The sequence below is a fragment of the Coccinella septempunctata genome, chromosome 9 (genome assembly GCF_907165205.1).
Source record: "Coccinella septempunctata chromosome 9, icCocSept1.1, whole genome shotgun sequence".
In the NCBI taxonomy this organism is placed as follows: Eukaryota; Metazoa; Arthropoda; class Insecta; order Coleoptera; family Coccinellidae; genus Coccinella; species Coccinella septempunctata.
The window spans coordinates 2,835,931-2,908,019 of record NC_058197.1 but is presented as its reverse complement, the minus strand read 5'-3'; positions in this window follow the sequence as shown (position 1 = coordinate 2,908,019).

Sequence of the window (72,089 nt, the reverse complement as noted above, 5' to 3'; positions counted from 1 at the left end):
ATTCGATAGTATCAAAGTTAAAAAATATAAACCACAACACAATATTTGCAGCACGAAGCACATTCACAACTGAATACTTTGTACATCTACTCCGCTGTTATATAGCCCCTCTACCATCCCTCCCTAGCACCCCACCACCCAATTGCCGTTCCGTCGTCTGATTCGATATTAGATTGCTGTGACTTAAAATTTCTATGGAATCAACGTATTACATTCGTTCAATTTAACTGTCACACGTCGGACTGTTTGTTGATTTATCCTTAACTTCCTATGACCAATTTTAAAGTGTTACTTTTATTAGTTGTATGATGAGCCTTGAGAAAGGAACAAAATAGTTCCGATACGTTGGCGAATTCATAAGAGATTGTTTTTCAACCTGTCCAAATTCCTGCGATATTTTACTTATTGTGTTCAATCCATTATTTATGATACCTAAAAAGAACATATAAAATATTTTGTTATTTTGTGATACTTGAGCCTAACACTAAAAATACCTGAAATTATAGAGTGTTTTATAAAATTATGAGTTTATGAAACATATGCGAATTTATATGATAATTGTCCAGAGTATTTTTCTTACAGAAAGAACATACTATATTACTGTTTATTTTTTCAAACGTTTCTGATATTATGAAATGATAAAATATCAACAATTGAAAAGTATAAGTTATCGATACAGACAATAACTATCTGGATAAGCAAGTATTGAAGCGCATTAGTATTTCAATTCTCAAGTTTGTTTGAAATCTCGCTGCTCCAAACAATATTTCAAAATTAATAATTTCTAGAGAATTCTTTTTCATCATCTACATTCACGTTGTAGATGGTATACACGTTTTTCCTGAGGAAATAAAAACTATAGAAAGAATGTCCCTGAATAGTTTTAACGACTCTGATGTATATGCAGAAATCCATGTAGGTTCCTATATATAAGTACAGAATCGTTATTTTTTATTTTCACCCTAATTATACGGAGCACTACTATCTACTTCATGAATTTCATTTTCAATGTCTTAACCGGAAAACCGAAAAATTTTGAGTATATAATAATGAATGAATAAATAAATAAATAAATAAATAAATAAATAATTGATTAAAATGAAGTATTTTCATATTATGAGAGCTAAAAACTTGGTTTCTTAAAATACGGCATGGATTCCCCATCGAGTAACATGTGACTCTGGTGAAATGACAATGAATTTTCCAAGATTTCCAGCTTTCAGTATGCTTTAACGATAGAATGGTGCAACATTCAGGAATTGTTATCGAAGTCATAATGTATTTTTAACAGCATATCCACCAAAAAATTCTTTCGTTTCGTAATCTCATCGAAAAAAATTTGTTTAAATGGAAACCTCTATTTTAGTCGAATTATGATCCAGCCTATCCTTACTATGCCCAAAATTGACAAGGTATTCCTGGATACGGAATATTCTGCTATCGTTTTTCAAAATGGGGAATTATAAGGAAATAACTTGATATTAGTCCGAAAGTCACACTAAAACATTTGTAAGGCCTCACTATCTCCAAAATTTAAGACGAAAATCGGAAATTATATTCACGCCCAGTACGAAAAGAAGATATTAAAAAAAAATAACCAATGCAAGTGACATTCAGTAAGGTGAAAATAAAATATCGCCAAAATAATGTCGAAATTAGACATAGTTAAACTTATGCAAGTTTTTGGCCGTCCAACTTCATTTGCTGTTTAGATTAGATATTTTATGATTTCTATGCTGATCCGGCTATCGAAAATATACAAAATAATTTTGAAAAGGCCGTTTTATAGAAAAAAGTTCTATTTTGAGATGCTGGGGTTCGAACTTAAATCGATAATTAATTGCAATATTTCCGAAAAATGCATCAACAATCAAATATCTTATTTCAAAATACTTCAAAGTTCATGCTATACAATTCCTTGTTTTCGCAGGTAGTAATTATGACCAAATCGGTCCGTTGCGGGCGGAAACGTTGAGGGATGGTTTATTGTATTGGTTATACTGTACCTGTGTTATTCTGTACCTGTCACCTAGTCAAAGTAACAAATATTTTACTGTATACTTCAATACGTCAATGGTTTTGAGTAGGGTTTTTTTTGCTTATCAAGAAAAAGTAGTCCCGTAGATCAGTTATGGCACTTTTTTGGTTTCCATGATATTGTTCTGGTTTTTTTTACAGATAAATCCCCTTTGTATTTGTCAAGAGAAATGAGATTTCGATAATTAAGTATGAACGTTGACTCCTATTCTATCTGTCTATTATATTCGTCAATGTAAACTCTTCTTTGTTTCAGGCTCAGGTAATTTCTTTGAAATTAATTCATTTTAATGAAACATCCTCTACACATCCATATAGCTCATGGAAAACTTCGAAAAACCGAATAAAAAAGTTACTTTCTTCCGTCATGAATTTTTTAAAATGGATTGCTGAGATTTATTAGAGAAAATAACGAAAAATTTTGGTTGCAGTAGCCTTTTTCTTGAGGTTGAAACTGGAATAATAATATTCGCGAGAGTACTGAAGCTGGCATATGGAAAAATGAGAAAACAATATAAAAAATTACGGTGCGTAGCGTAGCGTTAGATCTATGACGCCATTATAACTAGTGAAACTGGAAAGAGCAAATTTTTTCAATTATCTGTAGGATATAAATAGTAGATGAATCCCTAAAACAATGTTCTTGAATGACAAAAAAAGCAGGATTGGAAATTATCCTGGTTATAGTGAACCAATGTCTCAATAAATGAGAGGATGAAATAACTCAAAACAAACGAAATTAATTCAGGAACATAATACACATTCATATAAAAGTGGACAAATAAATCAACAGTTGTTGGTTTTCATATATCTGAGTTGATTTCGTTTATTTATCGCCCTTATTCGAAGGCTAACTTATTTGATATCCTCCTACTTAATTTTTACTGATAATTAGTATATCTGGTCATATTTTGAAGTTTTAATTTTTTTTATACCGTACTTGGAACGGGACCTAACGTTGTCTTTTGAGTACACCTAACAATTTTTAATTTTTTTTCAAACCTAATGTTTCATTTAGAATACACTCTATATCATAAATTATTCATTATATCAGACTTGCACTCTGAATTCATACATAACCTATTGCTTGATTGCAGGTCAAGAAGCGTTCAGTGGATTTTTTTTTTGCATAGTACTTGAAACAGTACTAACTGTTAACTTTTATGATCCCCTATCAATTTTTATTTGTTTTCAAAATTAATGTTTCATTAAGAATATGCTGTAAATTCAAATATCAGACTTGCACTCCAATATTATGAATTTTCTATTTCTTGATCGCAGTTCAAGGAGCGTTCAGTCTTTTACGCATAGTACTTAAAACAGTACTGTTGTCTTTTCTCTACATCTAACAATTTTCAATTTTTTTCGAAGTTAATATTTCATTTTGAATATAGTGCGCGGGCTGGAGTTACAAATCCTACAAAAGTTTCATTTTATAGGTTTCTCCTTCTTCCTAAATTTCTCAATGTAGTCATTCACATTGAAAAGTTTGATATTAGGATCTTCTTTTCTTCTAATAGATGTCATATTCAGAATCTCCTGCAGAATGAAAGACCTCGTCAAGCGTTTTCTCAGATTTCCGTTCGACACATACTGCTTTTTTTCTCCAACATCGGAATTTATTTTCTTCACGACTTTTTGGCTATGTTCATCTTGATTACCTTCTCTCCTTGCAGCGTGAGTGTCGGATTTTTTCTGCGGAACTTTTCCTCTTTTTCGTTCTCCTACATGTGACTTCAGAAAATTCCTGATTTGAACTGTTCTCCTCAAGTCAATTTGTTTAGACTTCAATTTTTCCAATCCCATTCTCAAGATCTTCTTTCTGTCCATCTCGTCTTCCACAATGAAAAAAATATTTAAGTATGAAACGATAAAATTCGATAGTATCAAAGTTAGAAAATGGAAACCACAACACAATGTTTGCAGCACGAAGCACATTCACAACTGAATACTTTGTACATCTACTCCGCTGTTATATAGCCCCTCTACCATCCCTCCCTAGTACCCCACCACCCAATTGCCCGTTCCGTCGTCTGATTCGATATTAGATTGCTGTGACTTGAAATTTCTATGGAATCAATGTATTACATTCGTTCAATTTAACTGTCACACGTCGGACTGTTTGTTGATTTATCCTTAACTTCCTATGACCAATTTTAAAGTGTTACTTTTATTAGTTGTATGATGAGCCTTGAGAAAGGAACAAGATAGTTCCGAAACGTTGGCGAATTCATAAGAGATTGTTTTTCAACCTGTCCAAATTCCTGCGATATTTTACTTATAGTGTTCAATCCATTACTTATGATACCTAAAAAGAACATATAAAATATTTTGTTATTTTGTGATACTTGAGCCTAACACTAAAAATACCTAAAATTATAGACTGTTTTATATAATTAAGTTTTAGTATTAGTTATCAGTTTAAAAAAATTGTTCAACAATATCTTTTTTTTTCTCGAATATAAAAAAATTTCCACAAATCATCCCTAGATACGTCATTCGTCGTTTCGTCATCTGATTATATAACGTATTAGTCATTCTATCGCGTGATTTAAGTTGCGCTCCATTATTCGTACCTACCGGACGCTTTTATGTTCAGGGTGTGTTTTCGTGGAAAGTTTGGATTTTTGAATTTGAACACTCTGTAAAAAATAAAATTAGGTATCAATTTAAAAAAATTGTTCAACAATATAGTAATTTTTCTAGAATATTCCGAAATTTCCACAAATCTTCCCGAGATACGTCATTCGTCGTTTCGTCATCTGATTACACAAGGTATTAGTCATTCTATTGCGTGATTTTAGTTGCGGTCGATTGTTCGTACCGATCGGACGCTTTTATATTCGGGTTGAGATTTCGTTGAAATTTTGAATTTTTGAAGTTGAACACTCTGTAGAAAATACTATTAGATATAAATTCAACAAAATTGTTCAACAATATCGTATTTTTTCTAGAATATAACGAAATTTCCACAAATCATCCCAAGATACGTCATTCGTCGTTTCGTCATCTGATTATACAACGTATTAGTCATTCTTTTGCGTGATTTTAGTTGCGGTTCAATGTTCGTACCGATCGGACGCTTTTATATTCGGAGTAAGTTTTCGTGGAAAGTTTGGATTTTCGAATTTGAACACTCTGTAGAAAATAGTATTAGGTTTCAATTTAAAAAAATTGTTCACCAATATCATATTTTTTCTAAAATATAACGAAATTTCCACAAATCATCCCGAGATACGTCATTCGTTGTTTCGTCATCTGATTATATAAGGTATTAGTCATTCTAACGCGTGATTTTAGTTGCGCTCCATTTTTCGTACCGATCGGACGCTTTTATATTCAGGAAAAGTTTTCGTGGAAAGTTTGGATTTTTGAATTTGAACACTCTGTAGAAAATAGTATAAGGTATCAATTTAAAAAAATTATTCAACAATATCGTATTTTTTCCAGAATATAACGAAATTTCCACAAATCAACTCGAGATACGTCATTCGTCGTTTCGTCATCTGATTATATAACGTATTAGTCATTCTATCGCGTGATTTTAGTTGCGCTCCATTGTTCGTACCGATCAGACGCTTTCATATTCAGGGTAAGTTTTCGTGGACAGTTTGGATTTTTGAATTTGAACACTGTGTAGAAAATAGTATTAGGTATCAATTTAAAAAAATTGTTCAACAATATCGTATTTTTTCTAGAATATAACGAAATTTCCACTAATCATCCCGAGATACGTCATTCGTCGTTTCGTCATCTGATTATACAACGAATTAGTCATTCTTTTGCGTGATTTTAGTTGCGGTTCATTGTTCGTATCGATCGGACGCTTTCATATTCGGAGTAAGTTTTCGGGAAAAGTTTGGATTTTTGAATTTGAACACTCTGTAGAAAATAGTATTAGGTATCAATTTGAAAAAATTGTTCAACAATATCGTATTTTTCCTAGAATATAACGAAATTTCCACAAATTATCCCGAGATACGTCATTCGTCGTTTCGTCATCTGATTATACAACGTATTAGTCATTCTTTCGCGTGATTTCAGTTGCGCTCCATTGTTCGTACTGATCGGACGCTTTTATATTCGGGTTAAAATTTCGTTGAAATTTTGGATTTTTGAATTTGAACACTCTGTAGAAGAATTTAAAAGAATTGTTCAACAATATCGTATTTTTTCTAGAATATACCGAAATTTCCACAAATCATCCCGATCGTACCGATCGGAAGCTTTTATATTCGGGTTAAGATTTCGTTGAAATTTTGGATTTTTGAATTTGAACACTCTGTAGAAGTATTAGGTATCAATTCGAAAAAATTGTTCAACAATATCGTATTTTTTCTAGAATATAACGAAATTTCCACAAATCATCCCGAGATACGTCATTCGTCGTTTCGTCATCTGATTATACAACGTATTAGTCATTCTTTTGCGTGATTTTAGTTGCGGTTCATTGTTCGTACCGATCGGACGCTTTTATATTCGGAGTAAGTTTTCGTGGAAACTTTGGATTTTTGAATTTGAACGCTCTGCAGAAAATAGTATTAGCTATCAATTCAAAAAAATTGTTCAACAATATAGTATTTTCTCTAGAAAATAACGAAATTTCCACGAATCATCCCGAGATACGTCATTCGTCGTTCCGTCATCTGATTATATAACGTATTAGTCATTCTATCGCGTGATTTTAGTTGCGCTCCATTGTTCGTACCGATCGGACGCTTTTATATTCAGGGTAAGTTTTCGTGGAAAGTTTGGATTTCTGAATTTGAAAACTCTGTAAAAAATAGTATCAGGTATCAATTTGAGAAAATTTTTCCACAATATCGTATTTTTTAGAATATAACGAAATTTCCACAAATCATCCCGAGATACGTCATTAGTCGTTTCGTCATCTGATTATATAACGTATTAGTCATTCTATCGCGTGATTTTAGTTGCGCTCCATTGTTCGTACCGATCGGACGCTTTTATATTCAGGGTAAGTTTTCGTGGAAAGTTTGGATTTTTGAATTTGAACACTCTGTAGAGAATAGTATTAGGTATCAATTAAAAAAAAATTTTCAACAATATCTTTTTTTTCCTAGAATATAACGAAATTTCCACAAATCATCCCGAGATACGTCATTCGTCGTTTCGTCATCTGATTATACAACGTATTAGTCATTCTTTCGCGTGATTTTAGTTGCGCTCCATTTTTGGTACTGATCGGACGCTTTTATATTCGGGTTAAGATTTCGTTGAAATTTTGGATTTTTGAATTTGAACACTCTGTAGAATCTGATTTTTGTTGCGCTCCATTGTTCGTACCGATCGGACGCTTTTATATTCAGGGTAAGTTTTCGGGGAAAGTTTGGATTTTCGAATTTGAACACTCTGTAGAAAATACTATTAGGTATCAATTTAAAAAATTTTTTCAACAATATCTTTTTTTTCCTGGAATATAACGAAATTTCCACAAATCATCCCGAGATACGTCATTCGTCGTTTCGTCATCTGATTATACAACGTATTGGTCATTCTTTCGCTTGATTTTAGTTGCGCTCCATTTTTCGTACTGATCGGACGCTTTTATATTCGGGTTAAGATTTCGTTGAAATTCTGGATTTTTGATTTTGAACACTCTGTAGAAAATAGTATTAGGTATCAATTAAAAAAAATTGTTCAACAATATCGTATTCTTTCTAGAATATACCGAAATTTCCACAAATCATCCCGAGATACGTCATTCGTCGTTTCGTCATCTTATTATACAACGTAATAGTCATTCTATTGCGTGATTTAAGTTGCGGTCCATTGTTCGTACCGATCGGACGCTTTTATATTCGGGTTGAGATTTCGTTGAAATTTTGGATTTTTGAATTTGAACACTCTGTAGAAGAATTCAAGAAAATTGTTCAATAATATCGTATTTTTTCTAGAATATACCGAAATTTCCACAAATCATCCCGATCGTACCGATCGGACGCTTTTATATTCGGGTTGAGATTTCGTTGAAATTTTGGATTTTTGAATTTGAACACTCTGTAGAAAATAGTATTAGGTATCAATTCGAAAAAATTGTTCAACAATATCGTTTTTTTTTCTAGAATATAACGAAATTTCCACAAATCATCCCGAGATACGTCATTCGTCGTTTCGTCATCTGATTATACAACGTATTAGTCATTCTTTCGCGTGATTTCAGTTGCGCTCCATTTTTCGTACTGATCGGACGCTTTTATATTCGGGTTAAAATTTCGTTGAAATTTTGGATTTTTGAATTTGAACACTCTGTAGAAGAATTTAAAAGAATTGTTCAACAATATCGTATTTTTTCTAGAATATACCGAAATTTCCACGAATCATCCCGATCGTACCGATCGGAAGCTTTTATATTCGGGTTAAGATTTCGTTGAAATTTTGGATTTTTGAATTTGAACACTCTGTAGAAGTATTAGGTATCAATTCGAAAAAATTGTTCAACAATATCGTATTTTTTCTAGAATATAACGAAATTTCCACAAATCATCCCGAGATACGTCATTTGTCGTTTCGTCATCTGATTATATAACGTATTAGTCATTCTATCGCGTGATTTTATTCTTGCGCTCCATTGTTCTCACCGATCGGACGCTTTTATATTCAGGGTAAGTTTTCGTGAAAAGTTTGGATTTTTGAATTTGAACACTCTGTAGAAAAATGTATTAGTTATCAATTTGAAAAAATTGTTCAACAATATCGTATTTTTTCTAGAATATAAAGAAATTTCCACAAATCATCCCTAGAGACGTCATTCGTCGTTTCGTCATCTGATTATATAACGTATTAGTCATTCTATCGCGTGATTTTAGTTGCGCTCCATCATTCGTACCTAGCGGACGCTTTTATGTTCAGGGTGAGTTTTCGTGGAAAGTTTGGATTTTTGAATTTGAACACTCTGCAAAAAATAGAATTAGGTATCAAATTAAAAAAATGTACAACAATATCGTATTTTTTCTAGAATATACTGAAATTTCCACAAATCTTTCCGAGATACGTCATTCGTCGTTTCGTCATCTGATTACACAACGTATTAGTCATTCTATTGCGTGATTTCAGTTGCGGTCTATTGTTCGTACCAATCGGACGCTTCTATATTCAGGGTTAGTTTTCGTGGAAACATTGGATTTTTGAATTTGGACGCTCTGTAGAAAATAGTATTAGCTATCAATTCGAAAAAATTGTTCAACAATATAGTATTTTTTCTAGAATATACCGAAATTTCCACAAATCATCCCGAAATACGTCATTCGTCGTTTCGTCATCTGATTATACTACGTATTAGTCATTCTATTGCGTGATTTTAGTTGCGGTCGATTGTTCGTACCGATCGGACGCTTTTATATTCGGGTTAAGATTTCGTTGAAATTTTGAATTTTTGAATTTGAACACTCTGTAGAAAATACTATTAGATATAAATTCAACAAAATTGTTCAACAATATCGTATTTTTTCTAGAATATAACGAAATTTCCACAAATCATCCCAAGATACGTCATTCGTCGTTTCGTCATCTGATTATACAACCTATTAGTCATTCTTTTGCGTGATTTTAGTTGCGGTTCATTGTCCGTACCGATCGGACGCTTTTATATTCGGAGTAAGTTTTCGTGGAAACTTTGGATTTTTGAATTTGAACGCTCTGTAGAAAATAGTATTAGCTATCAATTCAAAAAAATTGTTCAACAATATAGTATTTTCTCTAGAATATAACGAAATTTCCACGAATCATCCCGAGATACGTCATTCGTCGTTCCGTCATCTGATTATATAACGTATTAGTCATTCTATCGCGTGATTTTAGTTGCGCTCCATTGTTCGTACCGATCGGACGCTTTTATATTCAGGGTAAGTTTTCGTGGAAAGTTTGGATTTCTGAATTTGAAAACTCTGTAAAAAATAGTATCAGGTATCAATTTGAAAAAATTGTTCAACAATATCGTATTTTTTTAGAATATAACGAAATTTCCACAAATCATCCCGAGATACGTCATTAGTCGTTTCGTCATCTGATTATATAACGTATTAGTCATTCTATCGCGTGATTTTAGTTGCGCTCCATTGTTCGTACCGATCGTACGCTTTTATATTCAGGGTAAGTTTTCGTGGAAAGTTTGGTTTGTTGAATTTGAGCACTCTGTAGAAAATAGTATCAGGTATCAATTCAAAAAAATTGTTCAAGAATATCGTATTTTTTCTAGAATATATCGAAATTTCTACAAATCATCCCGAGTTACGTCATTCGTCGTTCCGTCATCTGATTATATAACGTATTGATCATTCTATCGCGTGATTTCATTTGCGCTTCATTGTTCGTACCGATCGGACGCTTTTATATTCAGGGTAATTTTTCGTGGAAAGTTTGGATTTTTGAATTTGAACACTCTGTAGAAAATATAATAGTATTAGGTATAAATTCGAAAAAATTTTTCAACAATATCGTATTTTTTCTAGAATATACCGAAATTTCCACAATCCAACCCGAGATACGTCATTCGTCGTTTCGTCATCTGATTATACAACGTATTAGTCATTCTATTGCGTGATTTAAGTTGCGCTCCATTGTTCGTACCGATCGGACGCTTTTATATTCAGGGTAAGTTTTCGTGGAAAGTTTGGATTTTTGAATTTGAACACTCTGAAGAAAATTGTATTAGGTATCAATTTAAAAAAATTGTTCAACAATATCGTATTTTTTCTGGAATATACCAAAATTTCCACAAATCAACCCGAGATACGTCATTCGTCGTTTCGTCATCTGATTATATAACGTATTAGTCATTCTATCTCGTGATTTCATTTGCGCTTCATTGTTCGTACCGATCGGACGCTTTTATATTCAGGGTAAGTTTTCGTGGAAAGTTTGGATTTTTGAATTTGAACACTCTGTAGAAAATAGTATTAGGTATCAATTTAAAAAAATTTTTCAACAATATTTTTTTTTTCCTAGAATATAACGAAATTTCCACAAATCATCCCGAGATACGTCATTCGTCGTTTCGTCATCTGATTATACAACGTATTAGTCATTCTTTCGCGTGATTTTAGTTGCGCTCCATTTTTCGTACTGATCGGACGCTTTTATATTCTGGTTAAGATTTCGTTGAAATTTTGGATTTTTGAATTTGAACACTCTGTAGAATCTGATTTTTGTTGCGCTCCATTGTTCGTACCGATCGGACGCTTTTATATTCAGGGTAAGTTTTCGGGGAAAGTTTGGATTTTTGAATTTGAACACTGTAGAAAATAGTATTAGGTATCAATTTAAAAAAATTTTTCAACAATATCTTTTTTTTCCTAGAATATAACGAAATTTCCACAAATCATCCCGAGATACGTCATTCGTCGTTTCGTCATCTGATTATACAACGTATTGGTCATTCTTTCGCTTGATTTTAGTTGCGCTCCATTTTTCGTACTGATCGGACGCTTTTATATTCGGGTTAAGATTTCGTTGAAATTCTGGATTTTTGATTTTGAACACTCTGTAGAAAATAGTATTAGGTATCAATTAAAAAAAATTGTTCAACAATATCGTATTCTTTCTAGAATATACCGAAATTTCCACAAATCATCCCGAGATACGTCATTCGTCGTTTCGTCATCTTATTATACAACATAATAGTCATTCTATTGCGTGATTTAAGTTGCGGTCCATTGTTCGTACCGATCGGACGCTTTTATATTCGGGTTGAGATTTCGTTGAAATTTTGGATTTTTGAATTTGAACACTCTGTAGAAGAATTCAAGAAAATTGTTCAATAATATCGTATTTTTTCTAGAATATACCGAAATTTCCACAAATCATCCCGATCGTACCGATCGGACGCTTTTATATTCGGGTTGAGATTTCGTTGAAATTTTGGATTTTTGAATTTGAACACTCTGTAGAAAATAGTATTAGGTATCAATTCGAAAAAATTGTTCAACAATATCGTTTTTTTTTCTAGAATATAACGAAATTTCCACAAATCATCCCGAGATACGTCATTCGTCGTTTCGTCATCTGATTATACAACGTATTAGTCATTCTTTCGCGTGATTTCAGTTGCGCTCCATTTTTCGTACTGATCGGACGCTTTTATATTCGGGTTAAAATTTCGTTGAAATTTTGGATTTTTGAATTTGAACACTCTGTAGAAGAATTCAAAAGAATTGTTCAACAATATCGTATTTTTTCTAGAATATACCGAAATTTCCACGAATCATCCCGATCGTACCGATCGGAAGCTTTTATATTCGGGTTAAGATTTCGTTGAAATTTTGGATTTTTGAATTTGAACACTCTGTAGAAGTATTAGGTATCAATTCGAAAAAATTGTTCAACAATATCGTATTTTTTCTAGAATATAACGAAATTTCCACAAATCATCCCGAGATACGTCATTTGTCGTTTCGTCATCTGATTATATAACGTATTAGTCATTCTATCGCGTGATTTTATTCTTGCGCTCCATTGTTCTCACCGATCGGACGCTTTTATATTCAGGGTAAGTTTTCGTGAAAAGTTTGGATTTTTGAATTTGAACACTCTGTAGAAAATAGTATTAGGTATCAATTCGAAAAAATTGTTCAACAATATCGTATTTTTTCTAGAATATAACGAAATTTCCACAAATCATCCCGAGATACGTCATTCGTCGTTTCGTCATCTGATTATATAACGTATTAGTCATTCTATCGCGTGATTTTAGTTGCGCTCCATTGTTCGTTCCGATCGGACGCTTTTATATTGTTATGGTGAATAGGCGTAAGCATTCCTTAGAGTAATGTAAACCACCTCGAGTAGAGTTCGAGGTGAATGAATGAAATCTCAATTCCTATCTGAACTATCGAACTGAAATTCAACGTGCATCTCAATTCGAAAACTATGTGCAGTTTAAAGATTTGCCGAATTGACCACTGAAATCTCTATTCCTATCTGAACTATCGAACTGAAATTCAACATGTGCATCTCAATTCGAAAACTGTGTACAGTTTCGAGATTTGGGTCGAATTGATCCAATAGTTCCTTAGAGTTTGAAATGATATTTTGTCGAATCGACTACTGAAATTTCCATTCCTATGAGAACTATCGATCTGAAATTCAACAAGTGCATCTCATTTCGAAAACTATTCGCAGTTTCAAGATTTGGTTCGAATTAATCCAACAGTTTTTGAGGAATTGATTACTCTTTGCCGAATAGACCATTGAAATCTTAATTCCTATCTGAACTATCGAACTGAAATTCAACATGTGCATTTCAATCCGAAAACTATGTGCAGTTTCAAGATTTGGTTCGAAATGATCCAACAGTTTTCGAGGAATTGATATCACACTTTGCCGAATTGACCACTGAAATCTCAATTCTGAACTATCGAACTGAAATTCAACATGTGCATTTCAATCCGAAAACTAAGTGCAGTTTCAAGATTTGGTTCGAATTGATCCAACAGTTTTCGAGGAATTGATATCACACTTTGCCGAATTGACCACTGAAATCTCAATTCCTATCTGAACTATCGAAGTGAAATTCAACATGTGCATCTCAATTCGAAAACTGTGTGAAATTTCAAGATTTGCGACATGCACATGTTGAATTTCACTTCGATAGTTCAGATAGGAATTGAGATTTCAGTGGTCAATTCGGCAAAGTGTGATATCAATTCCTCGAAAACTGTTGGATCAATTCGAACCAAATCTTGAAACTGCAAAAAGTTTTCGAAATGAGATGAACATGTTGAATTTCAGATCGATAGTTCTCATAGGAATGGAGATTTCAGTAGTCGATTCGACAAAATATCATTTCATTTCCTAAGGAACTATGGGATCAATTCGAACCAAATCTTGAAACTGCACATAGTTTTCGGATTGATATGCACATGTTGAATTACAGTTCGATAGTTCAGATTGAGATTGAGATTTCAGTGGTCAATTTCAGTGAAATCAATTCCTCGAAAACTGAAGGATCAATTCGAATCAAATCTTGAAAGTGCACATACTTTTCGGATTGAGATGCACTTGTTGAATTTCAGTTCGATAGTTCAGATAGGAATTGTGATTTCAGTGGTCTATTCGGCAAAGTGTGATATCCATTCCTCAAAAACTGTTGGATCAATTCGAACCAAATCTTGAAACTGCACATAGTTTTCGAAATGAGATGCACATGTTGAATTTCAGATCGATAGTTCTGATAGGAATAGAGATTTCAGTAGTCGATTCGACAAAATATCATTTCAATTCCTAAGGAACTATTATATCAATTCGAACCAAATCTTGAAACTGCACATAGTTTTCGAGTTGAAATGCACATGTTGAATTTCAGTTAGATAGTTCAGATAGGAATTGAGATTTCAGTGGTCAATTCGGCAAAGTGTGATATCAATTCCTCGGAAACTGTTGCATCAATTCGAACTAAATCTTGAAACTGCACATAATTTTCGAATTGAGATGAACATGTTGGATTTCAGTTCGATAGTTCTGATAGGAATTGAGATTTCAGTGGTCAATTCGGCAAAGTGTGATATCAATTCCTCGAAAACTGTTGGATCATCATCATCATCATCATCATAATTTATTTTGCCTATTAGAAATTACAATTCTAGGACACGTCAATTCATCATATATCAAGTACATATACATTCAAAGACATAGTTTAAAAAATATATATATATCGAGGACAAAAAAAAACAGCTGAAGGCAACATGCTCTTATCCTAGGTCGCCACCCACAATAAGTTCCCGGAACTCAGTAATATCATACACAGCCTTACCTCCTAAATAGTTTTTGAGAGTTCTCTTGAATTATTTCATGGGTAAGGTGGTGAGCGAAAGAGGCAGGATGTTATATATTGCGATCCCGGCACACATCGGAGACCTCTTCATGTACTCATGTGACGCAGTTAAAATTCTAACCTTGTGTCTATTTGGACACAAGAGGAGGAAAGTAGATGTTCACTTTTTAAAATGATTATAGGTATTTCATCCGAACCAAATCTTGAAACTGCACATAGTTTTCGGATTGAAATGCACATGTTGAATTTCAGTTCGATAGTTCAGATAGGAATCGAGATTTCAATGGTCTATTCGGCAAAGTGTGATATCAATTCCTCAAAAACTGTTGGATCAATTCGAACCAAATCTTGAAACTGCAAATAGTTTTCGAAATGAGATGCACATGTTGAATTTCAGATCGATAGTTCTCATAGGAATGGAGATTTCAGTAGTCGATTCGACTACTCATTTCAATTCCTAAGGAACTATGGGATCAATTCGAACCAAATCTTGAAACTGCACATAGTTTTCGGATTGAGATGCACATGTTTAGTTTCAGTTCGATAGTTCAGATAAGAATTGAGATATCAGTGGTCAATTCGGCAAATCTTTAAACTGCACATAGTTTTCGAATTGAGATGCACATGTTGAATTTCAGTTCGATAGTTCAGATAGGAATTGAGATTTCAGTGGTCAATTCGGCAAAGTGTGATATCAATTCCTCAAAAACTGTTGGACCAATTCGACCCAAATCTTGAAACTGCACATAGTTTTCGAATTGAGATGCACTTGTTGAATTTCAGTTCGATAGTTCAGATAGGAATTGAGATCTCAGTGGTCTATTCGGCAAAGTGTGATATCCAAGTTTATCTCAATTCGAAAATTATGTGCAGTTTCAAGATTTGGTTCGAATTGATCCAACAGTTTTTGAGGAATTGATATCACACTTTGCCGAATAGACCATTGAAATCTCAATTCCTATCTGAACTATCGAACTGAAATTCAACATGTGCATTTCAATCCGAAAACTATGTGCAGTTTCAAGATTTGGTTCGAATTGATCCAACAGTTTTCGAGGAATTGATATCACACTTTGCCGAATTGACTACTGAAATCTCAATTCTGAACTATCGAATTGAAATTCAACATGTGCATTTCAATCCGAAAACTATGTGCAGTTTCAAGATTTGGTTCGAATAGATCCAACAGTTTTCGAGGAATTGATATCACACTCTGCCGAATTGACCACTGAAATCTCAATTCCTATCTGAACTATCGAAGTGAAATTCAACATGTGCATCTCAATTCGAAAACTGTGTGAAATTTCAAGATTGGCGACATGCACATGTTGAATTTCACTTCGATAGTTCAGATAGGAATTGAGATTTCAGTGGTCAATTCGGCAAATTGTGATATCAATTCCTCGATATCTGTTGGATCATTTCGAACCAAATCTTGGAATTTTACACAGTTTTCGAATTGAGATGCACATGTTGAATTTCAGTTCGATGGATCAGATAGGAATTGAGATTTCAGTGGTCAATTCGGCAAAGTGTGATATCAATTCCTCGAAAACTGTTGGATCAATTCGAACCAAATCTTGAAACTGCACATAGTTTTCGAATTGAGATGCACTTGTTTAATTTCAGTTCGATAGTTCGGATAGGAATTGAGATCTCAGTGGTCTATTCGGCAAAATATCATTTCAATTCCTAAGGAACTATTGGATCAATTCGACCCAAATCTCGAAACTGTACACAGTTTTCGAATTGAGATGCACATGTTGAATTTCAGTTCGATAGTTCAGATAGGAATTGAGATTTCAGTGGTCAATTCGGCAAAGTGTGATATCAATTCCTCGAAAACTGTTGGATCAATTCGAACCAAATCTTGAAATTTCACACAGTTTTCGAATTGAGATGCACATGTTGAATTTCACTTCGATAGTTCAGATAGGAATTGAGATTTCAATGGTCTATTCGGCAAAGTGTGATATCAATTCCTCAAAAACTGTTGGATGAATTCGAACCAAATCTTGAAACTGCAAATAGTTTTCGAAATGAGATGCACATGTTGAATTTCAGATCGATAGTTCCCATAGGAATGGAGATTTCAGTAGTCGATTCGACAAAATATCATTTCATTTCCTAAGGAACTATGGGATCAATTCGAACCAAATCTTGAAACTGCACATAGCTTTCGGATTGAGATGCACATGTTGAGTTTCAGTTCGATGGTTCAGATAGGAATTGAGATATCAGTGGTCAATTCGGCAAAGTGTGATATCAATTCCTCGAAAACTGTTGGATCAATTCTAACCAAATCTTGAAATTTTACACAGTTTTCGAATTGAGATGCACATGTTGAATTTCAGTTCGATTGTTCAGATAGGAATTGAGATTTCAGTGGTCAATTCGGCAAAGTGTGATATCAATTCCTCGAAAACTGTAGGATCAATTCGAATCAAATCTTGAAAATGCACATAGTTTTCGGATTGAGATGCACTTGTTGAATTTCAGTTCGATAGTTCAGATAGGAATTGAGATTTCAGTGGTCTATTCGGCAAATTGTGATATCCATTCCTCAAAAAATGTTGGATCAATTCGAACCAAATCTTGAAACTGCACATAGTTTTCGAAATGAGATGCACATGTTGAATTTCAGATCGATAGTTCTGATAGGAATGGAGATTTCAGTAGTCGATTCGACAAAATATCATTTCAATTCCTAAGGAACTATTATATCAGATCGAACCAAATCTTGAAACTGCACATAGTTTTCGAATTGAGATGCACATGTTGAATTTCAGTTCGATAGTTCAGATAAGAATTGAGATTTCAGTGGTCAATTCGGCAAAGTGTGATAACGATTCCTCGAAAACTGTTGGATCAATTCGAACCAAATCTTGAAACTGTACTCAGTTTTCGAATTGAGATGCACATGTTGAATTTCACTTCGATAGTTCAGATAGGAATTGAGATTTCAGTGGTCAATTCGGCAAAGTGTGATATCAATTCCTCGAAAACTGTTTGATCAATTCGAACCAAATCTTGAAACTGTACTCAGTTTTCGAATTGAGATGCACATGTTGAATTTCACTTCGATAGTTCAGATAGGAATTGAGATTTCAGTGGTCAATTCGGCAAAGTGTGATATCAATTCCTCAAAACTGTTGGATCAATTCGAACCAAATCTTGAAACTGCATATAGTTTTCGGATTGAAATGCACATGTTGAATTTCAGTTCGATAGTTCAGATAGGAATTGAGATTTCAATGGTCTATTCGGCAAAGTGTGATATCAATTCCTCAAAAACTGTTGGATCAATTCGAACCAAATCTTAAAACTGCAAATAGTTTTCGAAATTCCGAAAACTATGTGCAGTTTCAAGATTTGGTTCGAATTGATGCAACAGTTTCCGAGGAATTGATATCACACTTTGCCGAATTGACCACTGAAATCTCAATTCCTATCTGAACTATCCAACTGAAATTCAACATGTGCATCTCAATTCGAAAACTATGTGCAGTTTAAAGATTTGGTTCGGATTGATCCAACAGTTTTAGGAATTGATATCACACTTTGCCGAATTGACCACTGAAATCTCAATTCCTATCTGAACTATCGAACTGAAATTCAACATGTGCATCTCATTTCGAAAACTATGTGCAGTTTCAAGATTTGGTTCTAATTGATCCAACAGATTTCGAGGAATTGATATCACACTTTGCCGAATTGACCACTGAAATCTCAATTCCTATCTGAACTATCGAACTGAAATTCAACATGTGCATCTCAATTCGAAAACTATGTGCAGTTTAAAGATTTGGTTCGAATTGATCCAACAGTTTTAGGAATTGATATCACACTTTGCCGAATTGACCACTGAAATCTCAATTCCTATCTGAACTATCGAACTGAAATTCAACATGTGCATCTCAATCCGAAAACTATGTGCAGTTTCAAGATTTGGTTCGAATTGATGCAACAGTTTCCGAGGAATTGATATCACACTTTGCCGAATTGACCACTGAAATCTCAATTCCTATCTGAACTATCCAGTTGGATAGTTGATGAATTTCAGTTGAAATTCAACATGTGCATTTCAACTCGAAAACTATGTGCAGTTTCAAGATTTGGGGAGTATTGGTCCAACAGTTTTTGAGGAATTGAAATCACACTTTGCCGAATAGACCACTGAAATCTCAATTCCTATCTGAACTATCGAACTGAAACTCAACATATGCATCTCAATCCGAAAACTATGTCCAGTTTCAAGATTTGGTTCGAATTGATCCCATAGTTCCTTAGGAATTGAAATGATATTTTGTCGAATTGACTACTGAAATCTCCATTCCTATGAGAACTATCGATCTGAAATTCAACATGTGCATCTCATTTCGAAAACTATTCGCAGTTTCAAGATTTGGTTCGAATTGATTCAACAGTTTTTGAGGAATTGATATCACACTTTGCCGAATAGACCATTGAAATCTCAATTCCTATCTGAACTATCGAACTGAAATTCAACATGTGCATTTCAATCCGAAAACTATGTGCAGTTTCAAGATTTGGTTCGAATTGATTAAACAGTTTTCGAGGAATTGATATCACACTTTGCCGAATTGACCACTGAAATCTCAATTCCTATCTGGACTATCGAACTGAAATTCAACATGTGCATCTCAATTCAAAAACTGAGTACAGTTTCAAGATTTGGTTCGAATTGATCCAACATTTTTCGAGGAATTGATATCACACTTTGCCGAATTGACCACTGAAATCTCCATTCCTATGAAAACTATCGATCTGAAATTCAACATGTGCATCTCAATTCGAAAACTGAGTACAGTTTCAAGATTTGGTTCGAATTGATCCAACATTTTTCGAGGAATTGATATCACACTTTGCCGAATTGACCACTGAAATCTCCATTCCTATGAGAACTATCGATCTGAAATTCAACATGTGCATCTCATTTCGAAAACTATTCGCAGTTTCAAGATTTGGTTCGAATTGATTCAACAGTTTTTGAGGAATTGATATCACACTTTGCCGAATAGACCATTGAAATCTCAATTCCTATCTGAACTATCGAACTGAAATTCAACATGTGCATTTCAATCCGAAAACTATGTGCAGTTTCAAGATTTGGTTCGAATTGATTAAACAGTTTTCGAGGAATTGATATCACACTTTGCCGAATTGACCACTGAAATCTCAATTCCTATCTGAACTATCGAACTGAAATTCAACATGTGCATCTCAATTCAAAAACTGAGTACAGTTTCAAGATTTGGTTCGAATTGATACAACAGTTTTCGAGGAATTGATATCACACTTTGCCGAATTGATCACTGAAATCTCAATATCTGTGTGATCTCCTGCCGAACTGGTTTATTTGGATTCTATATTGGCGTATCTCCTTAAGGAGGATTGATCGAGAGTTTTCTTCGCTGTGGCACGTGAAGTTTTTCTTCATAAAGGTATGTTCGTCGTACGTTGTTCGGCAAATTCCTTATTGTGTGTTATTTTCTCTCCTAGCTATTGCCGTGAAATTCGTTGATTGGAAGCATTAGTTGAGAGCATCCTACGTTGATTGTGATAGAACCGAGGTTCTGGTTGTCTAATTGCATATTCGAGCTTGGAAAGATTTGGTGGATTCACGTTAGATTTGAATAGTTCCCCCCGAAGAACTGGGTATGTATAAAACCATCTTTTGTGATACAATGTTTGTCACTCATTCTTCCTTATATGGTGAGGATTAAGTTCTTACGTTCTTTCGTATCGACAGGGTCCTAGTGTAGGGAGACATCTCCTAGTGTAGGGAGGCATTCATTCATTCATTGCTGAATCCCGTAACCGGGAATAAATCTACAAAAAGAAGAAGAAGAAGAAGAAGAAGAAAAAAAAAAAAAAAAATTCGAACAGACTTGTAACTTCTTAGTGCTAGTTGCGACTGTGTGCCCTCCTGTGACTAAAGAGACCCAACCGTGACCTGCAGATCCTTCCACACTCAGGGCATGGATAGTCTCCAACCAGATCTGGCCGCCGCTGTATCCTTCTCGATTCTCCATTATAACTGTGGACCAAAGACCTCCACTGTGACCTGTCTAACGCTAGTTGTTCCCAGTTATGATTAGCATTAACTGATTTTAGGGATTGATGTAGTGTATCCTTAAACCGCTTATACTGGCCCCCTGGTTTCCGGGCTCCCTCAGTGAGTTCGCCGTATAGAGCTATTTTGGGGAGTCTTGTGTCTTGCATCCTCAGAATGTGGCCGCTCCATCTGAGTCGGGCCCTCGTTACTTGAGTCTCAATTGTTGTACAACTCGCGCGCTGCAAGACTTCTGCATTCGAAACTTTGTGGAACCATCTGATGTGCATTATCTGTCTTAGATGACGTTGCTGCGTCTGTTCAAGCTGTTTAATATGTCGCCTGTAGGGAGTCCAGCTTTCGCTTCCGTAAAGAAGCGTTGGGAGGACCACTGCTCTGTAAACAGCTGTCTTGGTCTTCAGATTGAGGTCGTGATTTTGGAACACTCTGTCCTTCAGCTTCCAGAATGCCCGTGATGCCGAATTGATACGGTTGTGTATTTCCGTGTCAAGGTTAGCCCTAGTATTTATGAAGCTTCCCAAGTATTTGAACTGCTCGACCTGTTCTAGAGTTTCATTGTCCAGGCTGATATCTGTTTGAAGGCTTTCTGGCGGACTTACCAGGATTTTGGTCTTGTCAATATTGAGTTTAAGGCCTAAAGCTTCGTTTATATGTTTATAGGTGTCCATCATTATCTGTAGATCCTCTGAGCTGCTAGCGATGAGTGAACAGTCGTCTGCATATTGAAGTTCCGTGATGAACTTGGTACGGGTTTTTGCTCTGAGGCGCTTCAGGTTAAACAGGCCCCCATCAAATCTGAATCTTATCCCAACACCTCTTACGGGCATGCTCATGTCAGCAATTATCGATACAGCTATGGCGAAAATATTGAACAGTAAAAGCGCTAATACGCAGCCTTGTTTTATTCCAGAGTTGGTTGAGAAATGGTCGGTTGTAGAGCCATTATGCTGTATTCTAGCGGTGTTGTTGGTATGAAGGCTTTTACACACTGCTAGGAATTTTTCGGGTACTCCTAGACGTGCCATGATTTTCCATAGCGCTCTCCGATTCACCGAGTCGAATGCCTTGCTTAAATCGATGAAGGCTGTATAAATCCTTGATTGTTGTTCACGGGCCTTTTCTTGTAGCTGTCGCAGTGTAAAAATTAGGTCCACCGTACCTCGATTTGGTCGAAAGCCGCACTGGGATTCAGGTAAAAGCCTCTCTAAGAGTGGAATCAGACGATTAGCCATAATCTTCGAGAGAATTTTACCGGCCACATTAAGCAACGATATGCCCCTGTAATTGTTGCAATTCGACGTATCGCCTTTGTTCTTATAGAGGTTGATAACTAAAGCGTCTCTGAAGTCTTGTGGCACATCTCCCTGTTCCCAGATCTTGCGGAATAGTATTAGGAGACTATTGACAATGTCCTCATCCAAGGCTTTGAATATCTCCGCCGGAATGCCGTCTAGACCAGGTGACTTATCATTTTTCATATTTTTTTTAATCGCGCTTATGATTTCCGACATTGAGATTTCGTCATCAAGCGATGCCATCGGACTATACGCGGGGAGCAGGTCTAAAATGGATAAATCCGAGTCGTTATTTTGATTCAAGACCTGTGAGTAATGCTCCTTCCATCTTTCGAGAATTTTTCTATCATCAGTTAAAATAGCTCCATGAGCATCTCTTATAGGAAAGCTAGCTTTTCTGCTTGGACCGTAAACAGTTTTAATAGCTTCGCAAAAACGCCTGTAGTCCTGGTTATCGGCGTAAGCTTGTATTTCCCTAGCTTTTTCTTTCCACCAGCTGTCCTTGATTTTACTTATTTCTTGACGGACCTCGCGTTTTATGTTTATGAAACCTATTTGGGCTGCAACATCGCCAGGCTTGTTAATTGCGGTTTTCATCGCTTTGTGTTTTGCGTCCAAAAGGGGTGCGATATGAGTTTCGCTGTCGGCAAACCAGTCTGGGGATTTTCGGGAGCGTTCTGTGCCCAGTATTTCTTTCGCTGTATTTGTAAGGGATGACTTGAAACGGAGCCAATGAGTCTCAATGTCGTCGTTATAATCCGGTGGTGTTAGGCTATCTTTGACGGCAGCTGTGAATCTGTCCTTTGTAGAAGGGTTTTGTAGTTTGGATATTTGAAGGCGCTCTCTTAGATACTTCGGCTTGCGTTGGTATTTTGGGCGCATTGAGATTTTCATTCTCGAGATTACCAGCCTATGATCAGTCCAGCACTCCAGATCTGCTCTGGGTTTAGTGACCAACACCTCTTTCAGATCTTTCCTTCTCACGATCACATAGTCGAGGGTATGCCAATGCCCTGAGCGCGGGTGGCGCCAGGTCCCCCTTGAATTGGGTCTCGTAATAAAATAGGTGTTCGTTATACACAGATTGTGTTCTACACAAAGAGCCAGCAGACGTTCTCCATTCGAATTAATGCTGTCTATGCCGTGTTTCCCTATTATTCCCGGCCATAGTTCTGAGTCTTGACCTCTGCCCACTCTAGCGTTGAAGTCTCCAAGGAGAATAATTCGTTCCCGTTTTGGGATTTTACTTAATGTAGCAACGAGTGTTTCGTAAAAAGTGTCCTTTAAGTTGTCAGAGGAGTTCAAAGTGGGTGCGTATACTGCAATGATGTTCACAAACGTGTTATTCGCTGCAGGAAAACGTAGGGTCATTAAACGTTCTGAGATACCAACTGGATTTTCGGTAAGTTTGGCGGCCAGGTCGTTTCTAATGGCAAAGCCTACGCCATGTTGTCTGATTTCGCCTTCCGGCAAGCCTTTCCAGAAAAAAGTATACTCTTGTTCTACCAAGCTACCTTCGTCCGAAAAGCGTGTTTCGCTTAAAGCAACTATTGCAATGGATGTTCGTTGCAGTTCCTTATCGATTAGGGCAGTACGCCTCTCTGGTCGGTCGGCCTTGGGGTTGTCAATCAAGGTTCTGACGTTCCATGCTGCAAAAGCTATGTGCTTTTCATTGGTGTTTGTTCGATGATTCACTCGCTCAGGCACCCTCCCCCGGAGATCCGAATGGGAGGGTATTTTACCTCCGGATACGAATTTTGTCCTGTTCGACTGATCCATCTTTTTGTAGGAGCTGCGTTAGAAGCTGTTCAAAAGCTGCACTGGTAACGCTGTCAGTGCAACTTTGGTTGCGGCTACGACTAGATAATCTTGTGGCACAGGTATCCTGAGACGACAAGGTCTGAGACGTAACTTGAGCAACGCAGAGAGCCATTTCCTGCTCAAGCCAATGTTTAGGCTACGTAATTGTGGGAAACAGAGTTATACCGCTCATGTTCGGTCGCCAGAGCCTCGTTCGTAAGAACAGGGTGCACCGCGAGTAGGTGAGGTTGGCATTTGAGAGGAGAGGCTATAAAACGCATCCTTCCCCCTTACACCCCGGGAGGGATATCCTAGTGTAGGGAGACATATCGTAGTATAAAGAGGAAGTCCCTGAAATCATCGTGTAGGGAAGAAGTCCTATAAATCCTAGTATAGTCACAGTCCGAGTCGAGCCTTCTAGAACTACTCGTGAAATCCAGTCCAAGTGGAGCTGTTACAACAGAAACCTTGTAGAATTTCATAACGAAGAGACCATCTTCCCCATTCAGGAGCGGAGAGAGCACTCTCAGGACACGCAAGTGTATTATAGAAGTTGCATATCGTATTATATTGTTGCTTTCCTTAACGACAACGGTTTATATTGTAAAACCTTAATGTATTGCTATTATTATCACATTCTATTGCTTGTGGAGTGAGATATAGATTAATTTATTTAGAGCATGTCACTCTGGTGACGTTGATAATTCTGTGCAGTTAAATTGAACGTTAATTAGTGTTACTCGTACATTTGGGAGTTCTGAAGAACTTCGCGCTGCGCCTGAGCTCAAGCGACGCGATTTCGGTTGATTTTATAAAGGCCATCCCTTTTGAAGTATTACAATTATTATTAGACACCACACACCCTCCTTGGCGTTCAATACAACTATAGCCATACAAGTAGGCCCGTGTATTTTCTTTGCTGCCTGAATAAACCGTTCTTCATTACAACTCTTTTGGTTGATTTGGGGTTGTTGCTGTTTCTAAGGGTATTTACTGGGGAAATAAATCTACCTGGCGCCCTACTTCTCTTTTGTCGGTTCCTTACATTGAACCCACCCCATCTTCACTGAGTGAGCCGTGGATACCCTCGCTTGGCAACCCGGGTATTTCTTGCATTTCGGTGTGACGAAAGGTCTCAAATTATTAAGAATAAAGTAGTGAAACCACCCAAACGTAAAAAAAAACAATTTTAAGTGAAACGATTCCTACACACATCAATCCGTGAAAACGGCGTTTTGTTGAACCAAAAGCTTGCTGAGTACCAAGGCTCGTAGACGACTCAGATTACTAACCGCCCTGACTTCAGTAGATAAATTATTGACGCACCGCGTAACATAGTATGAATAACATCTACGAAATGATTGTGTTCTAAATATAGGCGGTGTGAGGGTTCCTTTAAAACGTATATTCAAGTTGTGAACATCAGAGCGGAAAGTAATCTTATTGTAGAGGTACGGGGGAGTTCGGCCAATTAATATCTTCATGAACAATAATGTAGCATGAAGACATCGTCTGTTCTCCATATTGAGCCAGTTGACAAAACGTAGAGTATGGCTAATTCTGTCAAATTTTCGTATTCCGAATATGAGACGCAGACAGGAGTTCTGGAGTTTCTGTAGCCTCTGCTTGTCAGAGAAGCTCAAACAGGGACCATAAACACTGTCAGCAAAATTAAGGTGAGAAAGAACCAGGGACTCACATAGCAGAATTCTAATATTTTGGGTCAAAGTTGACCTATTTCTATAAATAACTCTCAAGTTACCATATGCCTTTTGCAAACAAGCAGACACATGGTCCGTAAATCGCATATCTACATCAATCCAGACTCCCATATCTTTAGCCTTGTCGCATAAATTGACGATATCTGAACCAACCATTATCGAATAACCCTCATCCAAAAATCTGATCCTGTCACCTTTTCTCCCAAACAACATGGCAACGGTCTTATTCACATTGAGCTGCAGGCAGTGCCGATGAGACAATTCCCTGATAACATTTAATTCGTAGTTCAGAGCTGAAATTGCCTGAGAAGATTCATTTAAAAAGAAGGATATATACAGCTGAGTATCATCGGCATAATTATGAATGAAACAAAATTGAATGAACTTTTCAAACTGTGAAATGTAGATAAGGAACAATATCGGTCCAAGAATCGACCCCTGTGGTACACCCCTCTGAATTTTGAGAGGAAATGATAAATTGCCATTGTAAGAAACTACTTGATAACGTTCAGCGAGATAAGAAACAAGAAGGAGAACCGAAGCATCACAAAATCCAACATGTGCCAATATTGCTGCTAACAGTTTGTGATCGAGACTGTCAAATGCCTTAGAGTAGTCTAAAAGTGCGAGAATAGTGAGTTTACCCTTATCAGTTGCCCTAATTATGTCATCGGTGATGTTCAGCAAAGCCGTGGTACAGCTGTGATTTTTTCGAAAACCAGACTGGGTGGGAGGAATAATCTTATTAGAATTCCAATGTGACCAGAGTTGTTTGCACATGATCTTCTCTAAAATTTTGGACAATGTTGGCAAAATGCTTATAGGTCGTAAATTGTTCAAGTTCCTTGGATTAGACACCTTTGGCACAGGTAGAACAACTGCTCTTTTCCACTGGCTGGGAAAGACGGATTTTTTCAGACAATAATTCAGGATATGAGTGATATGTGGAAGTATATGAGGTACACACAAGTGGAGGGTAAGTATATTTATGCCATCATAACCAACAGCTTTACTCTTGATTGATTTGATGGATTCCAAAACTTCAATCTCATCAACAGTACGGAACCTGAATAAGCAAGAAGCAGAACAGTTATCTCGGTCAGCATAAAAAGACAATAGATCGTCATCGGGGGACAGGTCAGGAACAGAGTTAATGAAATGTTCATTAATACGGTCAACATCGGCAAGAGAAGCGCTGAGCACTTTATTTTTTTGCTGAACAATACCCATTTTCTTCAGATGTGTCCAAGTAGTTTTGGGATTTCCGCTGTAATTAATGTACTTGCTATAATAAGCCTTTTTTTCTTTTTTGACAGCCGCAGTGATAATATTTCTCAGCTGTTTGTACATATTCCAGTCGGAAATCTCTCCCGATCTCTTAAATTTAGATAGTAACTGGTTTCTGGTCTTGATCATATCCCGCAAAGTATCGGTTAGCCAAGGTGAATAATTTTTAGAAATTTTGAATGTTTTGAATGGAGCATGTAGATCTAATAGAGTTATTATATTGGAGGTGAGAAAATCAACTTTTCCATCAACCGTTTCTATGTCGTAAATATTGTTTTTTAATGAATAAATAAATAAATAAATAATTAAATAAATAAATAAATAAATGAATAAATAAATAAATAAATAAATAAATAAATAAATAAATAAATAAATAAATAAATGAATAAATAATTAAAATGAAATATTCTCATATTATAAGAGCTAAAAACTTGGTTTCTCAAAAAACGGCATGGATTCCCAATCGAGTAACATGTGACTCTGGTGACATGACATTGAATTTTCCAAGATTTCCAGCTTTCAGTATGCTTCAACGATAGAATGGTGCAACATTCAGGAATTGTTGTCGAAGTCATAATGTATTTTTAACAGCATATCCACCAAAAAATTCTTTCGTTTCGTACTTTCATCGAAAAAAATTTGTTTAAATGAAAACCTCTATTTTAGTCGAATTATGATCCAGCCTATCCTTACTATGCCCAAAATTGACAAGGTATTTCTGGATACGGAATATTCTGCTATCGTTTTTCAAAATGGGGAATTATACCGAAATTATTATTATTATTATTATTGAACTCTTTATTGCATTAAAACAAGTTTCATACATTTTTATAGAATTGTGCAAAAGGTGGACATATCGCCATGCAATTTCTTCCTGCCAACCAGAAATAATCTATTAAAGAAACTTATATCTAAAAACAAGAATACCTGACCTAACTTAAATTCAGTTCAACCTGCTCCAAAATAGGGAGAAAGGGGAATGGGAGGGAGAAGGATAGACGTCGCCGAAGAAAGGGACCATATTAAACATGGGTATCAAGTAAGTGTGATGGGTGAAGCACTTAAATATCTCCTGAGGAAAAACCTAAATGAAAGGTAAGTTACCTTCCGAACGATATCCGGAGGGAGGCGATTCCAGAGCCGGGGAAACAGAACTGTGAAGCTATTCGAGCAAACATTAGTCGAGTGGAGTGGTATCCTCAAGGTCAAGTTATAGAGTGCCCTTGTCTGACGGACCCCATCTCCCAGAAGACTAAGACCATCATACAGGTATTCAGGCTCGCGGGACCTCAACACCTTGAACCCCAGTAAAAGAAGATGCCAAATTCGACGTTGTTTGATGGGTAGCAATCCCATCTTTTGCCTGAATTGACTTATATGATCAAATTTCCTTAAGTTGTAGACAAATCGTACACCTGCATTTTGTAACCGCTCCAGTTTCATGTGTGTTTGTGATACCCATATAGGCTACGTCAGCATAATCGAGTATAGGAAGTACGAGAGAGAAGAATAATGTTTTCCTGGTTTCGAAGGGCAAGAAGTTCTTTAAAAGTCGGAGTTGATGCAAGATACAGAAGACTCTTGAACTGATAGAAGCAATCTGATTATTCCAGGATAGAGTTTCGTCCAATAAGATACCAAGGTTTCTAACCTCATTGGAGTTGGGAACAACAACATCGTTGAGGACAATTTTATTATTTACTTTGTCGATCAAACCCAAGTTTCGTTTAGTACCGATAATGATCAACTTAGTTTTGGTAGTATTTAGAGTCAGACCTAAGCTCTCAGCGACGACAGACAGTCGTAAGAGATTCCTGTTTAAATTTTCGATACTAGCCGAGAAATCTTCAACGGAAGTGTGGATATATATTTGTAGGTCATCTGCGAAAAGGTGAAATTTAATGTCCAAGGAATCAGTCAGTGAGGAGACGTAAATAGAGAATAAAAGAGGACCCAACACGCTCCCCTGCGGAACACCTGAAAACACAGTCACCCAATCAGAGGAGCTGCCATCTATCTCAACGGATATTTCGCGATCCTTCAGATAAGAGTAGAAGAAGGCTATGGTATGCTCAGCAAAACCCAGCAGACGCAGCCTGGCCAAAAGTATATCGAAGTCGACAGAGTCGAAGGCCTTACTAAAGTCTAAGAGAACTAAAACAGTGAGTAGTTTATTATCCATGGCCACGCTGATATCATCAGTTATTTTAGTAAGGGCAGTTGTCGTGCTGCGTTTTTGGCGAAACCCCGACTGGTATCAATTATGAAGATTATTATTATTCAAATAGTTGATAATTTGGCCTTTAATGATCTTCTCAAAAATTTTAGATAGAGTAGGGAGTATGGGAATGGGTCTAAAGTCCCTTGGACTCGTGGGATTTTGGCACTTAGGTATGGGAATGATTTTAGCATATTTCCATGCACTAGGAAAAATGCCAGTTTGAATTGAAATATTGTAGATATGTGAGAGCACAGGAAGAATCTCATTCGCAATGGGCCTCAGAAGGCCCACTCCAATACCATCGGAACCAACCGACCCTGAACCAACCTCTCCCAGAGCAGACTTAACATCGTCTTCATTAATGGGCACAAAATCGAACATACTACCTGGTGGAGAACATGAGCTTAACTTCATCAATGTATCCAAGCCACTCGTCTCCGACTTCAAAACCAATATTACGTAACTTATAAGCTGTGCTCATAATTTTGTTCACGTATTCCTCGACACTGGTACAATTATCTAACGTTGTGTTGATTAGGTCCTTCAGCAAGCCGACTTTTCTTGACAGCCCTGAGTCCTCGAAAGCATTTTGCAAGTTCAACCAAACTTCTCGAGATGTCGATGCATTTTCAATATGAACGAAGTTGATTGGTTCTACCAGCAAAATTATCTTGGTCTTGGCTTTTAAGTCTTTCTTCACATCTTGACCTCCAGGATCAACACAATCCCACAATTCTTCGTGCTCCAAGTATGATCTGACTGCAAACTTCCAGGTCGTATAGTTTTTCCGATGGAGACATCTTCCGCTGGAGGTGGGAAGTACTTCATAACCTTTGTAGATGATTTTTCTAGAAAAGTGTATGTTTATTTTCTAAAAATTAAGATGGATATTAAATCTGTGTTTATAAAGTTCAAAGAAGAGGTAGAAAATGAACTAGAAAAGAAAATTAAGATTTTAAGGAGCGATAACGGAAAAGAATTTTGTAATAAAGAATTTTCTGATTTTCTAGCAGCCTCTGGAATCAAGCATCAAACCAGCACTCCATACACGCCTGAGCAAAATGGGCTAGCGGAACGGATGAACAGAACGTTGGTCGAGCGTGCTAAATGTATGCTGTTTGAAGCTGATCTGAAGAAAACGTATTGGGCTGAGGCGGTTGCTACAGCAGCTTATATCATTAACCGATCACCATCACGTGTTTTGAATGAGGTAACACCATATGAAAAATGGACTGGTAAGAAACCGAACCTTTCACATTTGAAGATTTTTGGCTGTAAGGCTATGGTACATGTTCCTAAGCATAATCGTTCAAAATGGGACCGTAAATCTCGTAGATTAATTTTTTTGGGTTACTGCGAAAATACAAAGGGATACAGATTATTTGACCCAGTTGGTAAAAAGATTATAATCAGCAGGGATGTAATTTTCATCGAGAAAACGGAGATAGCGAAAAATATATCACAGGAACCTATATCAGAACCACCCCTTGCTTCAATCACTCTTAGTTCCAACAATAGTACATTGGAACGCGAAGATGTTTCACAAAATAGCACTATGGCAACCACTAGTGATGAATCTTTTGCCAGCAGTATTGGGACTGACGATCCTACATATTATCCAACTACAAGTGATCATGACAGCGATGTTGATGATTTCCAGAGAGATTATAATTTGAGATCACAACAAAGGAATAATATGGAGGGCAATAATTTTATGTGTGTTACACTGTTTTCAGATCCATTGACTGAGAAAGAAGCTTTATCAAGCACTAATGCTAAAGAATGGAAAGAAGCAATGGATGAAGAGTATAAGTGTTTATTAGAAAATGATACGTGGGAGTTGACTAATCTCCCATCAAATAAACATCCAATACCATGCAAATGGGTTTTTAAAACTGAAACAGATGAAAATGGTCAGATAGTAAAGTACAAAGCAAGGCTTGTGATAAAAGGATGTTCACAAAAATTTGGAATTGACTACAAGGAGGTTTTTTCACCTGTTGTCAGACTTGCATCATTGAGATATTTATTTGCCTTATCTGTTAAATATAATTTGGATATATGGCAAATGGATGCTGTGTCTGCTTTTCTTCAAGGTGACATAGAAGAGGAGATTTATATGTTGCAGCCTCCTATGTACTGCATTGGTGAACAAGTATGTCGCTTAAAGGAATCATTTTATGGTTTGAAACAGGCTAGCAGGCAATGGAATAAGAAGCTTGATTTCACATTGAAAGAAATGGGACTAGAACAGTCGAAGCAGGATCTTTGCATTTATTATAAAATCAAAGACAAAGACAACATGGTTTTTCTAGCCATATATGTTGATGATTTGATTTTATTCACTAATAATGAGGAGTCGAAATGTTACATAAAAGGAGAATTGCATTAAAAATTCAAAATGAAGGATCTTGGAGAGATACGTTACTGTATAGGAATACATGTTGAACGAGATAGAGAGAAAGGCATAATTTATTTAGATCAGAAAAAATATATACAACAAGTATTAGAAAAATATGGAATGTCAGATTGTAAATCTGTGAAAACTCCAATGGATTTGAATTCCAAGTTACAAAAATCAGAGGAAACAAAAATTTTACATGATATTCCATATCAGGAGATAATCGGATGCTTGTTATACATTTCTCAAATTACAAGGCCTGACATAAGTTTTGTTATTAATATGTTGAGCAAATATAATAACAAGCCTGAAATGAAGCATTGGATTGCACTTAAGAGAATTATGCGTTACTTGAAAGGCACTCAGGATTGTAGACTGAGTTATAAGCAAAACTTGGAGGAGACTATGACCCATGGATACTGTGATGCAGACTGGGCCAGCTCAGAAGATGACCGGCGTTCCTGTACAGGTTACACATTTCTGTTTCAGGGAGGAGCAATTAGCTGGAATTCAAGGCGTCAGCCTACTGTGGCTCTATCTACAACAGAGGCTGAATACATGTCTTTGTCGTCTTGTGTACAAGAAGCTTTGTGGTTAAAGCAATTTCAAGAAAGTTTTTGGCCACAACTCAAGGATGAGGCCATGATTATTTACAGTGATAATTAAAGTTCTATAAAACTTTCAGGTTGTGACAACTACCACGCCAGGACCAAACACATAGATGTGAGGCACCATTTTGTTCGTGACAGAGTACTTGGAGGGGCCATTGATGTTCGCTACATACAGACGGATGCGATGGTTGCTGATGCACTCACTAAAGTCACCTCACACCCTAAATTGGTTTATTGTTCTTCGAAGATGGGGTTATGTTTAAGTGAGGATGTTGGAAAAATATTGAACACAACCTAATATATAATATTCTGTAGTCATCATGTTTCATAGTACCCACATAATACTGTTAATTGAGTTAGCTATGAATCAGAATAGTTGAACGTGTGTCATTTTGTGTGCAATATACGTTTTTCATTAATCAATTCTATTTTCTTGGTGTATTTAATTAAATTTTGGATTTTTGAATTTGAACACTCTGTAGAAGAATTTAAAAGAATTGTTCAACAATATCGTATTTTTTCTAGAATATACCGAAATTTCCACAAATCATCCCGATCGTTCCGATCGGAAGCTTTTATATTCGGGTTAAGATTTCGTTGAAATTTTGGATTTTTGAATTTGAACACTCTGTAGAAGTATTAGGTATCAATTCGAAAAAATTGTTCAACAATATCGTGTTTTTTCTAGAATATAACGAAATTTCCACAAATCATCCCGAGATACGTCATTCGTCGTTTCGTCATCTGATTATATAACGTATTAGTCATTCTATCGCGTGATTTTATTGTTGCGCTCCATTGTTCTCACCGATCGGACGCTTTTATATTCAGGGTAAGTTTTCGTGGAAAGTTTGGATTTTTGAATTTGAACACTCTGTAGAAAAATGTATTAGTTATCAATATAAAAAAATTGTTCAACAATATCGTATTTTTTCTAGAATATAAAGAAATTTCCACAAATCATCCCTAGAGACGTCATTCGTCGTTTCGTCATCTGATTATATAACGTATTAGTCATTCTATCGCGTGATTTTAGTTGCGCTCCATCATTCGTACCTAGCGGACGCTTTTATGTTCAGGGTGAGTTTTCGTGGAAAGTTTGGATTTTTGAATTTGAACACTCTGTGAAAAATAGAATTAGGTATCAAATTAAAAAAATGTTCAACAATATCGTATTTTTTCTAGAATATACTGAAATTTCCACAAATCTTTCCGAGATACGTCATTCGTCGTTTCGTCATCTGATTACACAACGTATTAGTCATTCTATTGCGTGATTTCAGTTGCGGTCTATTGTTCGTACCGATCGGACGCTTCTATATTCAGGGTAAGTTTTCGTGGAAACTTTGGATTTTTGAATTTGAACGCTCTGTAGAAAATAGTATTAGGTATCAATTTAAAAAAATTGTTCAACAATATAGTATTTTTTCTAGAATATACCGAAATTTCCACAAATCATCCCGAGATACGTCATTCGTCGTTTCGTCATCTGATTATACTACGTATTAGTCATACTATTGCGTGATTTTAGTTGCGGTCGATTGTTCGTACCGATCGGACGCTTTTATATTCGGGTTAAGATTTCGTTGAAATTTTGAATTTTTGAATTTGAACACTCTGTAGAAAATAGTTTTAAGTATCAATTAAAAAAAATTGTTCAACTATATCGTATTTTCTCTAGAATATAACGAAATTTCCACGAATCATCCCGAGATACGTCATTCGTCGTTCCGTCATCTGATTATATAACGTATTAGTCATTCTATCGCGTGATTTTAGTTGCGCTCCATTGTTCGTACCGATCGGACGCTTTTATATTCAGGGTAAGTTTTCGTGGAAAGTTTGGATTTCTGAATTTGAAAACTCTGTAAAAAATAGTATTAGGTATCAATTTGAAAAAATTGTTCAACAATATCGTATTTTTTTAGAATATAACGAAATTTCCACAAATCATCCCGAGATACGTCATTAGTCGTTTCGTCATCTGATTATATAACGTATTAGTCATTCTATCGCGTGATTTTAGTTGCGCTCCATTGTTCGTACCGATCGTACTCTTTTATATTCAGGGTAAGTTTTCGTGGAAAGTTTGGTTTGTTGAATTTGAGCACTCTGTAGAAAATAGTATCAGGTATCAATTCAAAAAAATTGTTCAAGAATATCGTATTTTTTCTAGAATATATCGAAATTTCTAAAAATCATCCCGAGTTACGTCATTCGTCGTTCCGTCATCTGATTATATAACGTATTAGTCATTCTATCGCGTGATTTCATTTGCGCTTCATTGTTCGTACCGATCGGACGCTTTTATATTCAGGGTAATTTTTCGTGGAAAGTTTGGATTTTTGAATTTAACACTCTGTAGAAAAAATAATAGTATTAGGTATCAATTCGAAAAAATTTTTCAACAATATCGTATTTTTTCTAGAATATACCGAAATTTCCACAATCCAACCCGAGATACGTCATTCGTCGTTTCGTCATCTGATTATACAACGTATTAGTCATTCTATTGCGTGATTTAAGTTGCGCTCCATTGTTCGTACCGATCGGACGCTTTTATATTCAGGGTAAGTTTTCGTGGAAAGATTGGATTTTTGAATTTGAACACTCTGTAGAAAATAGTATTAGGTATCAATTTAAAAAAAATTGTTCAACAATATCGTATTCTTTCTGGAATATAACAAAATTTCCACAAATCAACCCGAGATACGTCATTCGTCGTTTCGTCATCTGATTATATAACGTATTAGTCATTCTTTCGCGTGATTTTAGTTGCGCTCCATTTTTCGTACTGATCGGACGCTTTTATATTCGGGTTAAGATTTCGTTGAAATTTTGGATTTTTGACTTTGAACACTCTGTAGAAAATAGTATTAGGTATCAATTAAAAAAAATTGTTCAACAATATCGTATTCTTTCTAGAATATACCGAAATTTCTACAAATCATCCCGAGATACGTCATTCGTCGTTTATTCATCTGATTATACAACGTATTAGTCATTCTTTCGCGTGATTTTAGTTGCGCTCCATTTTTCGTACTGATCGGACGCTTTTATATTCGGGTTAAGATTTCGTTGGAATTTTGGATTTTTGAATTTGAACACTCTGTAGAATCTGATTTTTGTTGCGCTCCATTGTTCGTACCGATCGGACGCTTTTATATTCAGGGTAAGTTTTCGTGGAAAGTTTGGATTTTTGAATTTGAACACTCTGTAGAAAATATAATAGTATTAGGTATCAATTCGAAAAAATTTTTCAACAATATCGTATTTTTTCTAGAATATACCGAAATTTCCACAATCCAACCCGAGATACGTCATTCGTCGTTTCGTCATCTGATTATACAACGTATTAGTCATTCTATTGCGTGATTTAAGTTGCGCTCCATTGTTCGTACCGATCGGACGCTTTTATATTCAGGGTAAGTTTTCGTGGAAAGTTTGGATTTTTGAATTTGAACACTCTGAAGAAAATAGTATTAGGTATCAATTTAAAAAAATTGTTCAACAATATCGTATTTTTTCTGGAATATACCAAAATTTCCACAAATCAACTCGAGATACGTCATTCGTCGTTTCGTCATCTGATTATATAACGTATTAGTCATTCTATCTCGTGATTTCATTTGCGCTTCATTGTTCGTACCGATCGGACGCTTTTATATTCAGGGTAAGTTTTCGTGGAAAGTTTGGATTTTTGAATTTGAACACTCTGTAGAAAATAGTATTAGGTATCAATTTAAAAAAAATTTTCAACAATATCTTTTTTTTCCTAGAATATAACGAAATTTCCACAAATCATCCCGAGATACGTCATTCGTCGTTTCGTCATCTGATTGTACAACGTATTAGTCATTCTTTCGCGTGATTTTAGTTGCGCTCCATTTTTCGTACTGATCGGACGCTTTTATATTCGGGTTAAGATTTCGTTGAAATTTTGGATTTTTGAATTTGAACACTCTGTAGAATCTGATTTTTGTTGCGCTCCATTGTTCGTACCGATCGGACACTTTTATATTCAGGGTAAGTTTTCGGGGAAAGTTTGGATTTTTGAATTTGAACACTCTGTAGAAAATAGTATTAGGTATCAATTTAAAAAAAAATTTCAACAATATCTTTTTTTTCCTAGAATATAACGAAATTTCCACAAATCATCCCGAGATACGTCATTCGTCGTTTCGTCATCTGATTATACAACGTATTGGTCATTCTTTCGCTTGATTTTAGTTGCGCTCCATTTTTCGTACTTATCGGACGCTTTTATATTCGGGTTAAGATTTCGTTGAAATTTTGGATTTTTGATTTTGAACACTCTGTAGAAAATAGTATTAGGTATCAATTAAAAAAAAGTGTTCAACAATATCGTATTCTTTCTAGAATATACCGAAATTTCCACAAATCATCCCGAGATACGTCATTCGTCGTTTCGTCATCTTATTATACAACGTAATAGTCATTCTATTGTGTGATTTGAGTTGCGGTCCATTGTTCGTACCGATCGGACGCTTTTATATTCGGGTTGAGATTTCGTTGAAATTTTGGATTTTTGAATTTGAACACTCTGTAGAAGAATTAAAAAAAAATTGTTCAACGATATCGTATTTTTTCTAGAATATACCGAAATTTCCACAAATCATCCCGATCGGACGCTTTTATATTCGGGTTGAGATTTCGTTGAAATTTTGGATTTTTGAATTTGAACACTCTGTAGAAAATAGTATTAGGTATCAATTCGAAAGAATTGTTCAACAATATCGTATTTTTTCTAGAATATGACGAAATTTCCACAAATCATCCCGAGATACGTCATTCGTCGTTTCGTCATCTGATTATATAACGTATTAGTCATTCTATCGCGTGATTTTAGTTGCGCTCCATTGTTCTTACCGATCGGACGCTTTTATATTCGGAGTAAGTTTTCGTGGAAAGTTTGGATTTTTGAATTTGAACACTCTGTAGAAAAATGTATTAGTTATCAATTTAAAAAAATTGTTCAACAATATCGTATTTTTTCTAGAATATAAAGAAATTTCCACAAATCATCCCTAGAGACGTCATTCGTCGTTTCGTCATCTGATTATATAACGTATTAGTCATTCTATCGCGTGATTTCAGTTGCGCTCCATCATTCGTACCTAGCGGACGCTTTTATGTTCAGGGTGAGTTTTCGTGGAAAGTTTGGATTTTTGAATTTGAACACTCTGTAGAAAATAGTATTAGGTATCAATTTAAAAAAATTGTTCAACAATATAGTATTTTTTCTAGAATATACCGAAATTTCCACAAATCATCCCGAGATACGTCATTCGTCGTTTCGTCATCTGATTATATAACGTATTGGTCATTCTATCGCGTGATTTTAGTTGCGCTCCATTGTTCTTACCGATGGGACGCTTTTATATTCGGAGTAAGTTTTCGTGGAAAGTTTGGATTTTTGAATTTGAACACTCTGTAGAAAAATGTATTAGTTATCAATTTAAAAAAATTGTTCAACAATATCGTATTTTTTCTAGAATATAAAGAAATTTCCACAAATCATCCCTAGAGACGTCATTCGTCGTTTCGTCATCTGATTATATAACGTATTAGTCATTCTATCGCGTGATTTTAGTTGCGCTCCATCATTCGTACCTAGCGGACGCTTTTATGTTCAGGGTGAGTTTTCGTGGAAAGTTTGGATTTTTGAATTTGAACACTCTGTGAAAAATAGAATTAGGTATCAAATTAAAAAAATGTTCAACAATATCGTATTTTTTCTAGAATATACTGAAATTTCCACAAATCTTTCCGAGATACGTCATTCGTCGTTTCGTCATCTGATTACACAACGTATTAGTCATTCTATTGCGTGATTTCAGTTGCGGTCTATTGTTCGTACCGATCAGACGCTTCTATATTCAGGGTAAGTTTTCGTGGAAACTTTGGATTTTTGAATTTGAACGCTCTGTAGAAAATAGTATTAGGTATCAATTTAAAAAAATTGTTCAACAATATAGTATTTTTTCTAGAATATACCGAAATCTCCACAAATCATCCCGAGATACGTCATTCGTCGTTTCGTCATCTGATTATACTACGTATTAGTCATTCTATTGCGTGATTTTAGTTGCGGTCGATTGTTCGTACCGATCGGACGCTTTTATATTCGGGTTAAGATTTAGTTGAAATTTTTAATTTTTGAATTTGAACACTCTGTAGAAAATACTATTAGATATAAATTCAACAAAATTTTTCAACAATATCGTATTTTTTCTAGAAAATAACGAAATTTCCACAAATCATCCCAAGATACGTCAATCGTCGTTTCGTCATCTGATTATACAACGTATTAGTCATTCTTTTGCGTGATTTTAGTTGCGGTTCATTGTTCGTACCGATCGGACGCTTTTATATTCGGAGTAAGTTTTCGTGGAAAGTTTGGATTTTTGAATTTGAACACTCTGTAGAAAATATTTTTAAGTATCAATTAAAAAAAATTGTTCAACTATATCGTATTTTTTCTAGAATATAACGAAATTTCCACAAATCATCCCGAGATACGTCATTCGTCGTTTCGTCATCTGATTATACAACGTATTAGTCATTCTTTCGCGTGATTTTAGTTGCGCTCCATTTTTCGTACTGATCGGACGCTTTTATATTCGGGTTAAGATTTCGTTGAAATTTTGGATTTTTGAATTTGAACACTCTGTAGAATCTGATTTTTGTTGCGCTCCATTGTTCGTACCGATCGGACGCTTTTATATTCAGGGTAAGTTTTCGTGGAAAGTTTGGATTTTTGAATTTGAACACTCTGTAGAAAATATAATAGTATTAGGTATCAATTCGAAAAAATTTTTCAACAATATCGTATTTTTTCTAGAATATACCGAAATTTCCACAATCCAACCCGAGATACGTCATTCGTCGTTTCATCATCTGATTATACAACGTATTAGTCATTCTATTGCGTGATTTAAGTTGCGCTCCATTGTTCGTACCGATCGGACGCTTTTATATTCAGGGTAAGTTTTCGTGGAAAGTTTGGATTTTTGAATTTGAACACTCTGAAGAAAATAGTATTAGGTATCAATTTAAAAAAATTGTTCAACAATATCGTATTTCTTCTGGAATATACCAAAATTTCCACAAATCGACTCGAGATACGTCATTCGTCGTTTCGTCATCTGATTATATAACGTATTAGTCATTCTATCTCGTGATTTCATTTGCGCTTCATTGTTCGTACCGATCGGACGCTTTTATATTCAGGGTAAGTTTTCGTGGAAAGTTTGGATTTTTGAATTTGAACACTCTGTAGAAAATAGTATTAGGTATCAATTTAAAAAAAATTTTCAACAATATCTTTTTTTTCCTAGAATATAACGAAATTTCCACAAATCATCCCGAGATACGTCATTCGTCGTTTCGTCATCTGATTATACAACGTATTAGTCATTCTTTCGCGTGATTTTAGTTGCGCTCCATTTTTCGTACTGATCGGACGCTTTTATATTCGGGTTAAGATTTCGTTGAAATTTTGGATTTTTGAATTTGAACACTCTGTAGAATCTGATTTTTGTTGCGCTCCATTGTTCGTACCGATCGGACACTTTTATATTCAGGGTAAGTTTTCGGGGAAAGTTTGGATTTTTGAATTTGAACACTCTGTAGAAAATAGTATTAGGTATCAATTTAAAAAAAAATTTCAACAATATCTTTTTTTTCCTAGAATATAACGAAATTTCCACAAATCATCCCGAGATACGTCATTCGTCGTTTCGTTATATGATTTTACAACGTATTGGTCATTCTTTCGCTTGATTTTAGTTGCGCTCCATTTTTCGTACTTATCGGACGCTTTTATATTCGGGTTAAGATTTCGTTGAAATTTTGGATTTTTGATTTTGAACACTCTGTAGAAAATAGTATTAGGTATCAATTAAAAAAAAGTGTTCAACAATATCGTATTCTTTCTAGAATATACCGAAATTTCCACAAATCATCCCGAGATACGTCATTCGTCGTTTCGTCATCTTATTATACAACGTAATAGTCATTCTATTGCGTGATTTGAGTTGCGGTCCATTGTTCGTACCGATCGGACGCTTTTATATTCGGGTTGAGATTTCGTTGAAATTTTGGATTTTTGAATTTGAACACTCTGTAGAAGAATTCAAAAAAAATTGTTCAACAATATCGTATTTTTTCTAGAATATACCGAAATTTCCACAAATCATCCCGATCGTACCGATCGGACGCTTTTATATTCGGGTTGAGATTTCGTTGAAATTTTGGATTTTTGAATTTGAACACTCTGTAGAAAATAGTATTAGGTATCAATTCGAAAGAATTTTTCAACAATATCGTATTTTTTCTAGAATATGACGAAATTTCCACAAATCATCCCGAGATACGTCATTCGTCGTTTCGTCATCTGATTATATAACGTATTAGTCATTCTATCGCGTGATTTTAGTTGCGCTCCATTGTTCTTACCGATCGGACGCTTTCATATTCGGAGTAAGTTTTCGTGGAAAGTTTGGATTTTTGAATTTGAACACTCTGTAGAAAAATGTATTAGTTATCAATTCAAAAAAATTGTTCAACAATATCGTATTTTTTCTAGAATATAAAGAAATTTCCACAAATCATCCCTAGAGACGTCATTCGTCGTTTCGTCATCTGATTATATAACGTATTAGTCATTCTATCGCGTGACTTCAGTTGCGCTCCATCATTCGTACCTAGCGGACGCTTTTATGTTCAGGGTGAGTTTTCGTGGAAAGTTTGGATTTTTGAATTTGAACACTCTGTAGAAAATAGTATTAGGTATCAATTTGAAAAAATTGTTCAACAATATAGTATTTTTTCTAGAATATACCGAAATTTCCACAAATCATCCCGAGATACGTCATTCGTCGTTTCGTCATCTGATTATATAACGTATTAGTCATTCTATCGCGTGATTTTAGTTGCGCTCCATTGTTCTTACCGATGGGACGCTTTTATATTCGGAGTAAGTTTTCGTGGAAAGTTTGGATTTTTGAATTTGAACACTCTGTAGAAAAATGTATTAGTTATCAATTTAAAAAAATTGTTCAACAATATCGTATTTTTTCTAGAATATAAAGAAATTTCCACAAATCATCCCTAGAGACGTCATTCGTCGTTTCGTCATCTGATTATATAACGTATTAGTCATTCTATCGCGTGATTTTAGTTGCGCTCCATCATTCGTACCTAGCGGACGCTTTTATGTTCAGGGTGAGTTTTCGTGGAAAGTTTGGATTTTTGAATTTGAACACTGTGAAAAATAGAATTAGGTATCAAATTAAAAAAATGTTCAACAATATCGTATTTTTTCTAGAATATACTGAAATTTCCACAAATCTTTCCGAGATACGTCATTCGTCGTTTCGTCATCTGATTACACAACGTATTAGTCATTCTATTGCGTGATTTCAGTTGCGGTCTATTGTTCGTACCGATCAGACGCTTCTATATTCAGGGTAAGTTTTCGTGGAAACTTTGGATTTTTGAATTTGAACGCTCTGTAGAAAATAGTATTAGGTATCAATTTAAAAAAATTGTTCAACAATATAGTATTTTTTCTAGAATATACCGAAATCTCCACAAATCATCCCGAGATACGTCATTCGTCGTTTCGTCATCTGATTATACTACGTATTAGTCATTCTATTGCGTGATTTTAGTTGCGGTCGATTGTTCGTACCGATCGGACGCTTTTATATTCGGGTTAAGATTTCGTTGAAATTTTGAATTTTTGAATTTGAACACTCTGTAGAAAATACTATTAGATATAAATTCAACAAAATTGTTCAACAATATCGTATTTTTTCTAGAAAATAACGAAATTTCCACAAATCATCCCAAGATACGTCAATCGTCGTTTCGTCATCTGATTATACAACGTATTAGTCATTCTTTTGCGTGATTTTAGTTGCGGTTCATTGTTCGTACCGATCGGACGCTTTTATATTCGGAGTAAGTTTTCGTGGAAAGTTTGGATTTTTGAATTTGAACACTCTGTAGAAAATAGTTTTAAGTATCAATTAAAAAAAATTGTTCAACTATATCGTATTTTCTCTAGAATATAACGAAATTTCCACGAATCATCTCGAGATACGTCATTCGTCGTTCCGTCATCTGATTATATAACGTATTAGTCATTCTATCGCGTGATTTTAGTTGCGCTCCATTGTTCGTACCGATCGGACGCTTTTATATTCAGGGTAAGTTTTCGTGGAAAGTTTGGATTTCTGAATTTGAAAACTCTGTAAAAAATAGTATTAGGTATCAATTTGAAAAAATTGTTCAACAATATCGTTTTTTTTTAGAATATAACGAAATTTCCACAAATCATCCCGAGATATGTCATTAGTCGTTTCGTCATCTGATTATATAACGTATTAGTCATTCTATCGCGTGATTTTAGTTGCGCTCCATTGTTCGTACCGATCGTACGCTTTTATATTCAGGGTAAGTTTTCGTGGAAAGTTTGGTTTGTTGAATTTGAGCACTCTGTAGAAAATAGTATCAGGTATCAATTCAAAAAAATTGTTCAAGAATATCGTATTTTTTCTAGAATATATCGAAATTTCTACAAATCATCCCGAGTTACGTCATTCGTCGTTCCGTCATCTGATTATATAACGTATTAGTCATTCTATCGCTTGATTTCATTTGCGCTTCATTGTTTGTACCGATCGGACGCTTTTATATTCAGGGTAATTTTTCGTGGAAAGTTTGGATTTTTGAATTTGAACACTCTGTAGAAAAAATAATAGTATTAGGTATCAATTCGAAAAAATTTTTCAACAATATCGTATTTTTTCTAGAATATACCGAAATTTCCACAATCCAACCCGAGATACGTCATTCGTCGTTTCGTCATCTGATTATACAACGTATTAGTCATTCTATTGCGTGATTTAAGTTGCGCTCTATTGTTCGTACCGATCGGACGCTTTTATATTCAGGGTAAGTTTTCGTGGAAAGTTTGGATTTTTGAATTTGAACACTCTGTAGAAAATAGTATTAGGTATCAATTTAAAAAAATTGTTCAACAATATCGTATTTTTTCTGGAATATAACAAAATTTCCACAAATCAACCCGAGATACGTCATTCGTCGTTTCGTCATCTGATTATATAACGTATTAGTCATTCTATCTCGTGATTTCATTTGCGCTTCATTGTTCGTACCGATCGGACGCTTTTATATTCAGGGTAAGTTTTCGTGCAAAGTTTGGATTTTTGAATTTGAACACTCTGTAGAAAATAGTATTAGGTATCAATTTAAAAAAAATTTTCAACAATATCTTTTTTTTCCTAGAATATAACGAAATTTCCACAAATCATCCCGAGATAAGTCATTCGTCGTTTCGTCATCTGATTATACAACGTATTAGTCATTCTTTCGCGTGATTTTAGTTGCGCTCCATTTTTCGTACTGATCGGACGCTTTTATATTCGGGTTAAGATTTCGTTGGAATTTTGGATTTTTGAATTTGAACACTCTGTAGAATCTGATTTTTGTTGCGCTCCATTGTTCGTACCGATCGGACGCTTTTATATTCAGGGTAAGTTTTCGGGGAAAGTTTGGATTTTTGAATTTGAACACTCTGTAGAAAATAGTATTAGGTATCAATTTAAAAAAAATTTTCAACAATATCTTTTTTTTCCTAGAATATAACGAAATTTCCACAAATCATCCCGAGATACGTCATTCGTCGTTTCGTCATCTGATTATACAACGTATTAGTCATTCTTTCGCGTGATTTTAGTTGAGCTCCATTTTTCGTACTGATCGGACGCTTTTATATTCGGGTTAAGATTTCGTTGAAATTTTGGATTTTTGATTTTGAACACTCTGTAGAAAATAGTATTAGGTATCAATTAAAAAAAATTGTTCAACAATATCGTATTCTTTCTAGAATATACCGAAATTTCCACAAATCATCCCGAGATACGTCATTCCTCGTTTCGTCATCTGATTATACAACGTATTAGTCATTCTTTCGCGTGATTTTAGTTGCGCTCCATTTTTCGTACTGATCGGACGCTTTTATATTCGGGTTAAGATTTCGTTGAAATTTTGGATTTTTGAATTTGAACACTCTGTAGAATCTGATTTTTGTTGCGCTCCATTGTTCGTACCGATCGGACGCTTTTATATTCAGGGTAAGTTTTCGTGGAAAGTTTGGATTTTTGAATTTGAACACTCTGTAGAAAATATAATAGTATTAGGTATCAATTCGAAAAAATTTTTCAACAATATCGCATTTTTTCTAGAATATACCGAAATTTCCACAATCCAACCCGAGATACGTCATTCGTCGTTTCGTCATCTGATTATACAACGTATTAGTCATTCTATTGCGTGATTTAAGTTGCGCTCCATTGTTCGTACCGATCGGACGCTTTTATATTCAGGGTAAGTTTTCGTGGAAAGTTTGGATTTTTGAATTTGAACACTCTGAAGAAAATAGTATTAGGTATCAATTTAAAAAAATTGTTCAACAATATCGTATTTTTTCTGGAATATACCAAAATTTCCACAAATCAACCCGAGATACGTCATTCGTCGTTTCGTCATCTGATTATATAACGTATTAGTCATTCTATCTCGTGATTTCATTTGCGCATCATTCTTCGTACCGATCGGACGCTTTTATATTCAGGGTAAGTTTTCGTGGAAAGTTTGGATTTTTGAATTTGAACACTCTGTAGAAAATAGTATTAGGTATCAATTTAAAAAAAATTTTCAACAATATCTTTTTTTTCCTAGAATATAACGAAATTTCCACAAATCATCCCGAGATACGTCATTCGTCGTTTCGTCATCTGATTATACAACGTATTAGTCATTCTTTCGCGTGATTTTAGTTGCGCTCCATTTTTCGTACTGATCGGACGCTTTTATATTCGGGTTAAGATTTCGTTGAAATTTTGGATTTTTGAATTTGAACACTCTGTAGAATCTGATTTTTGTTGCGCTCCATTGTTCGTACCGATCGGACGCTTTTATATTCAGGGTAAGTTTTCGGGGAAAGTTTGGATTTTTGAATTTGAACACTCTTTAGAAAATAGTATTAGTTATCAATTTAAAAACAATTTTCAACAATATCTTTTTTTTCCTAGAATATAACGAAATTTCCACAAATCATCCCGAGATACGTCATTCGTCGTTTCGTCATCTGATTATACAACGTATTGGTCATTCTTTCGCTTGATTTTAGTTGCGCTCCATTTTTCGTACTGATCGGACGCTTTTATATTCGGGTTAAGATTTCGTTGAAATTTTGGATTTTTGATTTTGAACACTCTGTAAAAAATAGTATTAGGTATCAATTAAAAAAAATTGTTCAACAATATCGTATTCTTTCTAGAATATACCGAAATTTCCACAAATCATCCCGAGATACGTCATTCGTCGTTTCGTCATCTTATTATACAACGTAATAGTCATTCTATTGCGTGATTTAAGTTGCGGTCCATTGTTCGTACCGATCGGACGCTTTTATATTCGGGTTGAGATTTCGTTGAAATTTTGGATTTTTGAATTTGAACACTCTGTAGAAGAATTCAAAAAAATTGTTCAACAATATCGTATTTTTTCTAGAATATACCGAAATTTCCACAAATCATCCCGATCGTACCGATCGGACGCTTTTATATTCGGGTTGAGATTTCGTTGAAATTTTGGATTTTTGAATTTGAACACTCTGTAGAAAATAGTATTAGTTATCAATTCGAAAAAATTGTTCAACAATATCGTATTTTTTCTAGAATATAACGAAATTTCCACAAATCATCCCGAGATACGTCATTCGTCGTTTCGTCATCTGATTATATAACGTATTAGTCATTCTATCGCGTGATTTTAGTTGCGCTCCATTGTTCTTACCGATCGGACGCTTTTATATTCGGAGTAAGTTTTCGTGGAAAGTTTGGATTTTTGAATTTGAACACTCTGTAGAAAATAGTATTAGGTTTCAATTTAAAAAAATTGTTCAACAATATCATATTTTTTCTAAAATATAACGAAATTTCCACAAATCATCCCGAGATACGTCATTCGTCGTTTTGTCATCTGATTATATATGGTATTATTCATTCTAACGCGTGATTTTAGTTGCGCTCCATTGTTCGTACCGATCGGACGCTTTTATATTCAGGAAAAGTTTTCGTGGAAAGTTTGGATTTTTGATTTTGAACACTCTGTAGAAAATAGTATTATGTATCAATTTAAAAAAAATTATTCAACAATATCGTATTTTTTCTAGAATATAACGAAATTTCCACAAATCATCCCGAGATACGTCATTCGTCGTTTCGTCATCTGATTATATAACGTATTAGTCATTCTATCGCGTGATTTTAGTTGCGCTCCATTGTTCGTTCCGATCGGACGCTTTTATATTTTTATGGTAAATAGGCGTAAGCATTCCTTAGAGTAATGTAAACCACCTCGAGTAGAGTTCGAGGAATATTCGTATAGCTTTTAGTAAGCAGTTTTCGCTTTCCTCTGGTAGAAATGTAGTTTTGTGATTCATTATTATTCAGACCTGCTTGAAATAAACTTGCTTCGAGAAATAAAGTTGTTTTTTTAAAAAAGTGAACTTGGAGCGTAAAAATATAATTGGCGACAAGGATGGGATTTTACTAGTGTATCCCAAAGAAAAGCAGGTGTACACGTGAATTTCAATTCTTTGAGTAAAAATCCAAGAACGGAGATTTGTGTTGGTGCGACGTTACCTTCAACAGAAAAACCGAGTACTAGAGGCAACAGCGACACTGGTGTGACCGATTCAATCAAGAGGCGTTGCTGAATTCCTGAAAAGAAAAGGAGAACCAACCCGGACTGGATCCACACCTAGTTACCCTCAAAGATCACCCTTAGGAGTTTGGAAGCAGCATCCCAGACACGAGGTTTAAAACGGAAGACAAGTAAGTTAGGCTGTTATAATAATCCCAGTTTTTTTCCTATCCCTGGACCAAAAGATAAGGACAAAGTGTGATATCAATTCCTCGAAAACTGTTGGATCAATTCGAACCAAATCTTGAAACTGCACATAGTTTTCGGATTGAAATGCACATGTTGAATTTCAGTTCGATAGTTCAGATAGAAATTGAGATTTCAATGGTCTATTCGGCAAAGTGTGATATCAATTCCTCAAAAACTGTTGGATCAATTCGAACCAAATCTTGAAACTGCAAATAGTTTTCGAAATGAGATGCACATGTTGAATTTCAGATCGATAGTTCTCATAGGAATGGAGATATCAGTGGTCAATTCGGCAAATCTTTAAACTGCACATACGTTTCGAATTGAGATGCACATGTTGAATTTCAGTTCGACAGTTCAGATAGGAATTGAGATTTCAGTGGTCTATTCGGCAAAGTGTGATTTCAATTCCTCAAGAACTGTTGGACCAATACTCCCCAAATCTTGAAACTGCACATAGTTTTCGAGTTGAAATTCACATGTTGAATTTCAGTTAGATAGTTCAGATAGGAATTGAGATTTCAGTGGTCAATTCGGCAAAGTGTGATATCAATTCCTCGGAAACTGTTGCATCAATTCGAACCAAATCTTGAGACTGCACATAGTTTTCGGATTGAGATGCACATGATGAATTTCAGTTCGATAGTTCAGATAGGAATTTAGATTTCGGTGGTCAATTCGGCAAATTGTGATATCAATTCCTCGATATCTGTTGGATCAATTCGAACCAAATCTTGGAATTTTACACAGTTTTCGAATTGAGATGCACATGTTGAATTTCAGTTCGATAGATCAGATAGGAATTGAGATTTCAGTGGTCAATTCGGCAAAGTGTGATATCAATTCTTTTAAAACTGTTGGATCAATTCGAACCAAATCTTGAAACTGCACATAGTTTTCGAATTGAGATGCACTTGTTGAATTTCAGTTCGATAGTTCAGATAGGAATTGAGATCTCAGTGGTCTATTCGGCAAAGTGTGATATCCATGTTTATCTCAATTCGAAAATTATGTGCAGTTTCAAGATTTAGTTCGAATTGATCCAACAGTTTTCGAGGAATTGATATCACACTTTGCCGAATTGACCACTGACATCTCAATTCCTATCAGAACTATCGAACTGAAATTCAACATGTTTATCTCAATTCGAAAATTATGTGCAGTTTCAAGATTTAGTTCGAATTGATCCAACAGTTTTCGAGGAATTGATATCACACTTTGCCGAATTGACCACTGAAATCTCTATTCCTATCTGAACTATCGAACTGAAATTCAACATGTGCATCTCAATTCGAAAACTGTGTACAGTTTCGAGATTTGGGTCGAATTGATCCAATAGGTCCTTAGGAATTGAAATGATATTTTGTCGAATCGCCTACTGAAATCTCCATTCCTATGAGAACTATCGATCTGAAATTCAACATGTGCATCTCATTTCGAAAACTATTCGCAGTTTCAAGATTTGGTTCGAATTAATCCAACATTTTTTGAGGAATTGATATTACTCTTTGCCGAATAGACCATTGAAATCTCAATTCCTATCTGAACTATCGAACTGAAATTCAACATGTGCATTTCAATCCGAAAACTATGTGCAGTTTCAAGATTTGGTTCGAATTGATCCAACAGTTTTCGAGGAATTGATATCACACTTTGCCGAATTGACCACTGAAATCTCAATTCTGAACTATCGAACTGAAATTCAACATGTGCATTTCAATCCGAAAAGTAAGTGCAGTTTCAAGATTTGGTTCGAATTGATCCAACAGTTTTCGAGGAATTGATATCACACTTTGCCGAATTGACCACTCAAATCTCAATTCCTATCTGAACTATCGAAGTGAAATTCAACATGTGCATCTCAATTCGAAAACTGTGTGAAATTTCGCGACATGCACATGTTGAATTTCACTTCGATAGTTCAGATGGGAATTGAGATTTCAGTGGTCCATTTGGCAAAGTGTGATATCAATTCCTCGAAAACTGTTGGATCAATTCGAACCAAATCTTGAAACTGCAAATAGTTTTCGAAATGAGATGCACATGTTGAATTTCAGATCGATAGTTCTCATAGGAATGGAGATTTCAGTAGTCGATTCGACAAAATATCATTTCATTTCCTAAGGAACTATGGGATCAATTCGAACCAAATTTTGAAACTGCACATAGTTTTCGGATTGAGATGCACATGTTGAGTTTCAGTTCGATAGTTCAGATAGGAATTGAGATATCAGTGGTCAATTCGGCAAAGTGTGATATCAATTCCTCGAAAACTGTTGGATCAATTCTAACCAAATCTTGAAATTTTACACAGTTTTCGAATTGAGATGCACATGTTGAATTTCAGTTCGATAGTTCAGATAGGAATTGAGATTTCAGTGGTCTATTCGGCAAAGTGTGATATCAATTCCTCAAAAAGTGTTGGATCAATTCTCCCCAAATCTTGAAACTGCACATAGTTTTCGGATTGAAATGCACGTGTTGAATTTCAGTTCGATAGTTCAGATAGGAATTGAGATTTCAATGGTCTATTCGGCAAAGTGTGATATCAATTCCTCAAAAACTGTTGGATCAATTCGAACCAAATCTTGAAACTGCAAATAGTTTTCGAAATGAGATGCACATGTTGAATTTCAGATCGATAGTTCTCATAGGAATGGAGATTTCAGTAGTCGATTCGACAAAATATCATTTCATTTCCTAAGGAACTATGGGATCAATTCGAACCAAATTTTGAAACTGCACATAGTTTTCGGATTGAGATGCACATGTTGAGTTTCAGTTCGATAGTTCAGATAGGAATTGAGATATCAGTGGTCAATTCGGCAAAGTGTGATATCAATTCCTCGAAAACTGTTGGATCAATTCTAACCAAATCTTGAAATTTTACACAGTTTTCGAATTGAGATGCACATGTTGAATTTCAGTTCGATAGTTCAGATAGGAATTGAGATTTCAGTGGTCTATTCGGCAAAGTGTGATATCAATTTCTCAAAAAGTGTTGGATCAATTCTCCCCAAATCTTGAAACTGCACATAGTTTTCGAATTGATATGCACATGTTGAATTACAGTTCGATAGTTCAGATTGAGATTGAGATTTCAGTGGTCAATTCGACAAAATATCATTTCAATTCCTAAGGAACTATGGGATCAATTCGAACCAAATCTTGAAACTGCACATAGTTTTCGGATTGAGATGCACATGTTGAGTTTCAGTTCGATAGTTCAGATAGGAATTGAGATATCAGTGGTCGATTCGGCAAATCTTTAATCTGCACATAGTTTTCGAATTGAGATGCACATGTTGAATTTCAGTTCGATAGTTCAGATAGGAATTGAGATTTCAGTGGTCTATTCGGCAAAGTGTGATTTCAATTCCTCAAAAACTGTTGGACCAATACTCCCCAAATCTTGAAACTGCACATAGTTTTCGAGTTGAAATGCACATGTTGAATTTCAGTTGGATAGTTCGGATAGGAATTGAGATTTCAGTGGTCAATTCGGCAAAGTGTGATATCAATTCCTCCGAAACTGTTGCATCAATTCGAACCAAATCTTGAAACTGCACATAGTTTTCGGATTGAGATGCACATGTTGAAATTCAGTTCGATAGTTCAGATAGGAATTGAGATTTCAGTGGTCAATTCGGCAAATTGTGATATCAATTCCTCGATATCTGTTGGATCAATTCGAACCAAATCTTGGAATTTTACACAGTTTTCGAATTGAGATGTTGAATTTCAGTTCGATAGATCAGATAGGAATTGAGATTTCAGTGGTCAATTCGGCAAAGTGTGATATCAATTCCTTTAAAACTGTTGGATCAATTCGAACCAAATCTTGAAACTGCACATAGTTTTCGAATTGAGATGCACATGTTGAATTTCAGTTCGATAGTTCAGATAGGAATTGAGATTTCAGTGGTCAATTCGGCAAAGTGTGATATCAATATGTTGGACCAATTCGACCAATGTTGGACCAATTCGACCCAAATCTTGAAACTGCACATAGATTTCGAATTGAGATGCACTTGTTGAATTTCAGTTCAGATAGGAATTGAGATCTCAGTGGTCTATTCGGCAAAGTGTGATATCCATGTTTATCTCAATTCGAAAATTATGTGCAGTTTCAAGATTTAGTTCGAATTGATCCAACAGTTTTAGGAATTGATATCACACTTTGCCGAATTGGCCACTGAAATCTCAATTCTTATCTGAACTATCAAACTGAAATTCAACAAGTGCATCTCAATTCGAAAACTATGTGCACTTTGAAGATTTGGTTCGAATTGATCCAACAGTTTTGGGAATTGATATCACACTTTGCCGAATTGACCACTGAAATCTCAATTCCTATCTGAACTATCGAACTGAAATTCAACATGTGCATCTCATTTCGAAAACTATGTGCAGTTTCAAGATTTGGTTCTAATTGATCCAACAGTTTTCGAGGAATTGATATCACACTTTGCCGAATTGACCACTGAAATCTCAATTCCTATCTGATCTATCGAACTGAAATTCAACATGTGCATCTCAATTCGAAAACTGTGTAAAATTCCAAGATTTGGTTCGAATTGATCCAACAGATATCGAGGAATTGATATCACAATTTGCCGAATTGACCACCGAAATCTAAATTCCTATCTGAACTATCGAACTGAAATTCATCATGTGCATCTCAATCCGAAAACTATGTGCAGTCTCAAGATTTGGTTCGAATTGATGCAACAGTTTCCGAGGAATTGATATCACACTTTGCCGAATTGACCACTGAAATCTCAATTCCTATCTGAACTATCTAACTGAAATTCAACATGTGAATTTCAACTCGAAAACTATGTGCAGTTTCAAGATTTGGGGAGTATTGGTCCAACAGTTCTTGAGGAATTGAAATCACACTTTGCCGAATAGACCACTGAAATCTCAATTCCTATCTGAACTGTCGAACTGAAATTCAACATGTGCATCTCAATTCGAAAAGTATGTGCAGTTTAAAGATTTGCCGAATTGACCACTGATATCTCAATTCCTATCTGAACTATCGAACTGAAACTCAACATGTGCATCTCAATCCGAAAACTATGTGCAGTTTCAAGATTTGGTTCGAATTGATCCCATAGTTCCTCAGGGATTGAAATGATATTTTGTCGAATCGACTACTGAAATCTCCATTCCTATGAGAACTATCGATCTGAAATTCAACATGTGCATCTCATTTCGAAAACTATTTGCAGTTTCAAGATTTGGTTCGAATTGATCCAACAGTTTTTGAGGAATTGATATCACACTTTGCCGAATTGACCACTGAAATCTCAATTCCTATCTGAACTATCGAACTGAAATTCAACATGTGCATCTCAATTCGAAAACTATGTGCAGTTTCGAGATTTGGGGAGTATTGGTCCAACAGTTTTCGAGGAATTGATATCACACTTTGCCGAATTGACCACAGAAATCTCTATTCCTATCTGAACTATCAAACTGAAATTCAACATGTGCATCTCAATTCGAAAACTGAGTACAGTTTCAAGATTTGGTTCGAATTGATCCAACAGTTTTCGAGGAATTGATATCACACTTTGCCGAATTGACCACTGAAATCTCAATTCCTATCTGAACTATCGAACTGAAATTCAACATGTGCATCTCAATTCGAAAACTGTGTACAGTTTCGAGATTTGGGTCGAATTGATTCAATAGTTCCTTAGGAATTGAAATGATATTTTGTCGAATCGACTACTGAAATCTCCATTCCTATGAGAACTGTCGATCTGAAATTCAACATGTGCATCTCATTTCGAAAACTATTCGCAGTTTCAAGATTTGGTTCGAATTGATCCAACAGTTTTTGAGGAATTGATATCACACTTTGCCGAATAGACCATTGAAATCTCAATTCCTATCTGAACTATCGAACTGAAATTCAACATGTGCATTTCAATCCGAAAACTATGTGCAGTTTCAAGATTTGGTTCGAATTGATCCAACAGTTTTCGAGGAATTGATATCACACTTTGCCGAATTGACCACTGAAATCTCAATTCCTATCTGAGCTATCGAAGTGAAATTCAACTTGTGCATCTCAATTCGAAAACTGTGTGAAATTTCAAGATTTGGTTCGAATTGATCCAACAGTTTTCGAGGAATTGATATCACACTTTGCCGAATTGACCACTGACATCTCTATTCCTATCTGAACCATCGAACTGAAATTCAATATGTGCATCTCAATTCGAAAACTGAGTACTGTTTCAAGATTTGGTTCGAATTGATCCAACAGTTTTCGAGGAATTGATATCACACTTTGCCGAATTGACCACTGAAATCTCAATTCCTATCTGAACTATCGAACTGAAATTCAACATGTGCATCTCAATTCGAAAACTGTGTACAGTTTCGAGATCTGGGTCGAATTGATTCAATAGTTCCTTAGGAATTGAAATGATATTTTGTCGAATCGACTACTGAAATCTCCATTCCTATGAGAACTATCGATCTGATATTCAACATGTGCATTTCAATCTGAAAACTATGTGCAGTTTCAAGATTTGTTTCGAATTGATCCAACAGTTTTCGAGGAATTGATATCACACTTTGCCGAATTGACCACTGAAATCTCAATTCCTATCTGAGCTATCGAAGTGAAATTCAACATGTGCATCTCAATTCGAAAACTGTGTGAAATTTCAAGATTTGGTTCGAATTGATCCAACAGTTTTCGAGGAATTGATATCACACTTTGCCGAATTGACCACTGACATCTCTATTTCTATCTGAACTATCGAACTGAAATTCAACATGTGCATCTCAATTCGAAAACTGAGTACAGTTCCAAGATTTGTTTCGAATTGATCCAACAGTTTTCGAGGAATTGATATCACACTTTACCGAATTGACCACTGAAATCTCAATTCCTATCTGAACTATCGAACTGAAATTCAACATGTGCATCTCAATTCTAAAACTGTGTACAGTTTCGAGCTTTGGGTCGAATTGATTCAATAGTTCCTTAGGAATTAAAATGATATTTTGTCGAATCGACTACTGAAATCTCCATTCCTATGAGAACTATCGATCTGAAATTCAACATGTGCATCTCATTTCGAAAACTATTCGCAGTTTCAAGATTTGGTTCGAATTGATCCAACAGTTTTCGAGGAATTGATATCACACCTTGCCGAATTGACCACTGAAATCTCAACTCCTATCTGAACTATCGAACTGAAATTCAACATGTGCATCTCATTTCGAAAACTATGTGCAGTTTCAAGATTTGGTTCTAATTGATCCAACAGTTTTCGAGGAATTGATATCACACTTTGCCGAATTGACCACTGAAATCTCAATTCCTATCTGAACTATCGAACTGAAATTCAACATGTGCATCTCAATTCGAAAACTATGTGCAGTTCAAAGATTTGGTTCGAATTGATCCAACAGTTTCAGGAATTGATATCACACTTTGCCGAATTGACCACTGAAATATCAATTCTTATCTGAACTATCGAACTGAAATTCAACATGTGCATCTCAATTCGAAAACTATGTGCAGTTTCGAGATTTGGGGAGTATTGGTCCAACAGTTTTTGAGGAATTGAAATCACACTTTGCTGAATGTACCACTGAAATCTCAATTCCTATCAGAACTATCGAACTGAAATTCAACATGTGCATCTCAATTCGAAAACTGAGTGAAGTTTCAATATTTGGTTCGAATTGATCCAACAGTTTCCGAGGAATTGATATCACACTTTGCCGAATTGACCACTGAAATCTCTATTCCTATCTGAACTATCGAACTGAAATTCAACATGTGCATCTCATTTCGAAAACTATGTGCAGTTTCAAGATTTGGTTCAAATTGATCCAACAGTTTTCGAGGACTTGATATCACACTTTGCCGAATTGACCACTGAAATCTCAATTCCTATCTGAGCTATCGAAGTGAAATTCAACATGTGCATCTCAATTCGAAAACTGTGTGAAATTTCAAGATTTGGTTCGAATTGATCCAACAGTTTTCGAGGAATTGATATCACACTTTGCCGAATTGACCACTGACATCTCTATTCCTATCTGAACTATCGAACTGAAATTCAACATGTGCATCTCAATTCGAAAACTGAGTACAGTTTCAAGATTTGGTTCGAAGTGATCCAACAGTTTTCGAGGAATTGATATCACACTTTGCCGAATTGACCACTGAAATCTCAATTCCTATCTGAACTATCGAACTGAAATTCAACATGTGCATCTCAATTCGAAAACTGTGTACAGTTTCGAGATCTGGGTCGAATTGATTCAATAGTTCCTTAGGAATTGAAATGACATTTTGTCGAATCGACTACTGAAATCTCCATTCCTATGAGAACTATCGATCTGAAATTCAACATGTGCATCTCATTTCGAAAACTATTCGCAGTTTCAAGATTTGGTTCGAATTGATCCAACAGTTTTTGAGGAATTGATATCACACTTTGCCGAATAGACCATTGAAATCTCAATTCCTATCTGAACTATCGAACTGAAATTCAACATGTGCATTTCAATCCGAAAACTATGTGCAGTTTCAAGATTTGGTTCGAATTGATCCAACAGTTTTCGAGGAATTGATATCACACTTTGCCGAATTGACCACTGAAATCTCAATTCCTATCTGAACTATCGAAGTGAAATTCAACATGTGCATCTCAATTCGAAAACTGTGTGAAATTTCAAGATTTGGTTCGAATTGATCCAACAGTTTTCGAGGAATTGATATCACACTTTGCCGAATTGACCACTGACATCTCAATTCCTATCAGAACTATCGAACTGAAATTCAACATGTTTATCTCAATTCGAAAATTATTTGCAGTTTCAAGATTTAGTTCGAATTGATCCAACAGTTTTCGAGGAATTGATATCACACTTTGCCGAATTGACCACTGACATCTCTATTCCTATCTGAACTATCGAACTGAAATTCAACATGTGCATCTCAATTCGAAAACTGAGTACAGTTCCAAGATTTGGTTCGAATTGATATAACAGTTTTCGAGGAATTGATATCACACTTTGCCGAATTGACCACTGAAATCTCAATTCCTATCTGAACTATCGAACTGAAATTCAACATGTGCATCTCAATTCGAAAACTGTACAGTTTCGAGATTTGGGTCGAATTGATTCAATAGTTCCTTAGGAATTGAAATGATATTTTGTCGAATCGACTACTGAAATCTCCATTCCTATGAGAACTATCGATCTGATATTCAACATGTGCATTACAATCCGAAAACTATGTGCAGTTTCAAGATTTGGTTCGAATTGATCCAACAGTTTTCGGGGAATTGATATCACACTTTGTCGAATTGACCACTGAAATCTCTATTCCTATCTGAACTATCGAAGTGAAATTCAACATGTGCATCTCAATTCGAAAACTGAGTACAGTTTCGAGATTTGGGTCGAATTGATTCAATAGTTCCTTCGGAATTGAAATGATATTTTGTCGAATCGACTACTGAAATCTCCATTCCTATGAGAACTATCGATCTGATATTCAACATGTGCATTTCAATCCGAAAACTATGTGCAGTTTCAAGATTTGGTTCGAATTGATCCAACAGTTTTCGAGGAATTGATATCACACTTTGCCGAATTGACCACTGAAATCTCAATTCCTATCTGAACTATCGAAGTGAAATTCAGCATGTGCATCTCAATTCGAAAACTGTGTGAAATTTCAAGATTTGGTTCGAATTGATCCAACAGTTTTCGAGGAATTGATATCACACTTTGCCGAATTGACCACTGAAATCTCAATTCCTATCTGAGCTATCGAAGTGAAATTCAACTTGTGCAATTCAATTCGAAAACTGTGTGAAATTTCAAGATTTGGTTCGAATTGATCCAACAGTTTTCGAGGAATTGATATCACACTTTGCCGAATTGACCACTGAAATCTCAATTCCTATCTGAACTATCGAAGTGAAATTCAACATGTGCATCTCAATTCGAAAACTGAGTACAGTTCCAAGATTTGGTTCGAATTGATCCAACAGTTTTCGAGGAATTGATATCACACTTTACCGAATTGACCACTGAAATCTCAATTCCTATCTGAACTATCGAACTGAAATTCAACATGTGCATCTCAATTCGAAAACTGTGTACAGTTTCGAGATTTGGGTCGAATTGATTCAATAGTTCCTTAGGAATTGAAATGATATTTTGTCGAATCGACTACTGAAATCTCCATTCCTATGAGAACTATCGATCTGAAATTCAACATGTGCATCTCATTTCGAAAACTATTCGCAGTTTCAAGATTTGGTTCGAATTGATCCAACAGTTTTCGAGGAATTGATATCACACTTTGCCGAATTGACCACTGAAATCTCAATTCCTATCTGAACTATCGAACTGAAATTCAACATGTGCATCTCATTTCGAAAACTATGTGCAGTTTCAAGATTTGGTTCTAATTGATCCAACAGTTTTCGAGGAATTGATATCACACTTTGCCGAATTGACCACTGAAATCTCAATTCCTATCTGAACTATCGAACTGAAATTCAACATGTGCATCTCAATTCGAAAACTATGTGCAGTTTCGAGATTTGGGGAGTATTGGTCCAACAGTTTTTGAGGAATTGAAATCACACTTTGCCGAATGGACCACTGAAATCTCAATTCCTATCTGAACTATCGAACTGAAATTCAACATGTGCATCTCAATTCGAAAACTGTGTACAGTTTCGAGATTTGGGGAGTATTGGTCCAACAGTTTTTGAGGAATTGAAATCACACTTTGCCGAATGGACCACTGAAATCTCAATTCCTATCAGAACTATCGAACTGAAATTCAACATGTGCATCTCAATTCGAAAACTGAGTGAAGTTTCAATATTTGGTTCGAATTGATCCAACAGTTTCAGGAATTGATATCACACTTTGCCGAATTGACCACTGAAATCTCAATTCTTATCTGAACTATCGAACTGAAATTCAACATGTGCATCTCAATTCGAAAACTATGTGCAGTTTCGAGATTTGGGGAGTATTGGTCCAACAGTTTTTGAGGAATTGAAATCACACTTTGCCGAATGGACCACTGAAATCTCAATTCCTATCAGAACTATCGAACTGAAATTCAACATGTGCATCTCAATTCGAAAACTGAGTGAAGTTTCAATATTTGGTTCGAATTGATCCAACAGTTTCCGAGGAATTGATATCACACTTTGCCGAATTGACCACTGAAATCTCTATTCCTATCTGAACTATCGAACTGAAATCCAACATGTGCATCTCATTTCGAAAACTATGTGCAGTTTCAAGATTTGGTTCGAATTGATCCAACAGTTTTCGAGGAATTGATATCACACTTTGCCGAATTGACCACTGAAATCTCAATTCCTATCTGAGCTATCGAAGTGAAATTCAACATGTGCATCTCAATTCGAAAACTGTGTGAAATTTCAAGATTTGGTTCGAATTGATTCAACAGTTTTCGAGGAATTGATATCACACTTTGCCGAATTGACCACTGACATCTCTATTCCTATCTGAACTATCGAACTGAAATTCAACATGTGCATCTCAATTCGAAAACTGAGTACAGTTTCAAGATTTGGTTCGAATTGATCCAACAGTTTTCGAGGAATTGATATCACACTTTGACGAATTGACCACTGACATCTCAATTCCTATCAGAACTATCGAACTGAAATTCAACATGTTTATCTCAATTCGAAAATTATTTGCAGTTTCAAGATTTAGTTCGAATTGATCCAACAGTTTTCGAGGAATTGATATCACACTTTGCCGAATTGACCACTGACATCTCTATTCCTATCTGAACTATCGAACTGAAATTCAACATGTGCATCTCATTTCGAAAACTATTCGCAGTTTCAAGATTTGGTTCGAATTGATCCAACAGTTTTTGAGGAATTGATATCACACTTAGAAGTGGACTGGTCCCAAATCAACTTTGGCCAGCAGTTCTTACTTCAACACCCCCTCCCAAACTGAGGACCTGACAACTAATCAACAGAAAACTGAAAGTTCCATTTAACTGACTTCGATAAACTAAGAAATATAGAATATATATAAAGTATACAATAGTAGATAGTATTTTATTTGAATTTATATAAATCAAGCCTTAAACCTACAACAGGATTGTCAGTGGAACCATACAGAGCTGTTGCTGTGAGGCAATGGAATAGGGTTCCTTATAGCGAACCAACTGTCCTTCATATTTGTTATGGTATCAATACATTGTGTCCAGGGACCGGAGACCCTTCCCACAAGTGATATTATACCATCATATCAACTGAAACTGATCAACAGATACATATGCCAGAATGCATGCATATCCCATAGTAGATCAACATATAAATGACATGACTGATCACATACATAGTATGTTCCATCATATCAGACTAACATGATTAATTCATTACACACATGTGGTCAGAATTTTGGATTTCGCATCTATCATTTCCAGAAACCGGAGACCCTTCCAAATCAAGACACTAGTATTCGTAAGAGTATGTATCCAGGGACCGGAGACCCTTCCCACATGTCTCAAATGAACACTTCAACATGTATATTCATTAAAGTATATCTCCAGGGACCGAAGACCCTTCCAATATAACTCGAACAAATATACAACAAATTTTGAGTATTATCAGATTATGTTTCCAGGAACGAAGAACCTTTCCACAATATACAGATAAAACACTCAACAGACATATTACCAAAGTACCTAAGGGATCGAAGATCCTTTCAAGATACTAAGATAAACAACAGAATTCATTATCAGAGTATGTTTTAGATCAAAGACCATTTATAACACTACTCAGATAAGGTATACATAATGACTGAAAAGAAAAGAATTAATATTACTTATGAAATGTTTGATCAAACAGAGCATGTTTTGAGTTTGTCGTTGACTTTTCTCATTTTCTTCCTATAATATTGAATCATTATGACTTATTACTTGGTTATCATCTTATGCTTGGATTGGATATTTTCATGCAAATCAAACCTCATAGAATACAAGGTGATCACGAAACTTAGTGAGCTTTGCTGCTGGTTTTGTTAGAATGTCAGCAATCTGATCATTGGTATTGATCTTCACAATATTAATTTTCTTATCTCTTACGTGTTGACGAATCAATAAATATTTACGTTCCACATACTTCAAGCGGCTTTTACTTGTGCTAGCCAGACAGTTACGTCTTGCTGCTTCATTGTCTTCATATATATTAACTGGAAATGCTCTGAGACCCACAGTCTCTTCTAATAATTGTGCTAAAAATAGAATTTCATTAGTAGCATGAGTAAGTGCAATAAATTCCGCTTCTGCTGAACTTTGTGCTATTGTTGATTGAAGTTTTGAGCACCATACAACAGGATTACCAAATGCAAAAATCACAAAGCCTGTGGTCGACTTTTGACCACACTTATCACCTGAAAAATCTGCATCACAATAACATGACAAAATTGGAGATCCTACTGTGAATTTTAGACCTAACTGACTTGTACCTTTCAAATACCTGAAAACTCTTTTAACTAATGTCCAATGATACTGCTGTGGATTAGCTTGGAATCTAGCCAAATAACCTACGGCAAAGGATATATCAGGTCTTGTGAACATACTTAAATACAGTAGGGAACCTATAGCTTTCTTATACGGAAAATCTGCTTCATTCGTTACTTCCGGAACTTTATGATTTCCTTGAGGAACTAAAGGAGTGTCAACTGAATTTGAGTTTTCCATTCGAAATTCTTTCAACATTTCATTAACAAACTGTGTTTGATGAAGAAACAACTGATTTTCTGATCTAGTGATTTCCAAACCAAGAAATTTTGTAGGAAAGCCAAATTGTTTTACCTTAAAACGTGACTTCAACATATTCACATTTTCCTGAATAAGGTTTCTACAACTACCTGTAATGTAGTTCTCGTAAATTTGATTCAAAACCAGAATCCTTCAGAAAATTATGAAGTGTCATAAACCAACATTTCGGTGCTATAGATAATCCATAAAGAGCTTTTCGTAACTTCAATATTACCTTTGATTTATCAAGATTGATTCCTTCAGGAACACTTACATATTTTGGTCGATCAATTTCACCTTGAAGAAATGCTGTTTTGACATCCAACTGTTCAACATGCCAATTCCTAGAAACTGACAAAGCAAATAATAATTTAACAACTGATAGAGCTGGTGTAGGAGATGCAGTTTCCTCAGGAGTATACTTTTCAGTATCTTTGCATCCTACAACAACTAAACGAGCCTTACACACACCATTGTCCTTAACTGTAAATACCCATTTCAACGGAATACTTTTCATACCTTGTTTTCTTTCCACAATTTCCCAAACTTCATGTTGGTTTATAGCTTCAAGTTCGGACTGAATGGCAGTAATCCATTTGCTACTTTCTGAACATGTCATTGCTTCCAGATATGTTTGAGGTGTTCTACTCGTTTGATAGATTTTTGTATCATATACAAAACCAAATGGATTCAAAATTGTGGCATTAACTGAAATTTGCGGCATATAAAGTCCACTGGTTTCATTGCCATCAAAATCATCTAGCTGGGATATTTCTTCATATTCTATCTCATTATTTATCTGAGAGCTAACTGAAACATTTTCTAACATATTTGTAGCACTTGTTTTATCAACAGAATTGTTGGAGCTACTCTGTACTGGACTTGTAGTTCTTACAGAATCAGAGTTTTGTTCAACTGAGTTCATTTCAACAGGATTGTTTGCAACTGATACAACAGAATTGCCAGTAGGTGGCACAACAGATATGTCCGTAATGGACGCAACAGAATTGCCTACAGAGGGCGTAACAGAAACATTCTCACTGGACTCAACAGATTCAGACGAAACTGTTAATTCATCACTTGGAACTGATAACTTTGATTCATATGACTTGTAGGTCAACTCTTCATTTATTAGAACATTACAAGATGTAATAGTCTTACAGGTTTTAGGATCATACAACAAATAGCCAGTATCGGTATATCCTATTAAATACATTGTGCTGGATCTTGCATTCAACTTTTTACCTTTTGGAACATTTTCATTTCTAACTTCTGCCTGTGAACCGAAAATTCTTATATTTTGCAGATCGGCTTGTTTTCCATAGAGTTTTTCATATGGAGTCAGAAAGTCTAATGATGAATGAGGCGTACGATTGTATAGATAGCAAGCAGTCGAAAATGCAAAACCCCAGAAAGTATTTGGAAAGCCTGATTCAAATAACAAGGCTCTAGCCCTTTCTTGGAGTGTTCTATTGAACCTTTCAGCAGTTCCATTATGCTCATGTTGATAAGGTTCTGCTAACTGAATTTAAATACCAAACTGATCGAGAACTTGTTGACAAGATTCGCTGATAAACTCTGTTCCATTATCACAACGTAATTTTCTGAATTGACCAGGACTAGGAAATAATGACTGAAGATAGTTCAAAGCAGACTTCAAAAACTTGAAAGTTTCAGACTTTTGTTTCATCAGGAAAATTTGTGCATATCTTGAATAATCATCTAGAACAATTAAAATATACTTTTTCTTAGTGTAATGTGTTGGCGGATTGACAGTTAATAGATCTGAATGAAGAATTTCACAAGCTCTAGTGGCTCGATCTCTTTCTTTTGCACATGTTTTTCTGGTCATTTTTGCTTTAGAACAAATTGTACAATTACCAGTACTGAGATTATACGTGAGTTCTTTAACTCCTTGAACAACATTAGGTAATTTTCCTAAGTAAGAAGATGATATATGACCCATTCTACGATGCCACATACTACCTTCCTGAGCCAACATTTTTAACTGATTACGAGTAAATCTTTTACGTAATTTTCGTGTTTCTCTTCTACTATTATTGACTTTCTTATTGGGTTTGATAACTGAGAGTTTCATTTTAAAACTAGAATTATCTTTCGAACTTAACTGTTTATTTATACTTTCTACTTTATTTACATTAATTTTGTTGATACTACTTGTATCACCAGGATTGACTCTTGCTGAAATTCGATAAACGCCATCCGATACAAAGAGCAGGGAGATCTTTCTTCTTAATTTTCTAGATAAAATAAATCCATTATTAGCATTTAGCACAAGACTTGTCCCAAACTGAATATTAAATGCACGGACACTGAGAATATTATCCCTTACTTCGGGGACATACTGAACATTAGCTAGATGTACAATGTGCGAACTTTTTCCAAACTGTACTAGTAATGGAAGTGTTCCCTGACCCATTGACATAGTGCTTTCAGTTTCCGATGCCAAAACAACAGATATCGGCTCTTTATAAGCCTGATAGTTCAACAAAATATTCTGTACATTCACTACATGGTGAGATGCACCAGAATCAACTAGAAATGTTGCAAACATACTGAAATTATTCAAATCGAACAATGACTTACTAGATTTTTGATCTTTCAGTTTCCTACAGTCCTTCTTTTCGTGTCCCTTCTTATGGCAGAAAAAGCAGAATCTCTCTGTGTTCACACATGTGTTTGACTTGTGGAACATCAAACCACATTTTCTGCAACTTGCCTCACGCTTTTCAGCTGGTGTCATTTTCTTGATTTTCTCCAACTGATCCAGTGTGTAAGGACTCTTTTCTGCCCTTTTCTCTTTAAAATAAGGAGACCTCTTAGCTTGATATTTCTCTTTCTTTGAACCATCCCTGTTTGTTCGATCAGACCTATTCTCTAAACAAAAATCACAACAATTATTATCATCTCTCTTACCACATTTGATGCAGAGCACTGAAACTGAATTAGGATTAGCAAAAGTACATTCTCCAATGGGATCATCAATACAAAAAGAGCATACAGTATACACTTCATTGATCTCAGTATTGAGATTCTCACCCGTAATACCAAAACACTCGGAACAAATATCCAAACTATCATTTGATTCATTCTTATACATACTGTTTTCTGCTTCCTTAAAATATTGGCTATTCGCCACCTCCAGAAAGGCATTCTTTACGAACTCGTACGTCCTCGTTTCCTCTGGTAGTGTAGCCATTGTGGTGAAAAACGCCAAGAAACCATTAGCATCCTTGATTTTATGTAGAAAATATCCCACTATGATCTTCGGGTCCAACGGAAAGCCCAGTTCCTTGAATTCTTGAACTCCTTTTTCGAATTGTGAGACGAAGTTCACCGGGTTCATCTTCGGGTAAAATGTAATTTTTCCAAAATTGTCCAAAACTTCCACCATTTTTTGGACATCATTTTTGCCGAACATTTGGATAAGTTTTTTGAAGGCTTCAGCTGCCGATTCTTCGCTTTCTATTACAGCTCTGGGAGCGTGCTGCAAAGATGCTTCCAAGTATTGTAGCACTTGAGCGTTGTACATGTTTTTCTCTTCTACGGTCATGTTACACTCTGGTCCACCCATGTTGTGCAGTAGAAATTGGGATCTTCCTAGGGCCCTGATGTCACGTTCGACTCTTTGTTTCCATGAACGGAAATTGGAATGACCCCTCAGCTTGTCGCTGGTCTCAAATTGAGGTATTATGAAGGTGGGTATATTGGGGAGGATTCAAGTTGTTTATTTGCTCTGCCAACATCTTCACGAAATTGGTGTTCGTGAGCATTGCAAAAATATTTTCTGGTACTCCCATCGTTGACCTTTCGCTTGCATCGGATTGGTCCATCTCGATCATCTCTTCTTGATTGAACATGCTTTTTGTTTTGATGTTGAACACGTGGTCTTGTAGTCTTCTGTTCAACACGTGGTCTTTTAGTCTTCTGTTTAACACGTGGTCTTGTAGTCTTCTGTTCAACACGTGGTCTTCTAGCCTTCTGTTTCTTAATTAACACGCACGCACATACACACAAGCGCTGCTACCATGAGAGGGTGGATACTTTTGAAACTGATGAGACGGTTTTAACAAAGTTTATTTAAAGATATATTAACACACTGGTGAATAATACAAAATGGCCGATGGTCGCTTGAAACTATTAATAGTGAGAGTAGCCTTTATCTATTCGCATTCCCGACAGAACTGGCTTCTGCACCATTAATAGCACGTGTACCTAACTTAGTTGCGCATGCGCATTAGGCCGAACATAATATTAGTTGTCAGCAGGTTGCTTTATAGAAGTGGACTGGTCCCAAATCAACTTTGGCCAGCAGTTCTTACTTCAACAGATAACAGTGTTAGGAGGTTCACAAGACTGGTTATGTATCCTGGGCTGTCATACCAGATAAACAGGGTGTTTCGGGAGCACAATGTGACAGCTGCCTTTTACAATAAGATCAATGTAAAGAAGAGATTCTTCACCAAGCTCAAAGACGACACCCCCATCCTAAAACAATCAGAGGTGATATACAAGATTCCGTGTGGTGACTGCGAGAGATGTTATGTGGGCCAAACCAAGCAGTTGCTCCAGGACAGAATCAGACAACACCAAAATGACGTAAACAAGAGGGATAAAAGTACACAGAGGACAGCACTAGCCACACATGCAATAGTGAATTCACATAGTTTTGACTTCTCGAATGTTTCCATATTGGACAAAGAATCAGGCTATAATAGAAGACTCATGAGTGAAATGATACACATACAAAGACAGTGCACGGTGAATTTTAGAGAGGACACGCAAGACTTAAGCTCGGTGTACCATAGCCTCATAGCTAACATGTAGTTTTGCTCGGTTTGTTAACAACTTTGTGCAATGTTCTGTTTGTTTAATCTTAGCATAGATGGCGTTGACAGCTGTGACATACCACTAACCCAGAGACAAAAAGAAAAAGAAAATGTATTCTGTGTTAGTTCCTTTTTTAACCTCGTTTCTTATAATAGTCTTCAAATTTACCATGTAACAGAACTCAAAAAAAAATCTTTCTAGATCAACAATTTTGTGACAATATCTGGCGAATGTCCAACTTATCATGAGTGACGATTCAAAAATTTCTTCTTTAAATAGAATAAAATAAGGTGAGTGCTTTGTCATGGCTTTCGTCTCCTATGTTAAACGTTAATGTTTACTTGTTTCCCACAGCCTTGAGAAAGGAGAAATGCTTCTCCGAAACGTCGGCAAATTTTGAATAAAATTTTTGAATAGTAAGTGTCCAAATTCCTGCTATCTTTCTTCAGTTTGATGAACATGGATGCAAATACTATTAATATGTCACCGGGGGGATTATTCCACAACATCAGGGAGATATATGGTGGGGACGTTTGCCGTAGATGTAAAGCCTTTGTGAACTTGAACAAAAAACTGGCATCGTTAAAAAATAGAGTTGTTTTCTTGTTACAATGTAGAGGGAGGCATGTTTTTCCCGAACATATAATCGGTAATATAAGGCAGGTTCACACCTTGCAGATAGAGGAGCATCCCTACACGAAGTTGGTTGAAAAGTGTATGAACAGATTTCGCAAGTCTATTCTTAATATTGAGATCAAGATTTCACTGTGGAAGAAGACAAGAACCGAAAACTCCATAAAAGTGGTCATCCAGGTCTTGCAGAGTTTGTTGGATCCTACAACATTCATCGGTGTTAAGAATTTGGCGGAGAGTGTTTTTCTTTCCACTTTTCATGAAACAAAGTCTAGAAATGTCAGAAAGCTGAGTAGATTGGAGGGGGCACAGGTACAGCCCTTTACCATTATGGAGTCTGATACTTTTATCATGAACTATACAACTGTTGATATACCCCAGGAGGTAAAATCCACTCTAAGTTTGAGCCCTAAGCATGGTATTATCCCTAAGCAGATACCTAAGTTGGAGCTCATTAAGGACATAGAACATTTCACCCAGAACATTACCGATAGTGAAGTTGAAAGAAACTCAATTAGAGCTAGGTGTGTGGGAATAATCAAGAATTTTTTAAGAAATAGAGGACAACGAAGTGACCCCCTAGCAGGGCACTACTCTGCCACAACGAAATTTGTTAGAGACCATCCAGAGATTATTATTTGCGCATCAGATAAGGGCAACAGTACTGTATTGATGTACAAAGACGAGTACATGAATGAAGCCGAAAATATGTTGAGTGATGAGATGACGTACCTAATAGTGACTGTTGACCCCACCAAGAGGTTGCAGGACAGAGTGAACAAATTTTTGAAAATTCTAAAAAGTGATGGAAAGATATCAGAGGCCGATTATAAATCACTTATTTCTCACAATAGCGTCTCCCCCAAGATCTATTTTCTCAGGAAAACACACAAAGAAGGGTTAAAACTCAGACCTATAGTTAGTTGTATCAATTCACCCACTCATAAGATAGGAAGATACATACACACCATCCTTAATGGTGTTCTTTCCACGTCAGTATATAATGTCAAGAACTCGCATACTTTGGTGGAGGAGCTGAGACTGATCGAGGTACCAGATGATTATGTGCTCATATCTCTGGACGTGGTATCTTTGTTTACGAACATTCCTAAAAGTTTGGTGAAGACAGCGTTGACACAGAGCTGGCACTACATTAGAAATTTTACAGTCCTTGAAAAACAGGAGTTCCTGCAGCTGGTTGACTTGTGTTTTGATGGGGTCTATTTCGTATTCTGTGGAAGATTTTTTAAACAAAGGGATGGCACAGCGATGGGCGCACCGGAGAGCCCATCATTTGCTGATAAAGTCATGCACGCTCTATTCCGTTATGTAGAATCTAGGTGGAATTTCGCAATTCCGTTAATAAAGTTGTATGTGGACGATACACTTTTTCTTGTACCGAAATCACAGATAGAAACAACAGTAAGTGTGTTCAATTCCTATCATCAGAAAATAAGATTCACCCTTGAAATGGAAAAAGATTGCAGCATTCCATTTTTGGACCTACTTATTGTAAGGGAAAACAATAAACTTATCACCAACTGGTATACCAAGCCCACACATTCGGGCAGATGTATTAACTACTTGTCTAACCACAGTTATAGCCAAAAGAGAAATGTGGCGTTCAATCTGGTCAACAGAGCTGTATCACTCAGCAATGAGAGGTTCATACCACAAAATTTAGATAAGGTCACGAAAATATTACGAAGGAACAACTATCCACTTCACTACATCAAGACCATAATTAACGAGTACAAAAGAAAACAACAACGGGAGTATGTCACACCGGGATTGGAAGAGCCTTCAGCCAGTAATGATAATGAGAGGGTGGATACTTTTGAAACTGATGAGACGGTTTTAACAAAGTTTATTTAAAGATATATTAACACACTGGTGAATAATACAAAATGGCCGATGGTCGCTTGAAACTATTAATAGTGAGAGTAGCCTTTATCTATTCGCATTCCCGACAGAACTGGCTTCTGCACCATTAATAGCACGTGTACCTAACTTAGTTGCGCATGCGCATTAGGCCGAACATAATATTAGTTGTCAGCAGGTTGCTTTATAGAAGTGGACTGGTCCCAAATCAACTTTGGCCAGCAGTTCTTACTTCAACACCCCCTCCCAAACTGAGGACCTGACAACTAATCAACAGAAAACTGAAAGTTCCATTTAACTGACTTCGATAAACTAAGAAATATAGAATATATATAAAGTATACAATAGTAGATAGTATTTTATTTGAATTTATATAAATCAAGCCTTAAACCTACAACAGGATTGTCAGTGGAACCATACAGAGCTGTTGCTGTGAGGCAATGGAATAGGGTTCCTTATAGCGAACCAACTGTCCTTCATATTTGTTATGGTATCAATACATTGTGTCCAGGGACCGGAGACCCTTCCCACAAGTGATATTATACCATCATATCAACTGAAACTGATCAACAGATACATATGCCATAATGCATGCATATCCCATAGTAGATCAACATATAAATGACATGACTGATCACATACATAGTATGTTCCATCATATCAGACTAACATGATTAATTCATTACACAAATTTTGGATTTCGCATCTATCATTTCCAGAAACCGGAGACCCTTCCAAATCAAGACACTAGTATTCGTAAGAGTATGTATCCAGGGACCGGAGACCCTTCCTACATGTCTCAAATGAACACTTCAACATGTATATTCATTAAAGTATATCTCCAGGGACCGAAGACCCTTCCAATATAACTCGAACAAATATAAAACAAATTTTGAGTATTATCAGATTATGTTTCCAGGAACGAAGAACCTTTCCACAATATACAGATAAAACACTCAACAGACATATTACCAAAGTACCTAAGGGATCGAAGATCCTTTCAAGATACTAAGATAAACAACAGAATTCATTATCAGAGTATGTTTTAGATCAAAGACCATTTATAACACTACTCAGATAAGGTATACATAATGACTGAAAAGAAAAGAATTAATATTACTTATGAAATGTTTGATCAAACAGAGCATGTTTTGAGTTTGTCGTTGACTTTTCTCATTTTCTTCCTATAATATTGAATCATTATGACTTATTACTTGGTTATCATCTTATGCTTGGATTGGATATTTTCATGCAAATCAAACCTCATAGAATACAAGGTGATCACGAAACTTAGTGAGCTTTGCTGCTGGTTTTGTTAGAATGTCAGCAATCTGATCATTGGTATTGATCTTCACAATATTAATTTTCTTATCTCTTACGTGTTGACGAATCAATAAATATTTACGTTCCACATACTTCAAGCGGCTTTTACTTGTGCTAGCCAGACAGTTACGTCTTGCTGCTTCATTGTCTTCATATATATTAACTGGAAATGCTCTGAGACCCACAGTCTCTTCTAATAATTGTGCTAAAAATAGAATTTCATTAGTAGCATGAGTAAGTGCAATAAATTCCGCTTCTGCTGAACTTTGTGCTATTGTTGATTGAAGTTTTGAGCACCATACAACAGGATTACCAAATGCAAAAATCACAAAGCCTGTGGTCGACTTTTGACCACACTTATCACCTGAAAAATCTGCATCACAATAACATGACAAAATTGGAGATCCTACTGTGAATTTTAGACCTAACTGACTTGTACCTTTCAAATACCTGAAAACTCTTTTAACTAATGTCCAATGATACTGCTGTGGATTAGCTTGGAATCTAGCCAAATAACCTACGGCAAAGGATATATCAGGTCTTGTGAACATACTTAAATACAGTAGGGAACCTATAGCTTTCTTATACGGAAAATCTGCTTCATTCGTTACTTCCGGAACTTTATGATTTCCTTGAGGAACTAAAGGAGTGTCAACTGAATTTGAGTTTTCCATTCGAAATTCTTTCAACATTTCATAAACAAACTGTGTTTGATGAAGAAACAACTGATTTTCTGATCTAGTGATTTCCAAACCAAGAAATTTTGTAGGAAAGCCAAATTGTTTTACCTTAAAACGTGACTTCAACATATTCACATTTTCCTGAATAAGGTTTCTACAACTACCTGTAATTAATAGATCATCAACATATACTAAAATCAAAATGATATTACTATCTTCCTTTTTCTTATATAAACATGGTTCTTGTAAATTTGATTCAAAACCAGAATCCTTCAGAAAATTATGAAGTGTCATAAACCAACATTTCGGTGCTATAGATAATCCATAAAGAGCTTTTCGTAACTTCAATATTACCTTTGATTTATCAAGATTGATTCCTTCAGGAACACTTACATATTTTGGTCGATCAATTTCACCTTGAAGAAATGCTGTTTTGACATCCAACTGTTCAACATGCCAATTCCTAGAAACTGACAAAGCAAATAATAATTTAACAACTGATAGAGCTGGTGTAGGAGATGCAGTTTCCTCAGGAGTATACTTTTCAGTATCTTTGCATCCTACAACAACTAAACGAGCCTTACACACACCATTGTCCTTAACTGTAAATACCCATTTCAACGGAATACTTTTCATACCTTGTTTTCTTTCCACAATTTCCCAAACTTCATGTTGGTTTATAGCTTCAAGTTCGGACTGAATGGCAGTAATCCATTTGCTACTTTCTGAACATGTCATTGCTTCCAGATATGTTTGAGGTGTTCTACTCGTTTGATAGATTTTTGTATCATATACAAAACCAAATGGATTCAAAATTGTGGCATTAACTGAAATTTGCGGCATATAAAGTCCACTGGTTTCATTGCCATCAAAATCATCTAGCTGGGATATTTCTTCATATTCTATCTCATTATTTATCTGAGAGCTAACTGAAACATTTTCTAACATATTTGTAGCACTTGTTTTATCAACAGAATTGTTGGAGCTACTCTGTACTGGACTTGTAGTTCTTACAGAATCACAGTTTTGTTCAACTGAGTTCATTTCAACAGGATTGTTTGCAACTGATACAACAGAATTGCCAGTAGGTGGCACAACAGATATGTCCGTAATGGACGCAACAGAATTGCCTACAGAGGGCGTAACAGAAACATTCTCACTGGACTCAACAGATTCAGACGAAACTGTTAATTCATCACTTGGAACTGATAACTTTGATTCATATGACTTGTAGGTCAACTCTTCATTTATTAGAACATTACAAGATGTAATAGTCTTACAGGTTTTAGGATCATACAACAAATAGCCAGTATCGGTATATCCTATTAAATACATTGTGCTGGATCTTGCATTCAACTTTTTACCTTTTGGAACATTTTCATTTCTAACTTCTGCCTGTGAACCGAAAATTCTTATATTTTGCAGATCGGCTTGTTTTCCATAGAGTTTTTCATATGGAGTCAGAAAGTCTAATGATGAATGAGGCGTACGATTGTATAGATAGCAAGCAGTCGAAAATGCAAAACCCCAGAAAGTATTTGGAAAGCCTGATTCAAATAACAAGGCTCTAGCCCTTTCTTGGAGTGTTCTATTGAACCTTTCAGCAGTT